The sequence below is a fragment of the Amborella trichopoda genome, chromosome 6 (genome assembly GCF_054954075.1).
Source record: "Amborella trichopoda isolate Santa Cruz 75 chromosome 6, AtrichopodaSantaCruz75HAP2 v2.0, whole genome shotgun sequence".
In the NCBI taxonomy this organism is placed as follows: domain Eukaryota; kingdom Viridiplantae; phylum Streptophyta; class Magnoliopsida; order Amborellales; family Amborellaceae; genus Amborella; species Amborella trichopoda.
The window spans coordinates 13176977-13239271 of NC_142341.1; the positions used below are offsets into that span (position 1 = coordinate 13176977).

At 35.3% G+C, this 62295-nt stretch overlaps 1 protein-coding gene across 3 annotated transcripts; it reads left to right on the forward strand.

Annotated features, from left to right (window-relative positions):
- Window positions 1–28899: 28899 nt before the first annotated feature.
- On the forward strand, window positions 28900–59979 carry LOC18438171 (uncharacterized). Of its 3 annotated transcripts, none has more exons than XM_011626633.3 (28): window positions 28900–29190; window positions 29325–29553; window positions 29688–29809; window positions 31843–31959; window positions 32090–32236; window positions 32544–33241; window positions 35799–35920; window positions 36015–36100; window positions 36222–36459; window positions 36591–36657; window positions 43402–43550; window positions 43663–43733; window positions 43833–44006; window positions 44151–44222; window positions 45496–45597; window positions 45685–45774; window positions 52475–52550; window positions 52984–53080; window positions 53178–53247; window positions 53456–53635; window positions 55288–55410; window positions 55516–55599; window positions 55977–56161; window positions 57180–57318; window positions 57416–57475; window positions 58767–58871; window positions 59042–59172; window positions 59683–59979. In XM_011626633.3, exons 1-27 carry the CDS (start codon window positions 29065–29067, stop codon window positions 59153–59155), a joined length of 3843 nt encoding a protein of 1280 aa, XP_011624935.1. In that variant the 5' UTR covers window positions 28900–29064; the 3' UTR covers window positions 59156–59172; window positions 59683–59979. The 3 variants fall into 3 exon arrangements, with proteins under 3 accessions (XP_011624935.1, XP_011624934.1, XP_006848423.1); XM_011626632.3 differs by lacking the exon at window positions 59683–59979 and adding an exon at window positions 59368–59605; XM_006848360.4 differs by lacking the exon at window positions 59683–59979 and having other exon boundaries at window positions 59042–59605.
- Window positions 59980–62295: the final 2316 nt, after the last annotated feature.

Here is a 62295-nt window from a genome sequence, read left to right on the forward strand (position 1 = left end):
TATCTTTCATTTCAAATTTAGATTCCACCAATGATTTTGTTTCATTAATCGTATCCATGTCAAATAATATCTATATATAAAGACAATATCACTATTTTATTCCCACTAATCTTAATAGATATATATATATATATATATATATATATATATATATATATATATATATATATATATATATATATATATATATATATATATATATATATATATATATATATATACTTTCATTAGAAACAAAACCAAGTTTTTAATAGCATCATAAAATTTTAAAATTCTATTGTCTAGAAGATTGTTTCAATCCAAATAGTGATTTGATTAACTTGCACACTTTATTTTCTTTATCTTAACAATATATATCATTCAAGGTGTAACATGTATATATCTTCGTATAAATTTCCATTGAGAAAGGTAGTTTAACATCAATTTGAAAAAAATCTTAATCAAGGTTAATCACAATAGACATCAAAGCTCTAATAGATGGAAATTTTACTACATGAGAAAAAGTATCAAAAAAATCTATTTCTTCCTTTTTAGTTATACCCTTTAACAATAAATTGTGCTTTATATATAAATAAACGGTATTGCCTTGAAGCACCATAAGACATGTCCTTTCAATCATCAATAGCTTGGGAATTGCATCCTTGTGCTTGTGAGCATGAGGATCTATTTTCAAGCTTCAATTGTGAGTTTCTTTTATTTATTTTTCTTGTTATCTTCATATATATATATATATATATATATATATATGTTAAGGTGATTTTCTATGAACAATTACATTACAAAATGCTTAAATTGCTGCACAATCTAGCATGCCCCATTAGACATCCTTTGTCAAAATCATGATGGTTAGTGGGAAAATAAAGCATCATATATGTCAGGCTTTAGGCTATAGTCAGCCTTGCATACTTCAACCTTTCATGAAAGTTAACTTAAAATAGGGCTATACCCTATGTTTAGCTTTGTTTCTTATCTTCTTGCCAGTTTTTTAAGTTCTACACAACTTTAAGAATGAATTATATGAGAATGTGGTTTTATGAATGATAGATGCCTAACAACCAAGGAAAAAATGTCTGGACTAATGAAATGGAAATGAAAGAGGATGATGAACTTGCTATGTTAACCATGCTTATGTTTGTTGTTGCAACTATATGTACTGCAGCTGCGGCTTTATCATACAACTTACATAGATAGAGAACCATATGTGGACAGGGACCTAGAAATAAACAAATATATAGATGGAATCATTAATGCATCAAATGTACATTGTTGGAACCAATTGAGTAAGCATGCCTTCTTTTGGCAATAATGGATTTCATGTGTAGCTTTTGACTTAAGAAAAACTAAAAGTGTGTATGTTCGATTTGATTCAAGTTCATGAAGATTTAGCTCCATGTCAATTTTTCACGGCTCATTTTGTACCCTGTTGTATTAGGCTAAATTCCATGTCATTTGCCCTCATTTAGATCATCACTTGATTGAGTTTTCTTGAAATTTTGATGGATTCTTGTTTTCATGGATGATTTGGTTCAATATCTTGAACATAAATGTAAAGGCAATTCAAGATATTTATTTTGTTATATATAAAAAGTGTATATTTCATAGGAATATTACCTATTGTAATTTACCTTATTGTGCAATTTATCTCAGATTGCATTATATATACATGTTGATAATAATCAGTACATACAAGTTTTCCTCAATCTCTTTTTGTGTTTGTCATGTTATTAGAGCGATTGATCATCTTTGTCTATTACTTTACTCTGTTGTTGCATGGTAACCACATTGTGGTAGCCGATTCAATCTCGAATCTTGACGATTTGTGCTCAGGGTTATTTAACATCTTGGGCTCTTCTAAAGATCCATTGAAGACGAAGTTTGATTTTTTTTGTTGTCTCTGCTTCTAAGCCCTTAATTCTCGTTTATCATTATCCAGCAGTGCAAATGTTAAATCTTCAGCCCTCGGTGACTCGTACCCTCTCTCATTAAATATCTTCAACTGTCTCTACAAAAGAACACATCTTCCACCTCGGTGCCAGAGGAAAGCCATTACAAAAGAACACATCTTTTATGCAATGTTGTAACTATAAGGAATATAGTCGTATAGCTTCCCATTGTAAGAATTTTTTTGTAATTATTGCAAACGTCCTAGACATTTTATCATGGAGTGTTGAGATCATCATCAGCAAGGCAATTGAGCATCTAATACAAGGAAACCTTTTTATAGGGCATATCAAGCTGCTAATTATGCATCAGAAGGACTAATGATATATACGAGGCCAGAGATTCCTCCAAATAATATTATTTATATCCCAAATACAATAGGGTCCCAGACAGCAATTATATTAAATGATATTCGTTAATTGGTACAAAACTCAGTGTCTATGGCTGTCTCTTCTATTTTTTCTGTTATGAGCTTGTCTGGTATGAACTCTCATTTATCTCTTAGTATAAGTCCCCTTTGGTTTTTTTATTCAGGTGTTTCTAATTATATGACTAGAGTGCACACAAGTCCATAATCTACTAAACCATACCAAGGTAATAGTCAGATTCTCATAACTAATGAGGAGAAACTGAATATTACTGATACTGATAATCTTTCAATCTATGTCTCCCTTGGTGCACCTTTTCATTTACCTAATGTTCTATTGGTTCTTAAATTAACTGCTAATTTAATCTTTGTGGGCCAATTAGTTGATGATAGTTACAATGTTTAATTTTCTCGTAATGATTGTCTAATACAGGACTTATGCACTGAGACAGTGAAAGGGAAGGGGCATAAAATTGGTCGTCTGTTGGCCTTGGAGTAGAGAAACCAAACAGTGATGTTTTTTTGTTTTCTCCTTCGGATTTTAATTTTTCTGCTTCTAGTATACAATGGCATATGTGGCATCAAAAACTTGGTCATCCGAATGCAAATAAATTAGATATTTTGTTTCGTTTTGGTTCATTGCCCAATAAAGCACTTGCTTTAAATTTTGTTAATAAATCTTCTATTAATTGTTCTTTGAATAAAAGTACTAGTTTGTCATTTCCTACTAGAGCAGATAAAGCAATTATACATTTTCATCTTATTCATAATGATGTATGGGGTCCTGCTCCGATTTTATCTAGAATGAGATATATTGCTTTATTCATTGATGATTGTATACACTATATTTAAATATACTTTATGCATCATAAATCTGAAGTGTTCTCCCATTTTAAAACCTTTTTATCCATGGTTGCAACTCAGTTTGGTACAAAAGTAAAAACCTTACGATCAGACTCTGGAGGGGAATACTTATCACATGATTTTCAAGAATATTTGAAAACTCAGGGTGTTCAATCACAGGAAACTTGTCCCTATACTCCACATTAGAATGACGTAGCTGAAAGGAAAAAACCCCATATCTTGAAAGTTATTAGGACCCTTATATAGGACTCCTAGATTTCTCATAGTGTTTTGGTTGAAGCTACATCAACTGCTGTTTATCTCATAAATCGACTTCTCTCATCAGTTTTGCATGAAGAATCTCCATATTATTCATTATTTCATGTTCATCATGATTATTATTTCTTGCATGCTTTTGGATATGTATTGTTTGTTCATCTTCCTGCATATGAAAGAACAAAATTTCATGTTCAAGCAACCACTTGTGCGACCAAAAGGGATTTCTATGTTATGATCCAACGGCTCGTCGTGTACGTATTTCTCGCAATGTCATCATTTTGGAAAGCCTATTTTATTACTCTTTCATTGCTAAATCAATAGGGTCCTCTACTCCTTTCTTACCAAATTTCTCAAATGCCAACACCATTGATAAATCACCGTAGTTTTTGGTGATTCAACAGCAAGGCAAAAAAAATCAATCCACGCCTCCTCCTTCTCAGAGTAAGGTCAGACCTCCGCCCTACCTATAAGTGATTCTCTTCCTTCCTCCTTTTTCCTAATCATGTTTTATTTTATAATTCTACCCAGTTACGACGTTCTTCACATGTAACTCATCCACCTGACTGATGTGGCTTTTTTATTAATGATTTTGACTTTTCACTACAACCTAGAGCTTTGTTTATTTTTCTTGATACTGTTGAGATTCTTTCCAAACACCTAGATCTTTGTTTACTTCCTATATCATTGTTTGCCCCTTAGATTCAATTAATATTTCATCCACCTACCAGCAAGCCTTAATTGTGTCATGTTGGAAAGAAGCCATGGATGTAGAAATCAATGCCTTGTTGGAAAATGACACTTGGGATCTTATATCGTGCCCTCCTAACACAACTTTATTAGAAGTAAATGGGTTTTTTATGCGAAGCTTAAATATGATTGAGGGATTAAGTGATGTAAAGCATGACTAGTTACTCAAGGTTATAAACATGAATATGGCATAGACTATGATGAAACATTTGTTGTAGTTACTAAAATGATCATTGTAGGTACAATAATTACCCCCTCAGCTATTCGTTAGTGTATTATCTCTCAAATGAATGTGAATAATGCATTTCTTCATAGACATTTGAAAGAGATAATATATATGCGACCCCCTCCTGGGAATTGCCATAACAAGTCTATAGTCTGTCATTCGAAAAGAAATCCTTGTATGGTTTAAAAAAAGCTCCAAGAGCTTGGTTTGAACGATTTCGACATGTCATTATGAACGCTGGGTTGAAACGAAGTGCTCATGATTATTCATTATTTATCCACCATTGTTCTTCAGGGATAACAGTTCTTCTCCTATATGTATCACAGGAGACACCTTGGCAATATACCACACTTGAAAGAGCTTCTCAATCACTCATTCAAATTGAAAGATTTGATTTTGTTGACTTATTTTCTTGGCATAGAGATTCATTATTCTCCTTTCACCAAAGATTAGATCAAACTTGTCAATGTATTTGATGATAAATGGGTGGATATACTAATGAAGGTGAACGTAAAATATAGAAAGGATAATGGGGACATATCCCACTCTTTATAGACAACTGGTTGGCAATCTTCTTTATCTCATTATGACTTATCCTGTACAGGTCGTCAGCCAATTTGTTGCAGATCCCCGTCGCATCTACCTCTCGAGTATCCACCGTATCATTTGTTATCTGCGGGGTACATGCTATAGAGGCTTATTCTTCTCCTCTAAATCTTTTCTCAAGTTACAAGCCTATGCTTTTTGCGGATTGGGCAAGTTGCCTGAATACTCGATGCTCGACCATTGGATGGTGTATATTCTTGGAGACTCTCTCATATAATGGAAATATAAGAAACAACAAAATGTGTTGAAATTTTCTGCATAAGCCGAATACTTAGCAATGTCCTCAACTTGCAGTGAAATTACCTGGTTGAGAGGTCTTTTACATGACCTCAATATTCTTCATTGATGTCCTATGCCATTGTATGCTAATAATATGAGTGTCACATGCATTGCCTCCAATCTGGTGTTTCATGACCGCACAAAGCATATAGAAGTTGATTGTCATTTTATTCGTGAAAAATTTCTGGTCGGAGAAGTTACACTCCCACATATTGGCTCATAAAAAACAACTTGCAAATATTTTTACCAAGGCAATGACTCAAGCTCGTCATGGCTATCTCATTGACAAACTGATATTGTTCAACCAACCTCAGTTTGAAGGGGAGTGTAGAGACAGGTGAAGATATTTATTTTGTTATATATAAAAAATATATATTTCATAAGAATATTATCTATTGTAGTTTACCTTGTTGTGCAAATTAACTTGCGGTGCAAGTTATCTCTGGTTATAATATATATATATATATATATTGATAATAGTCAATACATCCAAGTTTTTGCTCTGCCACCTTTTGTGTTTGACAATATGTTTTTGATTTTGTTTCCTGCAAAATCAGCAGCATAATGAAATGATATGACCTTGGTTTAAACGTCAATTTGTTGAAATTACATCATACAATATGTGATCAAAGATTGCAATTGAATGCTTCTTTCTTTGGAGTTGATCTTGTTCTCTTTTCATTTTAATGCTCAGAGGGGCTCAAGCCTATTTCTTTCAATTTTTACTCTAGTTCTATTCAATAACATTGACATCCTGCTCAATTTCTACCTTAGTCATGTCAAAACCTAATGCATTAGTTTTAGAACTTGTGAACTTCTATTGGACACATTTTGTGTGACTTGCCTTAGCCAACCCCAGCAAGGACAGGACACCAATCTAGATAGGAAACCACTTGTTTGATGGAAGGATGCTAGTGTAATATTATTTATCTTTGAATTTTATCTCAATTCTTTTTAAATATTAGAAATTGAAAATTGAGTTATTTTTAACAAATGTGACTTGAGATTGAGAATGCTCTAATTGTGCATGAATTATGGATATGAAACTATTAGATTTCTTATTTGCTTGGGTGCCATATATATGCAAAATATGGGATTAGCCCACTAGCTCATATGAACATATGAGCTCAACGACCCAGATTGAATCTCGGTTGATCTGATGATCACGGATGTCCGATAGTGCTTGAATTTTATTTTTTTCTACAAATTTAAATCACTGAAAATTTTAGTTGTGTGCTATTCTCATCAAGGCGCACCTAAACAAAACATAAAAAAAATTATTCGTAAAAAATAAAATGACTAAAATACCCCCTGAAGATTTTCGGGGGTATTTTGATCGATTTATTTCATGTAAAATATTTTTTTGATATTTTTCAAAGATTCACCTATTTTTTATGAACACACGCTTAAAATTTCACGTGATTTGGATTTGTAAAAAAAAACGAAAATTCAAACACTACCGGACATCAGTGATCGTCAGATCAACCTAAAATCAATCTGGGACGTTGGACTCATATGTTCATATGAGCTAACGGGCTAATCACATCTTTTCCCTGTATATATATATATGAGTAATGATCCTATGAAATCCTCCCACACCCATGTGTGTAGCACTCCAAATGATCACCATTAAAGTTGACAAAAATCCTTTGAGGTCCTACACACATGAGTGTGGGAGGGTCTCATAGGATCATTACTCATATAAATATATAGGAAAAAGTTTATATAAGGTTGCAATCTTTGTAAAAACTACGGATGCACTTCAAAAATCCATCGAAAAAGGTTGTTCTAATGTTGAAAAACCCTCTAATTGAGCATCTCGACATCGAGATGCATGATTATGAAAGAAAAATGGATTTTGAGTCCCAAAAATAGTGCATCTTACGTCACATTATCTAGACCATCCTTTTCAAAATTGTCATATGTTTTTAGATCTACTTGATTTTAACCATTTTTGGAGTTTGAAATTTTATAATTAAATATAAAAATAGATTTTGAGATAATCCTAGGAATATTTTGCATCAAAATTATATGTTATGATCAAATTTGAAGGTTCGCCTTAATTGGATTGTTTAAGGTTGCAACCTTATAGAAACCACACCCACATATATATATATATATATATATATATATATATATATATATATATATATATATATATATATATATATATATATATATATAGGAATGATTTCTTGTAACGGTTGTATAACAGTATAATGCCACCATATTCAAAAACCATATTAGAGACATTTGTTTAACACGAATTTTTAAATATACACTCTTTTCATTCAGCAAAACAATCACAAAAAATAAAATTTTGAAAAAATGCTCTAGAAAGTTTTCATTCTAGCCCAATTAATATAAGCTAATCATTTTATTGAAATGCTTAGATGTAGGACTCAGAAGAATTTTTTTATTCCCAAAATTTTTATATAGTGTTATAATAATTAGATTAATAATGCTAAAAAAGAAAAAAGTGATTTTGAATTGGTTAAGGCCTAGATCTTGAAATTCACTAAATGGATGGTCGAGATTCATTGTTGAAGATTGAATTGTCTAGGGTGCAAATTGAATTTTTTTTTCGTAGGATTGATTATGAGGATGAAAAGAATATGTGTGCAAAATTTGGGGTCATACAAATGCCAAAAATATGATTTTCTAGAGGTGTGATTGCAATATACTACTATACAACTGTTGCATTAGATCATTTCCCATAAATATATATAGGAAAAGTCTTTCCAACTCTTTTAGGCGAAAATGAATAGGGATTTTGCCTACCCTCATCGTCGTCCAAATTTCATCACACGGTAACAATTGTATAGTAGTGTTTTATTTTTCATTTTTTTTCTACAAATCAGAATGACTTAAAATTTAGAGAGTATATACATCTTACTGAGGTGCATCTAATAAAAATATATATAAAAAAAATTCATAAAAAAATTGACCAAAATACCCCCCAATTTTTTAGGGGTATTTCGGTCAAGGTTTTTCATGTAAAGTATTTTTCTTATATTTTTGAAATATTATCCTATTTTTTATGAATAAACACTCCAAATTTCAGGTCTCTCCGATTGTAGAAAAAAAAATAAAAAATGAAACACTATCGGACAATCATGACTGTGCGATGAACTTTGGATGGTGATGGAGGTAGGCGAAATCACTGTTCATTTTCACTTATATGCATTACGTACTATTTCAGAGGTATTTTGGTAGATTTGTTTCCGTGAATTATTCTTTTATATTTTTATTAGGTGCGCCTCACTAAAATGTATAAACACTCTAAATTTGAGATCATTTTGATTTGTAGAAAAAAAAATGAAAAATAAAAAATCAAACAGTACCAGACAATTGTGACTATGCGATGAGCTTTGGACGGTGATGAGGATAGACAAAATCACTATTCATTTTACAAATCGAAAAATAATTCGTAAAATTTAAATTACCCAAAATACCCCCATAAAATTTCGAGGGTATTTTAGTCAAATTATTTTTTTTTCATATTTTTATTAAGTGCGTCTCACTAATATGTACACACGCTCCAAATTTCAAGTAATTTGGATTTGTATAAAAAAACAAAAATTGAAACACTACTGGACAACTATGACCGTGCGATGAAGTTTGGATGGTGATGAAGGTAGGCGAAATCATTGTTCATTTTTTCCTATAGGCATTGGGAAGAGTTTTACTATATATATATATATATATATCAATTCTTTCTGTTTTTCTTTTTGTATTTTGCACACGCACAACAATGTTGACATCTACTGCTAAGTGAAGGGGGTTATTTGGAAATAAATAAAAAAGAGCAATGATCCAATGCAACGGTTGTATCATAGTATAATGCAACGACACTTCTACAAAACCATGTTTGTGGTATTTATATGACCTCAAATTTTGCACAAACACTCTCTTCATCCCAATAATAAATCCCCCACCCCTCAAAAAAAAGTTCAATTTGAATCCTAGATATAGTCAAAATGAGTCCCCTCCGAAAACAAATCTAGACCATTCATTTTGTGAATTTCAAGATCTTAGCCTTTATAAACTCAAAATCAATTTTTTGTTCTCTTCTAATATTGTTCATCTAATGATAATAAAGCCATCCAAAAAATTGGAAATGAAAAAATCATTCTAAGGCCTATATCTAAGCACCTTACCAAAATGAACAGTCTATGTTATTTGGGCTAAAAAAATACTTTCTAGATTATGTTTTCAATTTTTTCTTTTTGTGATTGTTCATCAGAATGAAAAGAGTATATATTTCAAATTTTGGATCAAACAAATGGCCATAAGATGATTTTTAAAGGTTGTTGCATCAAATTACTATACAACGGTTGCATGAAATCATTGCTCAATAAAAAAAGGTAATATTTTCCATAGATGCAAGTGCTTTGGCAGCGTTTTCTTAATAACTGGGTAAATAAAATGGCTCACTGATGAATAGTGAAAGTTACTCCCATTTTCCCTTGTAAATGGGAAAAAGAAAGAACGATGTTATTCCTTATATATTATCACACAGGTTTGACATGCACTCTTTTTGTATCCACATCTTATATGCTGAATATGTAACCGGACTATGTTCAAGTAGGCCCAAATCCAGAACCCACCTGTGCTCTGGTCATATTTGGGTCAAGTTTCAAGCCTATAACCTTTCCGGCCTTTATGCTCTGACCCATTAAGCCAAGAGAATAAGCCCCATCCGATGGCATTCTCATGTGAGTTTTTTGCATCGTGTCATGCATTCATCTTCTATACATCACGTGCTTGAATCCATGCATGTATGGGTGCCATGCTCTCACCCTGATGCATAGATATGTGACTGCAAATGCATGTGCCCATGAGATGGCATGCTCTGATACGACAATCTTGTATCTATGACATGGCATACTCTTATATTGTTGCATATGAAAGCATTCTAGCAATGCTTCTTGTTTCATGCACAAGGTTTTCATTGGAGTTTTACTTTTTCATCAGTCATATCCCACCCAGTAATTTGTTGTAGTTAACTGGCCAACCAGCATATGCTTGATAAGAACATCTTCCAAGCTGGTTGTTTACTATGCTCTCTCAGCATGTTTTCCCCTCATGTTGCTATCAATGTTGCACATCTAATAAATGTTTATTATTTTCTGCAAGTGTATCTTTACTTTGTACTTGTGTCATTTTTAAGTTATTAGTATTGGTATTGTATAGACAATTGTGTTTGACAGAGCATTTGACTTCTTTCGACCAAAACATAATGACTTTATGTTGTTTGATATAACTTATGTACGTTACTATGTCACATATATGCATTGTTTTGTTCCAACATTTTTTATACTTCAAATCATATGAATTAGAGATCATCATGGTCCATGGGGTCTATAGTTTGTGCTATGTGCAACTATCAGGCAGAGTGCACATATATGATCCATTCCATGTGTTTGTATATGTTGTGCGTTTATTGGTATGCTTGCATACTTGCTTAAGTAATTTGAATTTCGAAAGCTAACATTTTAATGTCAAATTGATTGAAAATTATTTTATGCATATTAAAACAAAACATTTTAATGTCAAACTTAACAAGATGGACTTGTCTTAATTTTATGTGTGATGTGTTTGAATTGATGTGTTTGTGTATTTTTTTGAAACTTGGTAACAGGAATGGAGAAAAATAAAAAAGGCAAAGAGAATGAGAAAAACGATAATAAAGTGAAAAATCTAATGTGGACTGATGCAATGGACAACTGCCTTGTGGACCAACTGCTTAAACAAGTGCAGTTGTGATGTAGAGTTGAAAATGGTTTTAAGTTTGAGGTATGTAGTGAAATATGCGATGAGTTTGAAAAAGTAACTGGGATTGTATTGAGTTTGGAAAATGTAAAACACAAAATAAAGACCTAGAAGTGACAATATGATCAAGTGAATGTCATGATGACCAAAAGGGGCTTTGGTTGGGATGCTAAATTACATAAGGTCACAACTACAATGGAATTATGGAGTGAGTATATAAAGATATACTAGTTGTTATTCATATATATTCAATTTTATCAATGTAAATATTGTTTCCTTATAAATGTATGTATTGCTCAATGGCAGGACTATCCGAAAGTTAAGGTGTACAGAACCAAGTCGATACCCTTCTTTAGTTCTTTGCCCATTGTACTTGGGGATGATAGGCTGAATGGAAGATATAGTGTGGTCGGATTTGGAAGGCAGTATGCCCCCTATGGATCATATTGGATGTGACAGTGAGGGGGGATGACCATGACCTCGGTGAATCAACGACTTCTATGCATGGAGATGGTACATCCTAGCAAGATACTACAACATCAGCTTCAAAGAGAAAACAATCATAAACGAAGAAAAGTTATACAGGTGAGACAATTGCCACTTCTATTTCTGATATCGAAGTTGCTTTTGGCGATACAATGGAACAGATGACTAAGGACCTGCAAAGAGCTATAAATAATCAGGAGTTGATCACATAATTCAAAAGGGTCGAGGGACTAACATCCTATGATTATTTTAGAGCAGTTAAATATCTTGTCGAACACCTTGATCTTGCAGCATTGTTCATAGATATAGAGTTGGAGTTATACAAGGACCGGTTGCTCTTTCTACTTGATGTTAGTGATTGATTTGTAATCCACTAAAAATACTTAACGATGTTTCAAATGGATATAACCGATGAACCTGTTAAAATTTTTTGCGATAATCAGTGGATGTCATCTCATCAATTAGAAATGGACCCAATAGTTCCAAAGGTAAGCATATTGAAATTGATTATCACTACATTTATGATATTATTGAAAAGAATAAAATAACTATAAGTTGTTTGCCATCTTCGGATATGATTGCATACCTTTTAATAAAGGGATTAAGTGCGGAAATATTATCAAAGCATGTAGCTTTGATGAGACTCGGGAATACCTAAATCAAGAACTCCCAAATGGGATATTTTTATTTGATGTCATGGTCATGAGAGGAAAAGTAGCATTAGCGTGAAAAACCCATGACATGACTTTGAATGATTTTTATGTTATGAGATGTGTAACCGCACTAGCTTAAAAAGCCATATGACAAGGATATGCTCATAAATATTAAACCCACTAAGTGGTATAAACTTTATGACTTTTTAATGTATCTGACCTTCATGACCAAGTGGGAGATATTAGTATGTGTGGGTGGTCATGAGGCCTCACATGTGCCATATTTTTCTCTCTTAATCTAATTAATATTTATCTTAAATAATACAATATAGTATTTATCTCTAAAAGTTTTTATTAAAGAGAGAAGATGTTATCCAACAGGTAGTAGATAACTACCCATTTCTCAATAAAAGAGGGCCACTTTCTCAAAGATTCCAGGAGAAAAGCTGATCGTTGAAGAATGGCTTCTTCCCATCCCTCCACAAGGAGGGCTTCATGGAGAGGCACATAGCAAAAACATAAAAGAGCTCTCAATAGTTCTAGAAAGCTATGCTCTTTGCGATTTACATCCCAACAACATTGCCTTCAATACCTAGGATTTTGGAGGGTTATCTCCTTCTCCTTAAGAGTTCAACAGAAATAACAATAATCAATGCCTACCATATTAAGCAAAATGAACAAGAAGCTTGGCCAGACCTAAGGATCATCCTACTTAGCCTTGGAGCATTGGGAAGTGGTGACATCGAAATTTGTTAGGAAAATATGCTCAAGATATTATGACTCAATATCAAAGAAGTGAATCAGAGGACTAACACAACTGGAGCCAAATTTGCCCATAAGTTTCATATCATAGAAAAAGAGAGAGGTTTTTTTACATATATAGTGGGTACGTGAAGAGCTCCAAGAACTTATAATTCTTGTTACAATTTACATCAACCAGCTATGCGAGGTCGAACGCCCTTGAACCAAGGCTTAAAACGGATACATTCACATATCTAAAAGGAAAGATATACATAAAAATGGAAAACAATAATACCGAGGGCATATGGTGCCCGTACACCTAACTTTGTGCAATAGTATTGTCCACAGATATACTCTTTCTCGAACTAAGGCTTTAAGTAAGTCGGGAATCAACCATTTCTCTCTTTCTCTCTCTTAATAATTTCTACACTATATAATATAAGTTAGTGATATCAGGGCCTATCTCTTGAGTGCCAATGGAATTAGTAGTCTCTCTCTCTCTCTCTCTCTCTCTCTCTCTCTCTCTCTCACACACACACACACACATACACAAAAAAAATGGGAAATAAGTGTCTATCAATTTTGTCGTCTCCCTCTTCTCACTAAGAAGAGGAGAAGAGGGTTTAAATAGACCATCTGAAGTGGTAAGGAAGAAAATCCATAAGTATATCAAAATCATTGACCATATCGATTATCTCTTACGATTCGATTTGAAGCGGTAAGTATGGATCCTTGTTCGAATTTGAAAGCGCCTCCAAGTAGCTCTAATTATAACTTTGTTCTTGTTTGATCTTGATCTTGTCCTGATGTTTGAAATCGAGCGTGCAACTGTCAAGATTCATCGCGATATTCTATGAGAAAATCAAGGAAAGTGGTTATTTCTTATCCGTCGTCGACCAATCTACAGAACAATTTAACATGTCTAAGTGTTTCCATTGCCACTTTCTTATGACAAATCCATTTACCATAAAATTTTGAGAGATGTTAGAGAATTCAAATATTAACACAATGGTTCAAACTTCACCTCAAGTAGATCACATACAAGACAGATATGGTCGGTCGAAGCCATTTCTATTGCAAATTACCACAGCATATTTGAGGATTGCAGATGCAACTGCTTCCACTACAAGGGCTTTTAGACCTTGGAAATATGGTAATTTTGTAGAGGAGACTACAACACCAAAAATTGAGATTCTCCATATCTTGGGATAAATCATCCATCAACAGTCAAACTTTTACGCTATTTTCATGCTTACTGTTACAGAGCTTGCCTCTTTCTCATAATAGAATGATAGGATGCCACACTTATGTGGCTGATAGGGCATTGACTTAAGGATCCAATGGTTCAAGTCTAATGAGAAAAGTCTTTATAGATTGAGAGAAATCTCAAATTTAGTGACCAGAGGTCATCTTGCCTATCTGTCTGACAAAAGATAGCTAAGTCATCTCCAAATGACCTGAAACTTTAAGATGATGGAAATATGATTTCTCAAGAATTTTGGACCAGTCCTCAAAATATCATGTTTGGAAATGTCTATTACAGCATATTTTAGTCGTCGACGAATTATGGCTTGATGGGTATGATGTCTAATTTGTACGATACTTGGACTAGAGGCATATGAGGCCTCATTGAATATAGTTGCAATGATGCACCTCAATGTGATATCATACGATGAGGTTTCCTTATGCTCTGTTTCTGAAAACACTCCTTCTTTGGCAAACGACATATTCAAAGATGTACTGTACTATATTTAATTCTTCTAATATTGTGTGGAGAGGCGTATTGTGGTCTCCGAGATATATGTCAGAGAGCTTGTCTCAAATTGAGATGATAGTCTTCTATGAGCAATCGTTAGCTAAGATACATATATTTAATCGACGACGGGTTTGAAAGTGTATCATACCATATCCAAACTTTTCCAATATTGTGTGGAGAGACTTATTGTGGCCTCAAAGATATATGTCCTATATTTTGTCTCGAATTGACATGGTTTGATACCTTTTTATGATCATGTTAGCCAAGATGCACATATTTGACTAGCCACAAATGTGAAAGTATATCGTATCATATCAAAACTCTTCCAATATTTTATAAAAATGCATATTGTGACCTTAGGCATATATGTCCCAAAGTTTGTCTCAAATTGCAATGGTTTAATATGCTTTGCTATTATTAGTTGTGAGCTAAGATATATGATTTGACCGACAACCAAGACTCTTAAGGCATATAGGGCATTCACATGATGAATCCTAGGCACATCATACTCCACTTATCATATTAGGAGCAGACCTTGCAAATATTTTTTAAGAACCATATCCATTGGGTTTGTATAATGACCCATCGTCAGTCAAAATATATAGATCTAATTTCCATTCAATACTTATCTCATAGTTACGCCTTAAACTTATTGGCATATTTCTCTGAGTGTACTTAGTCTTGTATCATGACTAAAAATACACTCAACAGCAAGAACTAATATGAAGATTATTTAGATGAAGACCAAATAGAGCTTAAACTCAATCAAGACATGACAATTAGAGATCTTCAAAAACATAGCATTAGCCCAAAGCCTATCACACAAAATTAGAAGAAACTGACCACCCTTAAGAGGAATGTGATACCCTCACGATGGCACATGATTCAGGGGAAGAGAGTTTGAGCTTATTCAATTCGCCATAAGTTTATCTTTCTTCATCCCAAGAGTATGAAGAGGTGACCTCTAGGAAATTCTCAAGGGCACGCCTAAATCTCCTTCCTTGGACTTCCTAGCAAAGCCCCCTAAATGGGACATTTACAATGATGAAGAATCAGTCCTGGAGGGCTCAGTTAAACAACCCTCTAAAATGGACTTAACCAAAATCGACATGGAGGTAGAAGAACCAAGATTGCCCACTTTCATGGATTTAGTTCCGTACCCTCCACAAGAAGATAGGTAGTTCTCCTAGAAATTCTGAGATGACCTCGTCACCTACTTCTTAGCAAACTCACCCAAATAGGGCGTATATGACAACAAGGAATTGGATCCAACGGAACCTTTTAAATTACCTTTATGAGTCAACTCAACTGATAAAAGAAGGATTCACACTTTAAGGACCCTCTCAAGACATTATCTCAACCTGATGAACCATTAGACGAAAACCTTAGCCTATATGATCTAATGAGCAAATTCATGGGAAGACAAGGAAGATATTAGCTAAGCTCTACCTCCTTAACTCTTTTGTCTTCCTAGGAGCTGAAAGTGAACCTCCTCGAGATCTTGAGAGGGCATCCTGGACCACCCACACCAAATTTCTTGTCTAATCCACCTAAGTGGGGTGAAGAAGTGGGTAAAGAGAAACTGTTCGAGCACCCCTCCCTTGTTAATTTAACAAATGACCAGCTTAAGCAAAACGATGAATCAAATACATCCTCTCAACTAGATGATTCTGATTTAGCAGGTTCACTCGAACCTCCATCTGAGGAACACTTGAAAGATACTCCCATTGAAAGGGAAGAAGAGTTAAGACAACTCGAACTCTTAGAAGATAACAAGGACAAGGGCACAACTCCATCAACAAGGTCACCCTAAGATAAAACATATATACTTAGGGAAATGCAAGAGGAGTCAACAACTAGGGCAATCCCATCGAATGAACCAGTAGGGGCACCTACGAGTCAAGAGCATCAAATAGAAGGGATACAGATCCTCATAGTCGAAGGCTCTACAGGAATCCCATCCAATGAGTTGATTGGGCCACCCATAAATAAGGAAGAATCAATTAAAACACCACATGACATAGAAAATTCACTCAACGGGACCTTGCTCAAACTATTAATGGAAGCCCAACAAGGGCAAGCCCATCTCTAATCGATTTATAAGGGTGGTCCCATATGTGGAGAGTGAAACAACACCTATTTTAAGAGAGATTGTGGCTTCATGTAGTTCATCCCAACTCGCCTTAGACAATTGGAAAGGAGTAGGATGATCGTCCTTTTAGCAGCCAACTGAAGCACTTAGTGGAAATATCTCTTAAGTCGAAGTCGCTGGAGCAAATGTAGACCAACATCTAAAATAAAAATGGCTTGATATTGGGCTGTTGAGGGTCACGTATAGGTTTTCTAAGGTTAGATCTAGAGTTCCTTGGGTTAGGCATGGGTTTTGTTCTTGATCTAAGGCTTCGGGCTAACCTTGGGCTGATGTAGTGCTTGTAACTGACCTTGGACTGATCTAGAGCTCAAGGCTAACCTAGGGCTTATAACTTACCTTAAGACTGATCTAGAGCTCAGGACTAACCTAGGGCTGATCTAGGGCTCAAGGCTAACCTAGGGCTAATCAAGGTTTAGGGATGACTTGGTTTGATTTACGACTTAAGGCTCACCTAGTGCTGATGTAGGGCTTAGGGTTGATTTAAAACCAAATTAGACTCCTTGAAAATAATTGTTAGGTTGAAGGAATTTAGAATTAGGGTTTTTCTCTTTTTTCCAAAGAGTCTAGAGACTTCTCAGAGTCTATGAGCTCTCTTTTTAGAGCTTTTTGAAGCTTTTTTGGAGATTTCTCATAATTCTAAGAGTTTTTTGGAGTGTTTTTTATGCCCTGAGTGGTAGAAGGAACCACTATTTATGGAGTTTGGAGGCTAAGCATCTTAGGACTTAAATGATATGGGGTTGAGATTCCAAATCCATTTAGAATTAAAATAGAAAACACGTAAGGGACTGATATGGAAATAATAAATTATTTCCTACAGAGGACTAGGAGGTCATTTTTAATGTTGTTTAATATTTTACTCATAACTTTCAAACCGTGCATTAGAATAACGAAATGAATGATTAGGAAGATACTAAAAAACGTTTATAGGTGAAAATGAACAGTGATTTCGCCTACCATCATCACCGTCAAAAGTTCATCTAATGGTCATGATTGCTCGGTAGTGTTTCATTTTTCATATGTTTTCTACAAATCAGAATGACTTGAAATTTGGAGTGTGCTTTCATAAAGAATAGACGAATCTACGAAAAATATCAAAAAAATATTTTACATAAAAACAATTGACCAAAATAGCCCAAAATTTTTTGATGGTATTTTGGTCTTTTTTTTCTAGAATTATTTTTTTAATATTTTTATTAAGTGCACCTCACTAAGATTTACACATGCTCCAAATTTCAAATCATTCTAATTTGTAGAAAAAAAATGAAAAATAAAATACTATCGAATAATTGTGACCGTGCGATGAACTTTGGACGGTGATGAAGGTAGGCAAAATCACTGTTCATTTTTACCTATAGGCATTGGGAAGAATTTTATGAATGATTATTTTACTATTGGAAATATCTTTCAATTCCCTTAGACACGGAATAGGTTTGAATATGCAAATGGGTGTGTTTTTTTATGTTTAATCCTATGTGAAGTATAGGGTGTTAGAGTAGTGTATTTTAGTATTTGGGGTGGGAGGGTTCCTATGGAGTGATTGGGAGTTTTGCCAATGGTCTAAGATGAAAAAACTGCCTAAACCATGTCTAGAATACTAACCGTAATATCGGTTGTCTATGAACTCAAAATAGTTCATATTCGAATGGGTTAGACCCCCAACCAACTAGACCTCTCTCCAAACTTCATCAACCATCAAATCAAAGGATGAATGGCTCGAGATCAACCAATGATTAGGAGATGGTTATACGCTCAACCAACCATCATCAAGAGTTTATAAAAGCACACTAAGATGAGGGAGAAGGGACCTTTTATGGCACGAACTAAACTGAGAGAGAGAGAAAATAGTGTAGCAAAAAGCTTACTTGCAATAAAAGGATTACACAAAGCTTGGGCTCACGCAGAACTATGGTGAAAAATGTATCTACTCCAAATGGGCTACATGGGTCTAAATGTTCATACTATTTTGTCCCCTTTTGTATATTGACCAATTGACCAAAGGTGTTTTAAGTTTACCCAACTAAACCTGTTTGTAAATGAAACAAGTTGCTTTTCAACAATTAGAACTCCTCCCCGAACCTAAATCAAGTTAAAAGCCATGATCCCTATACACTCTTGGATAAACTTGGTTCAGTATGGTGTGTTTCTATGTTTATGTGTCTTTGGAGTATCTTCTTTTATTAAACACGATTTGGGTGAACATTAGTCAATGTCCTCAGCAAAGAACAGTAACATTCTTCAGCATTGGTTGGTTACCTCATCAACTTTGTGACTCACATATAAAATCTTTTTAAATTTGCATACCTTCTTTCTCTTCCTTTCTCATATCATGACATATTATTATCTATCCATCCCAATTACCTACCTGCATTTGACATGTTACAGTTTCTTGACAAAGGCTTTCTTTAACAAGGTAAAAGGATAATGTGGTCATGTTCACATGTGGGAGTTTCTTGACAAAGGATTTATTTCTTCGTGTTTCTATGTTCCTTGTAAATGCACTACAATTTATTTTATTGGCAATAATAATATATTTATTAATGCATTGGTGATTTTTATTTTTTGGATCACAAATGGTCATAGTTCCTTATGATTTTGATCTTTACTGTCTCTTTCTATTGTGTGAACACAAATTGCCTATATTTTAGATAGTCAAATCTCGGTCTTAGGTAGCTCAAATCATTTCAATTGTTATTTTAAAATTGTTTACCTAGTGAATACATTTTAAAAAGTTGGAGTCCAACAAATCCCCTCTAGGCTTAATTTAACATGATAATAGGATACCTAAATAAACAATATTGTATTCACCGTAGACTTTCTTTAAAATTTATTTCATGATCTTGTTTTCAGATCCAAGAGAGTATATTTGCAAAAACTTTGTTCAAACAATTGTCTTTAAGTCTTGACAAAATGATTTACAATAAATAATGTACTAGACAAAATAATTGTCAAAAGGGATTAGACAAACATGATCATAAAACCAATTCTAATCTATCCTGAGGATTACTCTCCCTCTCTCTATCTATCTCTCTCTCTCTCTCTCTCTCATGTGCGCACCCACTGTGCACACACACATACAGGATTTTCTAGGCTTAACAACCCCAAAATAACAAGTTAAAATTGGAATGTATTGAATGTCCATTACATTTGTTGTCCTTTATTTTTTCTACACCAAGTTTAACTAAAATGGTAATTTTAACTTTTATTTCACATACAAGTTTGTGCATGTGTATGTGTATGTGTTTGTGTATGTGTTTGTCATTGTGCTTTCCATGCAGTGTACATTAATTCTTTAATTTTCCCCAAGAAATACCTTTTTATTTTTATTTTTAATAAATTATTGAAGCTTTATCTAAAACTAACGCTAATCCAAATTCTACATACCAAGCCGAATATCCAAACCCTTCTAAGAGGGATTGCCCAAGATGCAAAGACTTAAGATCCAGGAAGAAATGGCAAAGGAGGACTTGAATACAGGAAATGTATGTATAATTACACTTATGAATATGACAAAACAATATATACCTATATAGGTAGATGATTTAGTTAACATTCAACGTAAATAATAAGCTATCTAATGAAATGTGCTACCTAAGGATCTCTTTAATAAATTAAATAAGTATTTGAAATGTATTAATTAGGTATAAGATTTTATACATGAACTTTAACTTTTTATTTTCTTAAGACATCCATTAATGACTTATGTAGTCTTTACTTTAGCACTTAACCTTTCATAATTTTTTATTTAATTTCGCATATCGTGTTTTATTTCATAAATGTAAGCTTTTTTTCAAAATTCTCTTCAAAATATACCTCATTACGGAGATGTATTTTTTGAATGAAATTCTTATGTAATTGTTTTTATGAGAAATTCTATATCAATGGGACTTGAATAGATTTGGATGTAACTTTTCAATATTTTAACATATACTTTTTTGAGTCTTTTGCTCAGTTTCCTCCACCTAAAGTGCTTTCTATTTTTTAGGATAAATTATTTATCCCTTCATTTATATCTATGCTATTTCTTGTCTCTAGCTTATTTTTATTAAAAAAAAAATTCTTTCTTGATGTTTGGATTAGAAACCAATAAGACATTTTTTAAGGGATATATATGTGACTCTTTTTTGATAAACTTTGCCACTAGATTTAGACAACAAATGTGAGTTGAAATATAACCAATCCAACTATATTGGTTGATTGAGCAATTTGAAATTCACACCCCTGTCTATTTTTAAATTTTTATGTTAACTTGGGACCTACTAAGAAGATAATCATACAGAATGTTATCACTTACTATCCTGACCTTCTCTTGCTAGAGCCTCACAAACATCATATACAATTTGCCCAAAGTTATATTCTAGTCATTTTTTTAGTATGGTTACTTCCATTAATGTTCAATATATCTATAAAATTTAAGCAAATAATAATATTGGGCATCATACATTTAATGTGTAGACACAATCCCAAGGGGAACATTAAACATGTGATTGTTGCACACAGTGTTAGTTTTAAAAGGTATAATAGTACCCATCTTATAAGATTTGCAACAAAGGATTATGGTATTTGTGTTTCAAAAGTTTATGGTGAAAGATACTAAAATTCACTTTATATGTTACAGGTGAGTATATCAAGCACCACGCACATACAATTTTTATTTTTCTGAGAAAGCACAAGCATAATTAATCTGGAAAAAAAAAAAAAAAGCAAAAGGAAATGTTAGGTGAATTTTTAGTGCCTTGATATGAACAACATTAGAGCCTTGTTTCATAAATTTAATTTGATTTTAGACATATGGATATAACACAAATCTTTCTACAATGTCACTTGATTTTTTTCTTTCTTTTTTATTATCATGAATACAATCCATAAATTTTAATCCCTCTAGCGTAGAAATATTTTCTCTCTCTCTCTCTCTCTCTCTCTCTCGCTCCCCCCCGCCCAAAAAAAAAAAAAAAGGAAAAAATTACTCAAAGTCTTTTGCAAATAGCATTATGCAATATATCTGAATTACTTACAGTATTTCTTTTTTTTCTTTTTTTTTTTTGAAAGAACAAGATTTCACACAACATAAATGGATAAGGTGGTCATGTGTCATGTTAGAGTTTCTTGACAAAGATTTTCTTTAATCTTGTTTCTTATCTTCCTTGCTAAAGGATCATAGTTTTTAATAATGGTTTTTTATTAGAGCATTATGGTTATTTTTATTTTTTGGACCACAAAACTTCATAGTTTTTTATGATTTTTATATTTACATTTGAAATTTGTTCTTTCTATTGGTCTCTTATTTTCCAGTTGTTGGCCTCTCTCTCTTTATCTCACAGACACACATAAGAGGCAACATGTGTTGCTTCTTTTTGTTAAATGTGTCTTTTAACTGGTGTACATGTATATGCTAATATGCATGTGTATGTATCATGTATGTGTCTCTATATTAGAAAAATTATATTATTTATTATTATAGTACACTTCAGTATAATTGATTTCTATTTCTTAACTTTGGTCTTTGACAGTAACATGATTATTTTACACTTTTCATTTATCCATTTTGAGGGATCTTACTCTTTGTTTTTAGGGAAATTTATGCAAACATCTATTATATTTTGCTGAATTTAGAAATTTCCCCAATATTTCATATTTTACGCTCATGCCGCACTTTTTTAGACATGTGCCATATTATTATTTTTTTCTATAAATGTAGTTAAGCTCAAATTTTGGGTGCCCATACTTCCTATTAAAATGCATTTGTAAAAAAAATATAAAAATAATATTTTTTTTATGAATTAAATGCAGAAAAATAATACCCCTAAAATTTATACATATATTTTGGTAGTTTTATTTTTATTTAAATATTTTTATTTTTTTTAGATATGTGGTAGTGGATGTATGAAATCACAAAATTTGAGCTCAATGTGATGTTAAAAAAGAAAAGAAAAGAAGAAAACAAAAACTAAAAAACTAAATGTGCTATTAAAAAATGAGACATGTACTTAAAATATAAAATATTTTAAAATTTCCAAAATATAGGGTATCTTTAAGTAAATTTATCTTTTCTTTATTTTAATTTTTTTTTGGCATTCTTCTGTGTGTGTGTGCTCTTGCCCATTTTGCTTCTCTGTCCTTTTTGTTTTTGGTAGATCTTCTTCATTTATAAGAGAGTTTCTAACGAAGACTTATGTCACTAGGTGTCCCGCTATTGAGCCATATGCTTAATTGACATTTTACCTTTCATTTTTCTATGAAGCATGTATTGGATAATGAACCCTAAACTCTAAAAGTAAAAAGTGAACACAAGGTTAAAATTATTATTTATGATTAAATCTACATCCTATGAAATGTCAAAACTATTGTAATGAAAGTGAGAGCATGACCTAATGGGAAAAAAAGAAAAAAAAAGTGATAATATTAAAGTAATTCCTTTTTTTCTTTTACTACCCCCAATGTTTGTTTAGTGCATAAATTGGAGATTCAAAAGTTGGATGTTTAATCTTCATATTGTCTTAGCCATAAATATTAGGCGAAAGCAGACAAATCCCTCAAATGTGTGCACTTTCATGCAATTTATCATCATTATCATCACATTATTATCACTACTACTATATTATTTTTTATTTATTTCTAATAAGTTGTTAGGATTTTATAGATTTATTTGTTGTAATTTCCTCATTCATATTATATGCATTTGTAGAGTGTGATACATAATGTGACACATGAGGGTTCTTATCATCCAATCTATAGGTTGGCCAGCAATGGAGGAAAAGTGGACCCCTTTGACTTCACCACAAACTCGATTATGCCTTTCACTCTCCCTCCATCACTGTCCAACCTATGGAATGGATAGTGATAACTTTCACAACATATGTAACACAATTTTCCCTTATTCCTTTCTAGCTTTACTCTTCGGTTACAATAAATACCCTAGGTTCTAAGTTACTTGCCTTTTCATGGTTAGCACGTTTTCAATACACAAACAATAATACTAAGGGCTTGTTTAGATGTACTCATTATCATTAATTCACTATTACAATAAAGTTATATAGTTATCTAAGATAAACTTAGATGTAGTTTCCCAAATAAGTTTGGGCGTTTTTGTTTTTTGGAAACTACTTTTTTCCAGCACTGTAGCACTTTCCTATTTGATAACGAGGAAGTGTTCCACTAAACTGAATACCGATGTATCTACTTACTTTATATTTATAGCTAAAAAGTGGATACCACAAGTTTCATGGTGACCATGGAACTTGTGGTATCCACTTCCCTAGAAGACACAATTTTTGAAATCATGTATTCTATAGAACAAATACGCTCTTATATTTTTTAAGAATTTTTTTTACTCTATTCACAATAGTTTGTTAAAAATCACTTTTTCTGGCAATAAATATCTAAAAACAATTGGAGCTCACTGCAATACTTAAATAATTAAATAATATTATGCATTATATTATACATAACAGCTAATGAGATAATATTATCCATAGTATATTAATTTGAGATAAGATAGTATATTTCAAATAAAATTAGTGGTCATCTATACAGGCCCTATTGTTTGATTCAATGGATAACAGTGTGTGATCTCTCTTTTCCACAAAGGGAAAAATATGAAACATGAACAAAAGGGTGTCTTTAGGGTCTAGTAGTTGAGAGTTGTGACTCCATGTAAAGTTGTAAACCATTCGAAAATAGGAAGTGATTACCCTTAAGCTACGTATTGGGAGTTGGTTTCCTTTTTATTGTAAAACATTCAGTTGGTTTCCTTCTTTCAAACATTCTTTGATGGAAATGGAAAAATATTTTATTTCAAAAAATAATGTATAGAGAGAATGTTTTAGTTAAAATTATAAATACTCTCAAAATCAGCTTTCTTGACATCCTACCCCCAATGCTTGTAGTATCATACCCTAGACCCTAATACTATATTTTCTTGTATTTATCCCCAAATCAAAAAGTTGATAAAATTAAAACGAAAATACTATTTTCAATAGCTTCCCCTATGTTTAGTATGTTTAGATTTTTAAAGCTTCCCCCCTCTCTCTCTCTCTCCTCCCCCCAAACTCTACTCTATCTACTGAAGTCTCACTCTCTCTCTCTCTATAAAATCTCACTGGATATTTCTCTCTATGAAATCTGATATATACATCTCTCTCTCCAATTTTTTCCTATCCCTCTGCCCAAATTCTCTCTGTGTACTGAATCTTTCTCCAATCTCTCATTTTCCACTTCTTTCTATGTGCCTAAACTCTACCTCAAGAAAATATGTCTCCCATTTGTTTTCAAAAATTACAAAAAGCCCTTAAGAATATACTTTTTATGCAACTTACCCCCAACCTATCTTTTTCTCTCACTTTTTTCTCCAAAATACACTTTCTATGCAAATTCCCCCTTAACCAAATAAAAAATAAAAAACATCTAAACTACACTCCCTTACTTTTACCTTACCTACACCCTCCTCTCCTCTATCATACCAAAATAAGGGCTATGGCAATAGGGCTTCGGCACTGTATAAAGTGCAGTCCAATAATTGCAAATGGCGGTTCGGCAGTTGCAAAGGGCAGTTCGGCAGTAAATGTTACTGGATTCCAGGGCTTCGACACTATATAAAGGGTGGTCCGGCAGTACTCAGTTTCGGTCCGGTAGTTCTCTTAGGGCAGTACGACACTTGTGCACTCCGGCAATGTGATGGTCTGCTCCGGCAATGTGCTATTGGGATCTAAAAGTCAACAGTCAAATCTGGCCAAAATGATTTTTGTTTTCATGAAGGGCATTTCCGTCTAAAAAAAATGAATTTTTTCCCTTAGGGGTATTTGCGTAGAAGGTTTGTTTTGGGGAAAAAAATTAAGAAAAAAATTTAGGTAGGGGGTAAGTTGTATAGAACGTATGGTCTTGAGGGTTTTTTGTATTTTATTTTAATGTTTCTACAAAATCCACCAATGCTTTGAGTTAAACACGAGAACTCTTGCATCCTTCCCCTCCCTTTAATTCTCATCCACCGTATCCAAACCCAAACTCTCATTCACCCCATTCCTCCCCTCAAACCTCGCCAAAAACAAAGGAGACTATGAAAGCTTTATGGAAAAACCAAAAATCCCCATCGAAAAAACCAACCTCTCTCTTCCCCTTTCTCCCTCCATCCCAACTCCCATTCCCAACCATACAAAGCAGTGACTCCCATTGATTTTTAAAGAGAAAATCACCAACAAAAACGATTATTTTCCCTCTAATTCTCTCTAAAAGCTTCACCCCATCAGACCCCATTAACTCACACGCATCAGGCTGCCATCTCCATCTCTCATATCTTCAATATGTTCTCCCATTTTTCTGACAACTGGATTCATAGTGAATATATGAGCAATCCTTGTCTTTGTAAAAAAAACACTTCTCATCAAAGACCAATTTGCCTCAAAAGAGGTCGCACCTTGGTTTTGGAGTGAATCTCTTTTGGGGTTTGAGTTTTAGGCCAAAAACTTTGAAGAGAGAGAGCTGGGGTGGTTTTTAGAGTGATGTTGAGCTAGGAGGAAGGTGGCTATGGTAATTATGAGACTAAGCTTTAGGTTCTCTATGGTGTGGTTTGGCCATTGTTTGGTTGTGGAGTTTGTGGGAGGTGGGAGAGTAGAGAGAGAAAGAGAGAGGGCGGGTAGAAAGAGAAAAACAAAGAGCGTTGGGACTACAAAAATACAGGGGAAGCGAGCATTGACTTTTTTACTTAAGATAAATACAAGAAAATATAGTGTTGAGGTGTAGGATGCGATGCTAAAGGCATTGGGGGTAGGATATTTAAAAAGTTTGTTTTAAGTGGTATATATAATTTTTTGAAGGAAAATGGTTCGATAGGGCTGCAGCCTTATCAAAATAAGTAAAGCTTCATCTCATAACTTATCGAAAATTATAGTTCAAGCATTGAAAAACCTTTACATTGATCATCTCGGCATAAACATTGTGGTTGTGAAAAAAAAATGGGATTCTAAGCTCTAAATATAATGTATATTGTAACAATTTATTTAGACCATCCATTTCACCCTAAGAATAAGTGTTCATAGATCATCAAGATTTGCATCATTTTTTAAGTTTCAAATCCTATTTGGCAGTGTTATAAATTGATTTTAGATCCATTATGGAGATTTCTATTGCTGAAAGTGCTTTCTAGGCGAAGACTCGAGATAAAGTTGTATTTTGTTTTCATAAAGCTGAGGACTTACAAAAACTTCATACTTTTCCCAATGTTTTACCTAAGCAAAAGTGACTTCAACTAGAAAAACCAAGAAAAGGGACCTTCACTCAAGGCCCAACAGTCCCATGACCCGAACAAATCATGGATTGAGCAGCTCTCAAAAATAACTAGTGGGTTTCTTCCTCAACCACCCATCATAACAGGGAAAAGTATCCCCTTCAGCCTGCCTTCTTTTCTAACTGCTCTCCCCTTTCCTCTCTTTCCATTCTTGTCAGCTATCTCTTAAGTCAAGAATTGGCACCATTGTTTCAAAATCCGAAATAGGGTTCCAAATGGGTTGCCTTTCGAACCAAAGGTAATCAAGAGTTGGCACCATTGTTCTAAAATCCGAAACTAGGTTTCGAACTGGTCAACTTTCGAACAGAAGGTCACTATTTTTTTGGGGTAATTCAATGGAGAAGACATGTCTCTAATGTTTTCCCATATAGATTAGGGAGTTAGCTTTTTGAATGTGTCAATGGTTGGTATCATGATTCGAAACTACTAGGTATAGGGGGGCTACCACCATGACCTAGCCCCTTTGCTAACGTCACTTGCTGAACAAATTCGGATCAGTGAGTAAATCTGATTTGGCAAGTCGGAAAGTTATGCAAACATAACTTAAAAATAAAAAGAGCTCAAATTTAAAATTTAGCCTTTCCCTTTTCTTTTTTTTTTGACAAAAAAAAAGAAAAAAAAAAGAAAGGGAAGACTAAATTAAAGGAAGTTGGTTTCCATCTCCCTTTTCTTGTGCTCTTTTTCCCTCTCTCGTATTTAAAAAGAGGTTGGTTTCCGATCCATTCTATATTATAAGCTTCTCTCTTTAAATTTGGTGTTCAATAGAATGTGTTTATACAATAAGTTGGTTCGTCTTTCAAAGTTCAAGAAACAAAACAAGTTGGTTTCTAATATCCTCTCACTCCCGAATAATTATGAACAATTTTTTTTCTCTTTAGGAATTCAGTTTTTCTACTTCCCTTTCTCACCCTCGCAGCATAGCTCATGTCACCTCGTGTTATAAGAAAGCTAAGAAATGAGTTTCTCTCCCATCTCCTAATGGTAACAAAGAAGAAGGAAAGATTTCTATACTTCTCTCCGCATAGAAGATCTAAGCATAGGCATAGAAAATTTATGCTTCTCTTACCATCCAGCTGTCAAATTTTTATCAAGAGAGCCACTTATCATTTAATCTTAGATTCGATGTTTTAAAGTATTTTATTTTTAAGTTTCTTTATACAAATTGTATGAATATGAAATTTGGTATGTGCCATCTTTTCATTGAGTCGCACCTATAAAAAATATTAAAAGTAATTTATCGATAAAATATAATGATCAAAATATTTTTGAAACTTTCAAAAGTATTTTGATCATTTTATTTTATTGAAAATAATATTTTTATATTCTTAGTTAATAGAGGATTTGATGCATAAAATTTGGTACCAAAATAGTTTATAAAAAAAAATTAAAAATAAAATAATGTAAAAATTTTGATCGGAACAATCTGAATCCTCCTTTCAGAATGGACGGTTGGATAAATAGAAACATACAAGTTTTACATTGCAGGAAAAAAAAAAAGAAGGCAAATAAATTACTTTAAGTTTCACTTTCCCCCTCTCTCTCTAAACTCTCACCTTTTCCTTCATTTTCTCTCTAAGAAGTCGGTTTCTCTCTCATCACGACAATATAAGAGGGAAAACCATGCACCCTGGACTTTCTCTCTCTAGGGGATCCCTTCACCTTCGGTGGATTTCAAAAAAAACAAAAATCCGCCATTTCCTCTCTCTCTAATCTCTCTATCTTTATTGTTGGAGTTATAAATTTTGACTACCAACCAGCCCATAAAAATTCCCAACATATCTTTGGCCCTTTCTCTCTCTACTATTTTGCCTTCTCCTTTCTCTCTCTACAATTTTGCCTTCTCTCAGGAATATCGGATCGCAGGCCCCAGCTGCTGAAGAAGAGAAGAAGAAGAAGCAAAGGCAAAGAGAAGAAGAGAGAGAGAGAGAAATCGAAACATGGTTTGTACAAGGCGCAGTGGATCTTTACCCAACAGTAGCAGCGCTAACAGCAATAACAATGGAAGCAACAGCAAACGCCCTTCGCCTGCTCCTGATAAACCCCCTTCTCCTAAACGACCAAAGGTAGAGAAAAAAAAAAATCCAGATTGAATGCCCCTGGGTTGATCCCACCTCTCTCTCTCGCTCCTCTGATTCTAGGGTTTATTCCCCTTTTTGGGTTTTTTTTTTCCATTGAATTTTGGTGGTGATTTTTGCAGCAAGAGGAAGAGAAGCATCTGGTTGTTGATGATTGCGTGAATTCGAGAGAATTAGCCTCTGCTTCTGCAGATCTTCGGGAATGCCCGCCTCCTGATCTTGCTACCCCTTCTCCAAGAGAAACCCTAGTGGATGATTGCTCGGAAATGGAGAAAGATCGGTGTGATGCCCCGGCCTCTGAAACCAGGTCTGAGAAGGCGGTTGCTGCTTCCACGCCTTGTGCTACAGCTGGTAACTGTTTTGCTCTCTAGATCTCTCTTATTCTGCCATCTTTTTTATGGGTTTTCTTTTTGGTTTAGAAACGTAAGGTTTCTCTCTAATTTATCTCTTTCTCTTTGAATTTTTTTTTCTTTTTGGTGTCTTAGTGGCTTCACCTATGGTGCTGGATAAACCAAAGAGTTCTTTGTCATGGGGAAGGTATGGGAAGCAGTCGGCAACTTGGCATGCGTCGAATGTGTGGGGAAAGCTTCTATCGCAGTACTCTCAGGTAATCCAAAATCTTTTGCTTATTTTCTAAATGGAAAGATTCCGATTTAAAGATTGCTGTGTTGTATGATTTGTGAATTTGAGTTTTCTTTTATTTCATTTGACAGATAATTTTTTTTTGTGATTTTGGGGTTTAGCACACCTTTGTTCTGTACTTAAAGCTGGTTGCCGATTGGGATTTTTATTATGCAAGAAGCCCAAACTGCTTTTTGATTTTTCTTTTTTAGAAAGTTTTCTTTTTTCTTTGTTGTCTGCAAAGGCGGAAATCCATCTTTTCCTCTAAACAAGTATATTTGCTTTCATTTATCTGTCCAAGAAAAAAAAAAGTTTCACTCTTGATATTGTTAGTCTTGGATGCCATGTGGGTGGTTTACTGTGATCTTTTGTATGCCATCTACCATTACCACAGTTTCAGAGCTCGTGGACATTGATATTAGAAAACCAATACAAGAAATCAAACGAAAAATAAAACTCACTCGAAATCTCATGAATGATGGCTTGCCATTCAGCTACTCATACTTCCTGTTGTAATAGATGTGCATCTCCTCCCTGATACATGCGTATTAACATGCAAAAGAAGCGTACTTAATTCTCATGCATAACTGTGTGGGTATGCTGTATGTGCAAACGCTAGGGGCAACTATTAGTCTATTACATGACATGATGTCTAGCATATATAGCTCCTATACATTACACAGCTTTTGGTTCAGGTTATGATGCCATATCTAGCACACACATGATGTGCATGTTGTAAACTATACAGTCTTTGGTTCATCTCCTGTCTGGGAAACAGGCAATGCATGGCCCTACTGTGTCTCGTATAGCGCAAATATCATGTCTATCCTAATTGTGTTAGGCAATCGGGAATACATGCCTAAATTATTTAGTTATCTTCAGCAATGCACGCTGACGATAGGTAGGCAGCCAACGTAAGACTTTGCTAAAATTTTGATGAATCCCTAATCTATTGGAGGATCAGGATTAGTGTAGCGGACCCCAAATAGTTGGGAAAATGCTCTAATGATGATGATGATGATCTTCAGCTATGCTTGTTCAATTATCCAACTATGGTGGCATCAAAATTCAATGAAAAAAATCATCTATGCTCTTTGTGATACCCCTTTTACCGCTCATTTCTATCTCCATCACACTTTTTTTCTCGATGCACCTTTAGGCAACCAAGTAATTCTGTGCCACACGATCTTTCTGGAACTACTCCTTCTTGAAACCTTTACAAGTCAAGCTGCATTTCTACCTTCCGAATGGAACCTTTTTCTTGTACTCCACGTCCTAAACCTCTCAAGTTTATATCTTATTTTTAGATGCTTAATTTGCACTTGGTTTCTGGCCTTCGAAGAGAATTTGGTGTGAAAGTGGGAAGAAGGGCAGTTTGGGGAGCTTGATGATAGAATAGTTCTTGCCTAGGAGTCACTATAGAATGAACCTACCCAGGCTTGTGTCTCTGCTTCTGAAGAGGAATCAGGCTTCCGAGGTGTCTTTCTTCTAGAACCCAATTAAGTGTCAAGCTATATGTGTTGATTACTTTCAATGTGCAGCCTTCTTTTTGTCATCATCATCTCTCTTTCTCTCACACACACTGTCTCTTTGTCTTCATCCTTTTTTATTTTAACACATTAACGTGCAGAAATGAAACCCTTGACGTCATGTTGTCTGCCACCTTGACCAACCATGCCAAGGGTACATTTCTCGCTTGCTCTCTCTCTCTCTCTCTCTAAACTGCAGATTAACATATGAGTTCATAGATATTGTGAAATGTATGCATTTGGAGTGCGTGGTAGACCATAGTGCTGTTATACTGACATTCTCAGGTCATGGGTTTTATGAAGTTATCTGTCCAAATATTTTCCGATGAATGCATCTTGGTTTCTATGGTGGCTACTACACTCTTTATTTTCTTCTTTAATTATCAGATTTTTTTTCATTCAATCTTTAATACATGTTTGTTGGGTTGGCAAACTGATTATGGTTTTGGTTTTCATGTTTGTGGAAAATGATGGACATGGTATCATCAAGAATCCGCATGTGCCTTTATGCAATGCCATTTTCACCATTGGCAGCAACAAAACTTGCAACTTGTGCCTGAAGGATTCATCTGTCAGTGGGATGCTATGTAGACTCAAGCAGTTTCCGGTATTCTTTCTGCCAGTTTTCCATTGGGTATCAAGTATATGTATCTGGATTCTTGTTTCTTTATTTAACATCAAAAGAAATTCAGGCATGTACTGATTTGTTTTTTTTGCTATTTTTCGCCATGGGTCAGCGTGATGGTAGCATAGTTGCTCTACTTGAGTGCGCAGGGAGCAAAGGGTTTGTCCAGGTTAATGGGAGGACAATCAAGAGAAACTCACATTGCATTCTTAAAGCAGGAGATGAGCTGATCTTTAGTGCTACTGGGAACCATGCTTATGTATCCTTTTCTATTGATAAAAAATTTAGTCCTTCTATGAACCGTCTGGCTATGTACCACAGTGTGGAACTTTAATTGATTGGCACCCAGTAAAACCACATGCTTGTATTGCCTACTTGCAATGCAGCTTTCTCTCTCTCTCTCTCTCTCTATATATATATATATATATCTGTTTTCCCTCAATCTGTGTGTGCGTGCGTGGGTGGGTATGCGGTTTTCCAGATATAGAATAAGATGCTGGGCTTTGTTGTGCACTACAAATTACTCTGGCTTTCTTTTTGCTGGGCATCCTTAATTTTTCTTGCAGATATTCCAGCAAGTCACCAACGAAAATGTCTCCCCGTCATTGCCTTCTACAGTTGGCATAATGGAAGGACCCAGTCCGGTTAAAGGTTTACACTTTGAAGCAAGGTCAGGGGATCCTTCAGCTGTAGCGGGTGCATCGATATTGGCTTCTCTATCAAGTTTGAGACAAGATTTGTCTGTTACATCCCCCCCTGCACAAAATGCTGATGAAACACCTCAGCAAGGAGCCGGGAGGCCTCCAATAGCTCCTCCTTGTGAAGCCCCCAGTGCTTGTATCGGAGATATAGATGTCGAGAGCCAGGAAAGGAAGAAAGTACCGGATGCTGATGTTTCTTCTTTAGGGGAGAAAGCTGCTGTTATGCTCTCTGCCGACATTGGGGTGACCAATGAAAACCTTCAGCTTGATAACATGAGCCCAGATACTCCTCTCGATCATGAAACATTGAAATTGACTGGGGATCCTGAAGCCTTAAAGCTTATACGGATTATTCAAGGGTCGACTGGTTGTGACTTGGATAAGAACAGTAGCATCGTGAAACAACTGCTTGAAGAGAAAAGAGAACAGGACAAAGATTCTGATGCGGCTACAATTTCAAGTATGGCGGCCAAATGCCAAGCATTCAAGGAGGAACTGCATGCTGGTGTTCTAGATGGGACAGAAATTCAAGTTTCTTTTGAGGACTTCCCTTACTACTTGAGGTATAGCGCCTACTCTCAGTTGATCTAGTTTGATATTTTCAATTGGATCATGTTAAGTTTGGGATTGTGTATGGTGTATCATGTAACCTCTACCACATGGTGACCTATAAGTCACATCAACTGTCCATTATCAGCAAGTGATGATTGAGATTAGTACTCCTATGCCAAGGACATTGTGCAGAGGAATGGATCACATCAACTGTCTGTTGTTGTCAATGGACGGTTGGTGATGTGTGGTTAACTGCTTGTAACTTGGAATGCGTAATAATAAGTTTCCCTATAAGCTTTCACATGTGGAAAGGATACTATAGTCTATCTGACTCTGCAAACAAATAGTCCAATGTAATTGTCATCATCCAATGAAAAGTTGGCCACCTTTCAAATGCAGAGATGATGGTCAGTGATGGAGGGGGTGGGGAATGGGACCAGCCATTCTGGTATATGTCTTACTCATTTTCTCCATCACCATGCATCACTTGATTAAATGGTGATGATCCTAGTGGAAGTCTATGGTATTACTGTATATTTTCCTTTCATGATAATACAATGAAATACACCTTGCTTAGTGCATTCAATTATTGCAAGGAAGAATATCCTTTTTTTAAAATGAAGAAGTAAGAGCTCATGAAAATTGAAGATATTCCGAGTAGAGATGGCAAAACGTTAATACAGGATAAAAGTCAATTTGATGGATGTGCTATGTATGTGTGCAGTCAAACTCCATTCCATCTCATCCCGTGCAGTTCAAAAACTTGAAAATTGAACAAACAATATGTGATCACGAAATAGTAAACTTGTGCCCTCTGTTAGCAGCCTGGATGGTGGGATGCACCTAGCTTTCTTGCCTTGGCTGAATTCAAGTCTATAATGGATTTTTTCATTTCAAAAAGAAATAAATTTTTCTGTCTTTGTAATTTTACACTGTGCTAAGGGACTTACCAATATTCAAAGCATTTACAAGTGTCTTCCTTAAAGTGCCAAAACCTGGCAGAAGGCAGAAATGGGACCCAAGTTTGTATCATCTCTGTGAGACCATCACCTAGGCAGCCTGGGATGAGCTTCTCCCTTTCATGCCTATATTCATTGACACAAAGTTCACAGGGTTACTTAACAAAAGAACGTTATAGATGTGTAGTAGATAATGAGCCCTACTCGCTTAGTTGCGAAGTGATTGTATTTTTTTGCATGGTGGTAATGGATCTCCATTCTGCCTCGTTTGTGGGAGTGGCTCTACCAACCCCACTTTTTCCCTCGTGCTATGTCCCTGCAAAACAAGAGCTCTCTCTCCCTCCCTCCCTCTCTCTCTCTCTCTCTCTCTCTCTCTCTCAAGATCCAGCATCAAACCTCCTTCCCACTGTTCTGTTTGCTGTAAAACTCATCTGACAAAAGAACTAGTCATGTACCCGAAAAAAGAGCTAGTCATGTTGAATTGTTGCTTATGTTGAGCAACGAAGAAAATTGGTAAGGAGAAGGAAGTTCGGATGGATTTTTTAATGGAAGTGAGATTGTGGTTCCCACTTAGGTCTAGTATGGTTAGTGTTTGCTAAGTGGATCGATTTAGGTGTTTCTGGACCCTTTCTTTGAATCACATAGGCTAACTGCACTTGGTTTTGCACAGATACAAACAATTAATAGACAAAAAACACCAATGTGCCACTATCCTTCAATGTAAACATCCTTCTTGCCCTAATGCTAACATGGCAGTCCCTAACAAACGCATGTTCACCATACAAATGACAAAGATCTTCCATAGGAAAAGGTTGTTCTGTTGCTGAATTTTTTTTCAATTGATCATGTTGACCTCGAAATATGTACATAAAAAAAAAGGATTCCAAGTCTTAAAAATAGTGCATCTCTACATTATCTCGGCCATCCATTTTCAAGATTGTCAAGTGTTTATAAATCTGCTTGACCCAAACCATTTTTGGAGTTTAGATTTCATAACTAGGGGAGGAAATATATTTTCAAGCCATTGTAACAGTTCTAGAATCGGAACTGCATTTTCTGACAAGGTTTGGAGTTGTGCCTTACTTTGGTTGTTTAAGGCAGACACCTTAGATAAACTGCACCCATATATAACACACACGCACACATATATAAATTTTTAATCACATATGGTAAAGGATGGAATATTGAATGTGGAGTGAAGTTTGATCTTTTTATAGTTTCCTTCAAATTTCACAATATAGTTTTCATGGAACAATTTACTGGCATGTGTATGTTATTGGCTTTGGCTTGGGCATGAAAATTTTCTCCTATGCTACACGAGAAATTCAATCTATTCAAACCTTCTTAGAGATATAATGCAATAGCTTTTGAAGTTTTACCATTTCCATTGAACTTAATGGACTTATTCATGCTCCTGTTTTACAATGCTGCATTTCTAAATCTTCTCTTTTTGGTTTATATATAATTGATTGTGGTTCAGATTCCTACTTGACCTCTGTGATAAATGGCTAAAGTTGTTACAGCCCTTGCATTTCTAGTGTTTGAATTTGGATTTTGGTTATGTTGTTCTATTATTTTGACAAGTATAATTTTTGTGCTCTTAATGCAGTGAGAACACAAAAAATGTGTTGATTGCTTCAGTTTATATACATCTGAAGCGGAAGGAATTTTCAAAATATACTTCAGATCTTCCAACTGTAAGCCCAAGAATTTTGCTGTCTGGCCCTTCAGGTTAGTAGTTACACTTGGTGTTAAACTCCTGAGTCACATGCTTAATACTTTTTGGTGCTTAGATTTGACTTTATATTTGGAAACATTCTTGTAGGCTCTGAAATATATCAGGAAATGTTGTCAAAGGCACTCGCTAAGCACTTTGGAGCTAAGTTGCTTGTCTTTGATACCAACTCATTGGTGGGTGTGGGATTTAAAGATCAAGCTTTATGTCTTCTTAAGATTTTCATTCTGTAAACATGGAAAATGCCTGGTATAAATGTTCACTCTATAATTGAAATCTATAATCAAAATCTTGTAGGGTTTATGTACAAAGGATATGGAGCCTAGCAAAGAAGGATTAAAAGCTGAAAAGTCATGTGTTTGTATCAAGCAGCGATCTGGACATGCTGATGCAGCTAAGACTGTGCCTTCGGGACCTGAATCTGATCTAGCGGGCTCTGTAAATGCACTTTCTTCTTTTGGTCTGCCAAAGCATGACTCAACCATGGTTTCCTCTTTTTCTGCTTCATCATCTAAGAATTATATATTTAAAAAAGGTAATCATACAAGAACTCCCGAAAGAGTTTTACACAAGGGCTATTCGTTAGGCTCCTCATTTATCTTCTCTTTTTATGGCTATTTAATAGCTTTGAAGTTCTTGAGATTTAACTGGTTCCAATTGGGCCAGGTGATAGAGTGAGATTTGTGGGTGTGGCACCAGGTTCAGGGTATTCATCTCTGCAGAATCCTTCGAGGTACTATATAAGACTTTAAAGTGAGAATTTTTTAATTGTGTTGATGTTCTTTTCTCTTTTTCGGAAAGAATTTCAATTTGTTTGTTCGTTTTGCTGAAGATATCTCTACTTGCCCACAATTTAGTTGTTCAATTTATAGTGTTACTGGCGCTAGAGTTGTCAGGATTAAAATCTGTGGATCTGAACTTGTGTGATTAATACATTTAAGTTTGATATTTTTTGGGATGAAGCCAACTAAGGCTTGAGAGAGTTGCCACGGGTTGTACAAGTTCATAAAGTTCATGCTCTCCCAACTTGATGTTTGGGTCTTTATAATGTACTTGTAAATTCTGTTTATCATTCAAAAAGGTATAAAAACAAAGCACAAGATTCTGGCCACGGTTGGCTGCAGTTCGGATGTTTTTTTTTGGGTTAGTCGAAAAAAGGAAATGGTGGGGGGGGGGAGGGGGGGGGAAGCACTTTCTGTCATGGAACATGTGGGAAGGGAGTTAAGGGGTCAAAAGATTAATTCAGAGCCAACACAAATGTGTGGTTTTTTTGTGGTTGCACTATGGTGGATTCTGTCACTCTTAGTCTACCTTTTATATATCGGAACTTGTCATTTGGTTGGGTGGCTGAGAGTAAGATAGGAAGGTAATGTTTGAACTTGAAGTGTAGAGATACTTGTGGTTGTTTGTGGTGGTCAATATGATTGAGTGGAATCTATGTTTACAGCTAGAAATATTGGAGGTGATTGTGAAAGGCTTGTGGTTAGTATGGAAATAACTTAAAGGAGGTGATGTGTTGGACTGTGGATTCTGGGAACTTCTAAAGGAAGGTATGAACTGAAGCCATGCATGTATCGACCACAGCAAATGAGACAAGTCAGCTAAGCGTTTGCAAAATCTATGAAGGCAAGCCTTGATTACCTGATGTCATAACACAGAATCTCATTCCTGTTCTCTTATCAACACAAATCCATATACTAACTGAGTAGACCTATTCGGATTGGCAGAATAAGGCCGAGAGAGTATTGTGTATTGTTTATTCTCCTTTTTAGTCATGGAGAAACGACTAGGGGTTGTTTGTAATAATCTAGAGCTGGGCCAACAGTTGGTATCTCTTGTAGGCATGGTAATGGCCCTGCCCTGATGATTGATAGGTGGCATGGGCCTAGGCCTGCGTTTTCTTTTGGGCATTTTAAAATATATTTAAAATTTTAAAGAGTGGGTTGCAATGGATTCGAACTTGAGTAGTGATGATTGATAGGTGGCATGTGCCCAGGCCTGGGTTGTCTTTGGAGCATTTTAATTTAAATTTTTAAAGAGTGGGTTGCAAGATATTTTATCCTATCTTATCTCTCTACTCCTAAGTACTAAACTCTTTCTCTATCTACTCAAAGACAAATATCATGTAATGGGCCAGCCCATTGCTAGCTCTATTTGTGGCTTAGTGGGTATGAGAAACTAAGCTGAGTAGGATTGGCTTTGTGTGTGTGGGGGGGGGGGGGAGAGAATTTTTTTTTTGACGGAGAGAGAGAGAGAGAGAGAGAGAGAGAATTCTGGCTAGGAGAGAGATTGGATTTTTGTGTACGAGAGAAAAATTGGATTTTATATGCAAGGGAGGGGAGGGATTGAGTTTTATATGTTTAATTTTTTTGATAGTTTAAATAATAAATATATTCACAGAACATTATATTATTATGTAAGAAATATATGCATTGAGACAATTTATCTTTAGTACAAGGATTAATCTTGACAATTGGATGTGAAGTTGGATGTCTACATTTATTCCATTGAGCAAGCTCAAAGTTCAAAAGAAATTTTATCAGATTTCACATCAGATGGTTGTAAGTAAGTAACCTCCTTATACCACAGATAAATGATCTCGTTGTATACGATCCCTATTATATATTTTAGAAGTGAAACATTATACAATTAGTTTTTTTAATTATTATTTTTATTTTTTGTTTTGTTTTGTGGGGGGAGGGCTTTAAGTGTTTATTTGCAGTAATGCTGGTCATTATTCGAATTTGAATCCCATTCTAACTGCTTTTTATAATTTTTTAATGTAAAATTTTTTGGATTGGACCTAACCATGGACCTTAGGCACAGGCAGTCCTCACAATTGGGCATGGTTTTCAGGCCTGGGCTGGCAAGCAGGGCAGATTTAGGGGCTGGCCAGGTTTATTTGGTCCATGCCAGGCCTCATCTCTTTTGGGAGCCAGCAGTTGGAAGAATAGAAAGGCCAAAATGAGTATTGAACTAGGAAGTCGAAGCTGGGAAGTCTGATCATGAGGAGATAGTTGACTCATTGTTGCTGGGCTCAAATTATCTTTGATAAGGTGATGGTTGTGGCCAAGAAGGATGAGAACATCGGAATGATAGCTTAGTTGACCTGTCAAAAGCGTAGTTGCTTGAAGGCTATCTTATTGTTGTTTGTGATTGCAAGGTATATATCAATGTAGTGTGGTGTATGACCAAGGGCCTTGGCTCTTACACAAGTTTCGCACATGAGGCAAGCATAGAGAGAAAACTCGCAGGTTGGATTAGAAGTTCTAATTAGGTTAAGATTTAGGAGTTTAAGGATTAGGTCTCCTACAAAGTTTATAGCAACTTGGTTATCAAGGTCTCCTAGTTCTAATAGGAGTAAAGAATTTAAGGTGTAACTATGGTAGGATTGAGGTAAAATGATGGGAAGACTAAATATTACTAGGGGAAACAATTGGGGTCAGGTTTAGAAGGTGTTAAGAAGGTTGAAATTACTCAAAACTTGCAGGTCCAGCAAGGATAATTGATGATTTGAAGGGAATGAGGCAAGATTACACTAATTTATGGTTGGTGGGTGATGTGTGTGGGAAGGAGGTGGGCCATGTTATTAGGGTTAGGCAAATCATTGATTTGATGGGGTAGAAATAGGTTGGCGGATTTGGTCGGATGGAGATGTTTCACAAAATAGAGGAAAGAAGGGACCCAAGCTAACGTGGGAAGGACCTCCAATACACAAGCTAGGTTTTTGAGAATCTCTCCACCAAATAAAGAAGATGCTTTAACCTTTGGCAAGACTCTTCCAAATCTAGGCTGGTGTTGTAGAATCACTCTCTATACCAAAGGAGCTGAGGAATCTCTCTTCTAAAGGTAGTCTCTCACCACAATTGAGAGCCCAATTTGTTACTCAACGTAAAATTATGATGTGGCCATAGGCTTACGTAGGAATTTATACAAGGGTGGCAATGGACCGGACTCGGGACCCGAGGGGTAGACTAGATTTGGTTCTAGGTATGGGTCTAAAAATTGGACCCAGCTGGTCGGGTCCTAGTCTCAATCTTGGACCTGAACACTATTCGGGTTTGGGTCTGGGTCCTGCTATATTGTTTCAGGTCCCAATTCATGAAATATATTTAGTATAATTAAATGCATAAATATTTTAATTTTTGGATTGGATCTGATAGGGTTTGGGTCCCACCAGTGTTCCCAAACCTTGGGTGGGACCTAGGTTGAAGAAGAGGGGCAAGGGATAGGGGAATATGAGTATACACCATAAAATATTAAAAGTCCCATAATCCAAAAAGTTTCAAACCATTGTGTATTCGTAATATATAGACAACTAGCACAAACCAAAATAAAATAAAGTAATAATCGGTGAGTTAGTAATACAAACACAATCTATAATCCTCCATAGACCATACGCCATGCTCCATAATTCATATTTCCATACAATGATACAACCATACATGAATACACATAAGAGTAGATTGTAAAAACTAGAAAAAGAAAATATACAGTCTAAGACTCAACACTAAGAGTCAAGTGTCTTCAGTCATGATAAAAAAAAGTAGGGTAAGCCTCATCATATGCATTGGATTCGAGATCACATCATCAAAGTCATCTCTCTCTTTAACACAATACTCGTCCTGCTGTGTTTCTAGCCCCCTCTTACTCTATGCAGATGAGGCCCTAGGAGTCTTGGCTGCTTTACCTGGTGCATCTTCACCCTTTTCTTGCTTTTTGTATTTCACTAAACTCAAATATTACCTAATCTCCTCCTTGGTTACCTTAGGAACATTTTTACACAGGGCAACATCCCCCTTAATACTGACAAGGTGTTTCTTTAGCTGATAAATACCCCCATTAGTATCATTTCGACAATAATTACACCTTATGTAATTTTTGTCATACATATTTGGGTTATGACCATACTTCCAACCCGAATCTCCACTTCTAGAAGAACCTGAAGAAGATATTTCTATATAACAAGGCTCATTTTCTGGTTTTACTAAATTCAAATATTGTTTAATCTTATCCCTAATAGCTTTAGGAACTTTTTTACAAGAAGCAGCATTCCCTTTAATAGAGGCTAGGTGTTTCTTGAATCAATTAATACCCCCATTGGTATCTATTTCACAAAAATTACACCTTATACATTTTTTATCATTTGGTTTTGGGTTATAGTGATAGTTCCAAACCCGGATCACTACTTCTAAAATAGACTTATCAAATGGCACAGATTTTGTTCTTGTTTGTGTTTTACCGAACTTATATATTGCTTAAATCTCTTCTCTGATAGCTTTAGAAACATCTTTACAAGGGGAAACATTCCCCCTAATACTGCCAAGGTGTTTTTTGAACTGGTTTAGACCCCCATTAGTATTGTTTTTGCAATAATTACATCTCATATGATTTTTCTCATTTGTATTCAGGCTATAAACCATACTTCCAACCCTGATCACCACTTTCAGAACAACCCGAAGAAGACATTGAAATAAGATATAATTTCTTAGATATGAAGATTTTTAATTAACCTTTTTGCTCGATATTCAATCTTCAATCTTTGAGATGTTTCTCAATCTCAAATACTTCCCAAAAACCCTCTAATAATCTTCAAAATTCATCAAAATCAAATCCAAACCAAAAAGCCGATGTTTGGATCGATTTTTCAAAACTCCGAAATACCCGATCGATCTCTTAAAAATGTAAAGAAGTAATTGTTTTTAAATTTTCTTTCCACTCTAAAGGTAAATAAAGGGGTTTAGGTCACACAATAACCTAACCCCCCTTTTCCCATAATTTAAGGATAAAAAAGATTAAAAATGCCCCTCAACAAGGGGGCAATAAAAGCCAATACCTAATTGAGATTAACACACAAAACATGGGAAAAAAAGAACAATGGTACTTATATTTGAGTCTCCTTGAACCTGTTATGATATTTAAGGTAGTCGAGGCCCTTTTTGCTAGGATATCTGGTGGATATTGAGAGAGGCTTGGGGTGCATGAGAGGGATAAGCTTTTCTTTTTTGGCTGGGTTGAGAGAGAGAGAGAGAGAGAGAGAGAGAGAGAGAGAGAGAGGCCTTCAAGGGCATGGGTTTAGATTTGATCGTCTTGGAAAAGTCAATTGCATGCCTCATGAATTTTATTGACCAATGGAAAAGAGAAAAACATGCTTTAAATGTAAATCAAATTTGAGGATAGATAATCTCATAACACACACACACACACACACACACACACACACCCGTCTTATGTAATACATGCAAGCTCAAGCCAAGTGTGGCTCAACTTGAGCTTAGCTCATCTGGATCGGTTCTGCTTGTCAGTCTAGCAATGGTGTTCAAGCTCGATTCACTACAATCTGAGCACCGAGCTTGATTGTGAGCTAGCTTGGATTGTTGCCAGGCTTAAGAACTAATCATGTGATGGTAATGAATAGGCTTCACCATTTCAATGGTAATCATGTGATGGTGCATGAATATGTTGGATGCGAATCTTGGCAACTTCTTTGGAAGTCGAGTTTGACCTTTCTCTTTGGGCCTTTTTGGGAGTCCAAATTCTCACTGGAAGGCCATTGATCTTTGGCAATTGTTGGCATGAAGAAAGGAGTCTCCATATTGGTTAATATAGAATGCATCTGGGGATGTCTGGTGAAACATAATTTTAAGGACAATGAGCTGGGTCTGCTCTTAAGGCCAGTGAGAGTGATTAATCCTGTGAATTTGGACTGTCAAACAGTTGTAAAGGAATGGACTAATGGAAAAAGGCCCTTCGCAAAAAGAAAGGGTTTTTTTTTTTTTTGGTTGGGGGAAGGGAGGGGGGGGGGGAGAACTGTAGAGGCAGAGTTGGACTATAAGGGACTTTGAAGGATATTTGAGGAGAGCTGGACCAGGTTGCACTTGGCAATAGACACAAGGTTATAGTTTGATAAAGGACCTGAGTTAGAACACTTTTCTGGTTGGCTTTGACCAGATGCTTATTTTGGTAATTTGTGGCAGCAGTATCCATGGTCTCTTGTGCGGTCTAGGCTCTGATGATTATCATAATTGAGGCATCATGGTCTATTGGGTAAGGACTTGCTTAACTCTCAGAATCTTTCCTCAAGGGTGGTGCTGTATCATTGGAATCTTCCCTCTCCAAATTCATGAAGTAATTGGGAAATGTACTTTCTTTGAATGATTTTGCTCCCTAGAGCTCATCATAATGGAGATGTTTACATACCTAGGTCTGTGATAAGGTAGCTGAAGGTGGGCATATGTATATTTCTTCGGAGCATTGTATTTGGAGACTGTTCCTGGTGCTTTAGTTCTCAACTTGAGGTGTTACATTATTTTGGGTCTCATTTTCTTGGACTAATGGTTGTATCTAAAACTTGGAGTTTATGATTTTCTCATCCGTACCATATCATATAATTTTGAGACTCCGGTTTTTTTAATTTTTTCATCCAAAATGTGGTTCCATTTATGAATTTGATTTCTTTTTCTATATTTCTTTGTAGGGGTCCGTCATACGGTTTTCGGGGTAAAGTTATCTTGGATTTTGAAGAGAATATTCAGTCCAAAATTGGTGTTCGGTTCGATAAGCCTATACCGGAGGGTATTGACCTTGGGGGCCTGTGTGAAGAAGATCATGGGTTCTTTTGCAATGGTGATGTTCCAGTTCTAGATAGCATCTTTTTTGTAGTTGATGGACTTCCTTTTCCCATTTTTCTTCCTCAAATCCTGTTACTTAATAGATACTTCTGTTTTCTATTTTGTAGCTAGTGATCTTCGTTTAGAAGGTCCTGGTGGGGAGGATCTAGATAAGCTAGTCATCAACGCCTTATTTGAGGTTGTTATTTTGCACTTGTTTGAATTGAGAACCACAACTTTGTATTCTCTTGATCATTTTGGTATATTAATGCAGTCTAATGGTGTATCTGTTTCCTAGGTTGTTTCAACTGAAAGTAAGACTGCCCCTTTGATATTATTTATGAAAGATGTTGAGAAGTCTATTATAGGCAATACAGATTCCTATCCAACCTTCAAAAACAAGCTCGAAAAATTGCCTGACGGTGTTATTGTGATTGGCTCGCACACTCAGATTGACAACCGCAAGGAAAAGGTAACCCTTTTTTTTTGGTGCTTGCCTTCATTTGATTCTTAATCATTATTAGATGTAGATTGCAATCATATTGCTGGTTATAGTTTTAATTGATCTTTCTTTTTCATTTCATCTCTAATTGAGAAGGGTTGGTAATCTATGCAGTCTCATCCTGGAGGTCTACTTTTCACCAAATTTGGGAGCAACCAGACAGCTCTGCTTGACTTTGCGTTTCCGGTAAAAAATATCAGTCTTGTTCTTTGGTTGTCTTTTTTTTTTTATTTTTTTTTCTTTTTTGTGTTCAGAATTTTGGAGGGCTTGTCTTTTGGATTAAACATCATCTTGTCATTGCTTTGTTATGTAGTATAACTGTTTTCCTGATAATGTTTTGAGTTTTTCCCCCCCTTGTTTGGAATGCATAAGTACTTTTAAGCAATTTTGAATGAACTAGCCGTAAACAAGAGTAAATTTGCTTTGAAGGTTATGTCATTTCAACACTTCATTACCTAAGGAAGTTTCTGTGGCTATTCTCTGCTAGTCCCTATTTAGTGACTATTGCACATTTCTATAAACAACTAACGCTGCATATTGGATGCCTGATTTGTTATTGTTTATCCACGGCAACCGTTTTAGAAATACAAATGGGATCTATAAGTGGTTTGCCGGCTGTGGGAGCTTATAAACATCAGAAGAAATACAAATAATTGCCTTTACCACTGGCATAAATCTTGTAGGTGCTTAAGAATCTTGGAATCTTAAAACAGTGGCTGAACCGGTTAAACTTTTTCTAAAGGAAAATTGTTTCATGAGGGCTGGACCACATTTCTACATATGCGGTCCGGAAAGTGTAAAGCATCCATGTTAATGATGGATGCAAGTAGGTGTTCCATCTAAAAACAATGGAAACTAACGGCCCAAATGTTTTCTTACTAGAGTTATTATTTTTAGTTTTTAAAATTTATTTATTTATTTTTTTGGCGGGAGCAACTATGAAAAGTTCTCAAAAAAGAAAAAAATTTATTTTTTCATTTTCATGATCTCCATAGAGATTACATGTCCTTAAAAATTAAGTCTTAAAATTCTTCACAAAACTAGATTTATTAAGAAGCCCACATTTCTACATATGCGGGCTTGGTCGCATAGAAACCGGGTCCTTTTCTAAATGACTATGTATGTCCAATCTGGTTTATTAAGCACCATAAATGGTTTTCATGGACCATGACAAAATAATTATTTAAAAGTTGATCAAATCAGGCACTCCTTTGAAGTTCTAGGTTTGTGTAAACATGCACTACCAATGGGGGTGTTCTTGGCACTGTTTTGATATTCCTCTAGTCCTACAAACAGGAAAAACTTATCCTAGGTGTTCCATATGTCTATATTTTGATTTCTTTTCTATTATGAAGTGTGATTAGGTGAATGGAACATCCCCCAGTTTACCTGCCAAAAAGAAAAAACTAGGGAGCTTGGTAATTACAGGCATGACATAAGTTGCTTCCGACACCTGCAGGATAATTTCGGAAGGCTGCATGAGAGAGGCAAAGAAATACCCAAGTCAATGAAGCTGTTGTCTAAGCTGTTCCCTAATAGGGTTACCATCCAGCTGCCACAGGTGCTAACATGCAGGAAATGGTTTTAGAATATGACATTTTACCATCTTAATAGAATATCTAACAGGATGGCTCAAAATGTTTTGCAGGAAGAAACTCTTCTTGTTGATTGGAAACACCAATTAGATCGAGATGTTGAAACCCTGAAAGCGAAGGGAAATCTTGTTCACATGCGTACAGTAAGTAAACAAAACATTAACATCTAGGAGATGTGCATATCTTTGGTTGTTTATAAATCTCTTGAATTGATTCAGCTTTTTTTTATGTCAGCTAGAATTCAGATTCAGCATCTTCTTTGGTTGCATCTATTGCTTTTTTGTAAAATTTTGCCCTGTTTGTTCTGTAGACATTCCCTTTAGTAAGTTCTCAAACACTCTGAAATTTTATTTGTGATCTAAAAATAAGAGGAATGCCACCAGAATAGTTGTGCAAAATTTCTTTAATTTTATGCAGATCATGTATATAACTACGTGCTTTTAATAAAGTAGCTCTATTTTCAAAATTTACGTTCTCTAGTTGATATGGCCTTGCCATATGGGACTTCTTGAACCCACAACCTTGAGGTTGTGACCCCTAACATGTTGCTAGTTGGAAGATTTCAATTTGAATAGCATAGTTGTTCCTATGTATCCCTGTATGTTGATTAATTTTCTTTGTTTCTTAGCATTCGATATGTTTTGCACTTCTAATTTTTCCTACTATAAATTGCTTCATTTATATGTCACTTGTTTAGTTCATGGGAAGAAGAACTCCACTGAGACTCCCAAAGTTGATACTCAATTATTCTTATTGATGACGTCAACTAAAGGAGAGGGAGAACTTTCAAGTCCTGAAAAGTTCCCCTTGAATGCAATGTATTGTGCTCTCCTTTTTCATCCTCCGGACTGTTAAATGAGTTCCCTTCCTTCAAGTCCTGCAAAGTTCCCCTTGAATGCAATGTATTGTCCTCTCCTGTTTCATCCTCCTGATTGTTAAATGAGTTTCATTCCACAAAGACTGTTTTGGAAAATCCACCTCCATCTATGCAGCTCTATCTACATCTCAGTCTTGGGCTTGGGTCTCATTCATAGTTACTGGGATCAAGATCAAATTAGATCCAGATCTGGATATCGGGATCATGACAAGTAGGAGCTCCCTGTGGTGGGGATCATGGTCTGTGTAACCCGAATCTAGGGGTCTTGATCCCAATATGTGGGATAGCTTGACCAAACTTAATCAGAATCAAATGATAAATTATACAAGACTGATCTCCATTTAGTTAAAATAGAGGCCCCTGAGAGCACTTAACTTGTATAGGATTAAAGTATATGCTACTACACTATACCACTGCTCCACAGTAATATAGTACTAAACTTGTATAGGATTAAAGTATGTACTACTACACTATACCACACTGCTACACAATAATATACTACATATACTACAATACTATACTGTATACTGAATTCTACTATAGTATGCAGTATTTTATGCTACATCATTATGGTTTACTCTTATTAGGATTGGAATTGCATTATTTGTACTCTTATTAGGGAATACTTATATGGAGAGTATTTTGTGGCAAAATGAACACCTAGCCAATATTATCGGGAATGTTAAAGCATGCCCACGGGCAAGCAATGAGATTGGAAGAGATATTAGGGCATACATGGATAGCCAAGGAACAAAGAGGCAGAAAATAAGAAAATGAGAAAAAGAGTTGATAAAAGAAATTCAAGTATTTGATGACTTGTCTGATTGAGAGATGAGAGTTTATTATCTTTCTCTTTTATAAGTCATATACTTTTGGTCTTTGCCCCTTCAGAGTTTAAGCTTTAAAGTTTTGAATTTTAGATATTTTATATGAGATACATTGGGTCCACAACCTGCATTAAAAATTGAGGCCCCTGAGAGCTCTCAAGTTGTATAGAATAAAGTATAAACTACTATACTATATGCCACATTGTTATAAAATAATATACTACTACACTATACTATACTATACTATACTATACTATACTATACTATACTATACTGTACTATAATATAACTATGCTATACTATACTATAATATACTATATGCTACTATATTTACGTTTACTATATACAGCCCTATAAGATGTACAGTAATGTATAGTATTTCTATCATATGCGGCTGCATAACACTTTATTGATGCATCGAAAATTGAAGAAAGCGAGAATATCTCAAAAGAGGTACAGTGCAAGAACCATCAATCGAGCATCACAGCTCTAAAACTCAAAAAGTTCCATTAGAATATCAATAAAATTTCACACCACCTCTCACAATGGACACGTAATAGTCTATTTATAAGCATATGAAACCCTAAATTTAACTTGAGATCCAAGTAAATAATTTAAAGACTCTAAAATATGCCAAAGCAATATTAAAAATTCTAGAAATACCCCCATGAATAGTAACATGTGAACAGTACTCATGAATAGTAAAGAAAAAGTAAAAAAAATTAAAAAATCACGTTATGGAGATGTCATCAGCAGGATTGCATCAATCCCCTTGTTTAGAAGAAGAACTCGCCCTCAAGTTCTTATGAGATCCCTTCTTTTTAAGATTGATGTTCTATGTACTTGGCAAACCCTTCGTACTTTTTACTTCACTTTTGATAGTTGGTGTAGTCCTACTATTTGCTTTGTCACTCCTTCATTGGATCTCCATGTAATAACATATTGCATATAGGGTTATAAAGTCCTTCACAAATAATAGGTGAAATTTATTCAAAAATTCCTTCTAGAATAGGGTCTTTGTGTTTGCTGCTGAGCTTAGAAATTTTAAAATATATAAAATCCTACTCAATAAAAAAAATAAGATTTCCATCATACACCTCTTTGATCGCATGTTCTTCATCTGGATCCTTATCATAATAGGCTCACCAATTATGTCAATAGGTGGAGATTCAATCTTGCAATCTGAAAAGGCACCTGCAAATGGATTCTCTTCTGAAGCGTCTGGTAAATATCCTTGAAGTGTTGAGCAGTTGGTGCGAATCTCATGCAGCTCATACTAACCCAACATGCCTTCAGGGTTTGCAGCTTGATGGATCACTAAATCTATCAGTTGATCCAACCTTTGAGTCAAACCCACTATCGATTGTGCAACTTGGGTCCCAAGGAACACATTTAGCTATCGCATCTCTAATCAGGCATTATCAATTCTTATTTGATACCACTTGATGTAGTGAGATTCGAAGAAAGCAAGAAAGTCTCAAAAGAGGGAGAGTGCAATAAGCATTAATTGAGCATCATAGCTCTAGAACTCAAGAGTTCCGTTAGAATTTTCAATAAAATTTCATACCTCCTCTCACAATGGACACATAATAGCCTAATTATAAGCATAAGAAACCCTAAAATTAACTTGAGGTCTGAGTAAACAATTCAAGACTCTAAAATATCCCTAAAAAATATTAAAAATTCTAAAAATACATCTATAAACAGGAACCCATGAACTACACCTAGGAGCATGGTTTTAAAATGTGGCTGCATCGCCGTATATATGGCCACATAAAGTGTTACGTGCTGGGCAGGGCATCGCAATAGGCTGATATGCACTTTGTAGAACTGTGCCTGCGTATGCACCGCATCTCTTCGCAGATGCGGCTGCATCCCATGTAGACCACATAATCCTCATATGTGGCCAGTCAATTCCGTGAAAAAAAACCCTTCAGCAGGGGTATTTTTTATTTTTTGAGCTCTTAAAAAGGGAGGAAAGGGTTGGGGGGTTATTAAACCCCCCGAACAACTAGAAACAGTCACATCTGTGGCTTTTTTTCGATCAAATCAGTAAAAAAAAAAGTGGGCGGAATTTTTTTTTGTGAATTAGGATTTGAAATTTAGATTTTTGAAAATCTCATGACTTGAGAGTTGAGAAATGATGATGATTTGTCTTGAGCTTGACTTTTGGACTCTTTAATCTTCATATACTTTTAGTTTGTATTTTGTAACTATAAAGTTTGTGGTAGCAAAGTGGTGATTATGGTTGTTGAATGTTTTATGAAGCTAGTTTCTAGTTTCTATCAAGGGATTGTGGTTAGATTAAATAATCTCCGACAGGCAACAACTGATACTTTTGGAGTTAATGAATAAATTAAATACCTAGTATTACATAAATCACCTCCATATTGCTTCCTATGCACTAACCTATTTTTTTTAGATTTTTTTATATTTATTGACTGCATCGCAGCGATGCACCCACATCTGAACTGCATGCCCCCCCCCAAATGCATCGGGCTGCATCTCGTAGAAAAAAAAAAAACACGGCTTAGGAATACTAACTCTTGAGTAGTGAGAAAATAAATAAAAATCACGTGCTAGAGTTGTCATCAACAGGACTACATCAAGTGGTATCAGAGCAAATAAGGAAATTAAATCTGGCCTTCTTTTGATCCCAAACAAGCAAATTTGACAACAATGGAGGGGCAAACAATGGCTGAGGATCAAGCCAAAGATGAAGCTCTAAGGGCCATATCCCTTCTTTAAATATAAACTAAAAAAATTAGCTTCTACATTCTCTTTCTCTCCCTCTCTCTCGCTCTATCTAATGCCATCTTCTACTCATGTGAACCCCCTCCTAAATCCCTTAAAAACATGGAAGCCCTGTCACTCCCACCAAAACAGGACTCCACCTTCAAATCACGACCAATCTTCCACCTTTCTTCCTAACTTCCTAAAGAATTTTTTGAGTCTTGTAAAAATGAAAAACGATGAGTGACATGCATCTATAGCAGAGATTAGGTCTGGGGTTCGGATAAGCTATGATGATGATGACAGTTATGACGACGGGGAGGGATGTCAAGAGGTAGAACAACAACAATCCATGATTAGGGGGAAGGGAAAGGGGTTGTTGTTGTTCTACCTCTTGACATCCCTCCCCGTCCTCATCACTGTCATCATCATCATAACTGACCCAAACGCTAGACGTAATCTCTTCTGTGGATGCATGTCTCTCATCTTTTTTCAATTTTACAAGACTCAGAAAATTGTTTATCTCATCGTTAACAACATTAGGAGCTTTTTTACAAAATCCCCCCTGATATTGGCAAGATGTTTCTTGAACCGGTTTATGCCCTCTTTTGTATTCTTTTCACAAAACTTGCATCTCATGCAATTTTTATCTTAAGAAATCAGGTTGTAGCCATATTTCCAACCCGGATCACCACTTCGATTAGATCCTGAAGAAAACATCTTACAATAATACAACTTATGCAAGCAATAAAAAAAATCACTAACTTTGATTGCTCGATCTCCAAACTTCCACATTTAAGATATTTCTAAGGACTCAAAGTCTTCTAAAACACCCTCTAACATATTTATAAAACATCCAAAATTAGATCTAATATCACTAGGTGATGCTTATATCAATTCTCGTAACTTAGAGAAATCCTTCAATCCTATGGAAATCACCAAAAACTAGTTTTTTGGGTTGTTTCTCTCTCTAAAATAGGCTCTAATGGGTTTTAGATTTCAAATGAACCTAAAACCCACAATTTTGCCCCTTTAATATTAAAAAAATAACCAAAACATCCCCTCAATGAGTGGCATTTCCACCCCTAGGTACCCGCCTAGGCCTGGGTGATGCGCCTAGGCCTTTTGGATCGTCAAGGCGGCCACCTAGGCATTGGGTGGTCCGCTTTTTAAATCACTGGATGTTGCCTTTTTATTGTCATCTACCATGATAGCTGGACGTCACAACCACCTCTGTTTAGCATGTGTGTTTCACCTGTTATATCAGACTCACAGTCTAACTTGTGAGTGGATTCTTTTCACATTAGCATTCATCTGGAGTGTGAAGTGCGTTTTCTTTTTGCCCATGCAATGAAATTGAAATCTTTGAAAACTTGCTACCCACCCTGATTGTTCTTGTTCTAACTCATTTACATTTTTCATATGCATAACCCCATTGCCTAATATTATTTACTATTATGTGTGGACTTGAAAGTTAGTAGCTTATGTTCTGAGATGAAGCCATAACTGGCCGATGTACGTAGTCTTTGAATCAGATCATAAAAACCATGTACTTATGCTTGGCCCAATGTATTCCCCAAAGGGCTCTTTGTAGGAAATTGGTACAAATGGGCCCATCGTGCTGTCCTGGTGTTTTCTTCACCTGTTTATTGAGATTTTCTTGTAAGCAAGGGAGGATGCAGGTTGAGTTTCTTCAACTCCTAATACCTTTGTCAACGCCATCCTTTGTCCTTGTAGAACAAAAACATTATTAAAAAAATTCATAAATGTGTTTGGGAAATTTTTGCATGTTTTTAGACTTTGTTTCCAATGTCTACACAATTTAAAGTCTAAGTGGCTAATGTACAACAGTACTCATTCATATGAGTACTCATTCATATGAGCACTGTTAGTATTATAAGTGCTAAATGACTGTTTCACCTATTCTATACCATCTTATTTTTAGTAAAATGGTATGTTGTCCGAAATGGTTTTTGACAGCTGGAATATTGCGGCTTGGTTTTTGAGATGTGGATATCCAGAGTAAAGATATCCAACTTCTAAAAAATTTAGATGTTTATGAAGGCCTATATTATAGGTGGCTTTAGCCCTTAGTTTATGAGTTTTTTTTTATCTTGGCATTCTTATAATTGCATATCTGGTCATGGTCCTTGAATGCAATAACTCCAAAGAACTGACCCAAAAAAAAAAAAAAGAACAGAGATAAAAAGAAAAGAAAAGAAGATATAGAGTTGCAACAAGATAAATGGTAATGGAAAAAAGGGAAATATGGCATAGTTAAGTTGCCACAGTGTGTTTTCATCACTGGAAGTGGTAGACAAAAAAAGTATTTGTAGACAAGGACAGTAGTGGATAAATTTATCATCATTTGCAGGTTATAATTCATTGTCTTTTGATCTCATACAGGTTTTAAATCGAAATGGCTTGGAGTGTACAGAGCTTGAAAATATTTGCATCAAGGATCAAGCACTTACTAATGAAAGTGAGTCGTATTTATATTTTTTAGATCTGCAATTTACATGGTTAACTGTTAAAGGATTTGGGCTTCTGTAATGGTTTCAACTGAGAGCAGCAACTGTATGTCTTATTCGAATGGATTTGAGCAAAATTGTTTTGGTAGAAACTATTTTCTGTTTAAAATAATTTCCATAACTTGCGCACGACTTCTATTTGGCTTGAAATTATAGAAAATAAAAAATCATATGTTTTCCTGTTTTGGTTGAATTTTTAGGAACCAATCGATCAAACTGGATTCAAATATGCTGGAATATCCATGTTAGATACATAAATTTAAATATAAATTCCTGAAATTTGCCTGCAGTTAAAATAAATGTAAAAACGGTTTATAGTTTGTATAGAGTAAATGATTGTGCATAATAGTTTTGTGTTAAAGGGGTATATTTTTTATTTTGCAGGTGCAGAGAAGATAGTTGGCTGGGCTCTAAGTTACCATCTCATGCAAAATGCGAATGTCGACATAACAGAGACGAAGCTCGCTTTGAGCGGTGATAGGTAGTCTAAAATGAACCATGTATCACCTCTCTTGATTTCTTTGATTTTTTAAAAATTCCTACATTCTGTATTGATGTTTATTTTGTCTCTATTATAGCATTCAATATGGGCTTGGAATACTCCAGAGTATCCAAAGTGAATCTAAGAGTTTGAAGAAGTCGCTGAAGGTGATTGAGTAAAATTCTTTGTATCTCCAGAATGTTATTTGTTGTAGTAATGTTCTGTATTCTTTTGTTTTAGGTCTGGTTTATTTTGTTGTATTCAATATCGTAGCTCATCACAAGTAGTTGTTCCTTGGCATATTGGAAACACTAGCTTTTATTTTCTCTGTTAACATGCTATTTTTTGGGGGTATATGACACTGAGCAATTTTAGGATGTTGTGACGGAGAATGAATTTGAGAAAAGACTTCTTGCTGATGTTATTCCACCAAGTGATATTGGAGTGACTTTTGATGATATCGGTGCTCTTGAAAACGTTAAAGACACCCTTAAGGAGTTGGTGATGCTTCCTCTACAAAGACCTGAATTGTTTTGCAAAGGGCAATTAACAAAGGTTGCTCACTCTCCCTTTTGATAGCTTGAAGTGTAGAGAGAATATAGTCTTTTCTTAAATCCCTATATGTTGATTATGTACTTTTAATTATGTTCTGAGTTTTTGTTTTTTATCTGATTAGTGTAGCAAACATCGGCAATGTTGATGCATATCGTCCTTGATGATTTAATTTTGTTAGGCTGGATCTTCTTCGTTCCGTCTTTATTCATGTTGTGTCTTGAACTTCCATATCATATTACAACTATTTTTCAGGTGGAATTCTATTTGTGGAAGTTAGTACTTGTTTTACACATTTCCACACAAGGTTGTGTGGGGGCTTTGAGCATGTTGTTTTTCATTATATGCATTCTCATTCCTAGTTCACTAAAGGAAACTAAATTGGTGCTTGAGAGCAGATTAATTGAGCTCACCGGGGAAGTAGGAGGTGATACTTTTAAATTTGACAATAATTAAAGAACGTAAATATGAGATAATATGGGGAAAAAATGGATTAAGTACATGATAAAATCTTCTTTTACTTGGGCATATAACTTTCACAGTAACATAGACTGCATGTAATTGTTTAGAAGGTCTCGAATGTTCCCTCCTATTTCTCAAGGAACTCCTCCATTAGTTGTGGCAGCTGCTTTGATGTATTGATGCTACACAAGGAAATGGGATTGAATGACTTCAATATCCTCCTATTTCTCAAGGATCTCGTCCATTAATTGTGGCCAGCTGCTTTGAAGTATTGATGCTGGAAATGAGATTGAATGACTTCAATATCCTCCTATTTCTCATGGATCTCCTCCATTAGTTGTGGCAGCTGCTTTGACGTATTGATGCTACACAAGGAAATGGGATTGAATGACTTTAATATTTTATCCTTCAATGATGATATTGTCAATGGGAAAGACCATGCACCAGACTATCACCAAAAAAAACAAAAGAAAGCACCTACAACAAAATTCAAGTTGAGCAAATACTTCTCAATCTGAGTGGCACATTGTCTCCACACAGCCGGTTACTTACCAAGCAAAATCATTGCCCAAAGATCTAACCTCGCCCATAGGCTTCTTTTAAACCTCCATCTGCCCCACCCCCCCCCCCCCCCCCCCCTCGCCCCCACCCCCACACACACACACACACAAAACATGTATTAAGGGAAGGAGACCATAGGATTTTTTAGGATCATGTGTAGGTGGTGCATTTAGTTTCAGATGACGAGATGGTTTGGGTGAAATGCTCTTTCGATTTTGTCTATTTGTCGGTGTAAGCCTAGGCGATGTGCTTCATGGATTTGGATCTAGGGTCTACTTTTTGCCTAAGTCAGTTATCTTTGAGGCTGAATGTGTTTGAACATTATTGTCTGAATTAAATGGGGAGCATGTGGTCCTCAGGCATTAGGCTCATCTAAAAGATCAAGAATCTGTATCAGCTGTTTTGGTTTGATTTGTTACACTTCTTAAGAGGATTCTCAGTCTTGGTAACTTACTCATGGAGCATGGGGTGCCACCATTTAGTTTTGTCAATTGTCATCTAAGTGCCATTTATTAGTTCTTCTCTGTACCTTTTAGTTGTTTATTAAGCATTCAATATTATAATGTTACAAATATAGCTCAATGACTTTTCATATTCTGATTCTGATTTGGTGGTGTTTGATGTTGGTCCAGCCTTGCAAGGGCATACTTTTATTTGGCCCTCCAGGTACTGGGAAGACGATGCTTGCAAAAGCTGTGGCCACAGAAGCTGGAGCAAATTTCATCAACATTTCCATGTCAAGCATCACTTCTAAGGTTTGCCTGGGTGCCTGTTGAATCTGAAGATCCTGTCTTTTAATATCTATGCTCCTCTTAAGAAAAAGGTATTCTTATTACTGTTGTCTTGGTTTGTCATCGCAGTGGTTTGGTGAGGGTGAAAAGTATGTTAAAGCGGTGTTTTCCCTTGCAAGTAAAATTGCACCTAGTGTTGTCTTTGTTGATGAGGTGAGCTCAGGACATTTTATTGCTGTATTATTGATGTCCTTGTTGCTATTATATCTTTATGCTGCATGATGTCTTTCAATTTTTTGCATTATATTATATCCATGAATTGTTTTGATATGTAAAAAAGTTTTTTTTTAAAAAAAGTAATTTACTCGCTTATGTTTTTAAAAAGTAATTTAGTTATGATATTCCTAATCATTGTTTATGAATAAGTTGCCTTAATTATTGACCTGTTGCTCAATTGGTTAAGTTTTCATCCTCACAACAGAGATCCTGAACCATTTCTAACCAAAAGAATTTTCTCCTATCAAAGAGAAAAGATTGAGAAGGGATAAACTTTTGGGATTAACAATTGGAATTGTTTGATTGCATTGTAGGTTGATAGCATGTTGGGTAGGCGGGAGAACCCTGGTGAACATGAAGCTATGCGTAAGATGAAAAACGAATTTATGGTGAACTGGGATGGCCTGCGCACTAAGGACAAAGAGCGGGTGCTGGTACTTGCTGCGACTAATAGGCCTTTTGACCTGGATGAGGCTGTTATTCGGCGGCTGCCTCGAAGGTGAGAATGGTTTTGATTTTAGAAGTGGTTTCTTCTGTTGCCTTTGGTTGTCATATTACATCCATCTGTAGGGCAGGTTTTCCATATATTCTTATAGGAACTTTTGAGAACCTCACTGACTGAGGTTTCTTAAAACTTACAAGGGGGAAACATAGTAAAATGGGCAGGTATATTGTCCAAAAACTTCGTGAGTACCATAGTCCAGTCTTTTGGAGTCATGAGTCATGACTATCCAAGGAGTGATCCATATTGCTGGAGAGAGATTGGAAATCACAATAACAGGACATGACCCTAAAGCTAGGTCCCATCTTCTCTGCATTTCCGTCCAGTATTTCATGGGTCAGTCAAGACCACAATGGACTACGATATCCATAGTGCTTTGGACTTTAATGACTTAACCCGAAATGGGATAACACCCTTCTTTTTGGGTGGGGAACAGTATTATTAAAAAAAAAATCCTGGTTGATGGTAGGAGCATCATTTGGCCTTTGTGAGAAGCTTCTAGAAATTTGCTTTGAACATATTATTGCTGACTGATGTGATGGTGTCCTATTCATGCCATTCATTCCTTCAATGAGTGGGAGTGGGATTGACCATGGGGATTTTTGTTGCTTGGCAGAAGCTCCCTTAGGGGTCCTCCATGCAGTACATATTAAAAATAATTACAACGTAAAGTTCAAAAAATAGTTGGAGGATTTTGATGCTGGAGTTATCCTTAAAAATTTGTCGAGAATGAAACTTGCTCCCCCTATTTAAAACCCACCTCATAATGCATTTTGGGTTTTCCACAATGGAGCCTGCTAAAGGAGCGATCAGGCTCTTAACCACTTTAGTAGAAAGAGTTCCCAAGAAAACATGGAACACATTCCAAAAGAATGGGAATGCGGTGGGAATAGGAATGTGGTGGGAATGAATTCGAGCTCCCAAGCCTCAGAGCCACATTCTGAGAGGTGGAGCGCTAACTTAGGTAGGAGATCCCTGTAACTTTGATATGATATCTGGTGAAATGATTCTGCAGGTTAATGGTGAACTTGCCCGATGCAGCAAACAGAGCAAAGATCCTGAGAGTGATATTGGCGAAGGAGGATCTAGCACCTGATGTGGATCTGGATGCTGTTGCAAATATGACTGAAGGATATTCTGGAAGTGATTTGAAGGTTCGCTCGCACTCTTTGATGTTCCTCAATATTGAATGGGTTTTCATGAAATATGCTTCTTGAGTACTTATGTATATTCATCTCTCCATTGTCACAGAATCTGTGTGTTACTGCTGCGCATTGCCCAATTAGAGAAATACTCGAAAAGGAAAAGAAGGTTAGTCTCCTTTACTTCTTGCACACTGTGCCATTGCTATATCTCTCTTTATTGCTCATAATTGTGCTCCGGACCAAAAAATAAATTTTTTTGGAAACTGCACTCTAAGATTCTTACCTGTTTGTGACTTTCCATTAAGTCCCAGTTTGGTGTGGTTTTGAGGAATTCAAACCCTTATGCTCATTATTTTTAAGAATTGCATTTCTCTTTAATAACATGTACTTTGCATATGTTTGCCTTCGGCATCGGCCAATTAACTAATGAAATTGTGTGTGTGTGTGTGCGTGAGAGAGAGAGAGAGAGAGGTGATAAGAATATTTTTCTTTTTCTTTTTCTTTTCCCCCCTCCCTCTTTCTCTCACATATGCACATGTCTCATATACCTCCTTTACTTTTCCTATTGGTCTCTCTCTCTCTGTCTCTCTCTCTTTATATATATATATATATATATATATATATATATATATTCTAGACTATGAGACTGTTCATTTTTTGTACAAGGAGGTTACAATCATTTTTGGCAATTAAATGTGAAATCTAATCGATAAAAGTGTCACAACATTTGAGAAATTTTATTGTAGACTCTGTGCCTAAACAATGGCATATCCTTAACCACCCAATTTCAAATCTAATAGTCAATGACGATTGTGACCTCTTTGTGTCAAAAATAGTCTAATTGTATATATATATATATATATATATATATGGAAAAAGCTAGGGTTAGCCCACGAGCTCATATGAGCCCAACAACTTAGATTGAATCTGGGCCGATCATAGATGTTCGGTAGTGTTTAAATTTTATTTTATTTCTACAAATCCAAATCATTTGAAATTTTAGGCGTGTGTTCATCAAAAATAGGTGTATCAAAACAATATTTTATATGAAATAAATTGATCAAAATACCCCCGAAAAGTTAGGGGGGTATTTTGGCTATTTTTTTTTTCACGAATAATTTTTTTTAATATTTTATTAGGTGTGCCATGATGAGAAGAACACACACCTAAAATTTCAATTGATTTGGATTTATAGAAAATAAAATAAAATTCAAGCACTACTGGACATCCGTGATCATTAGATCTGCCCAGATTCAATCTAGACCGTTGTGCTCATATGTTCATATTAGTTAGTGGGCTAACCCCAGCTTTTTCCTATATATATATATATATATATATAGGGGAGTGATTTCATGCAACGGTCATCTCATTGGTTTCCTACTACTTGTTCTGTTTTCGTCCAATGTGTTTCATCTCCTTGTCATTAGTGAGACTAAGATGGATTCATTCCTTTCCAGGAAAAGGCCCTGGCAGTATCAGAGGGAAGATCGCCCCCGGCATTGAGTGGTAGTGCTGATATACGTCCTCTAAGTATGGATGACTTTAAATATGCCAATGAACAGGTGAACCCGCCTCCTGCGCATATAATGTAGATAGAGAAATTTCATTGCCCTGTATATCGAAGACCCAATATTCTACTTGTTTGTAGTTTTCTCTCTCTCTCTCTCTCTCTCTCTCTAGCCAGCCAAATGATTACCAAATTGCTATTCTTTCTCACATTTTCTATCTACAGGTATGTGCGAGTGTATCTTCAGAGTCCGCGAACATGAATGAGTTGCTGCAGTGGAATGAGCTCTACGGAGAAGGTGGTTCAAGAAGGAAAAAGGCTCTCAGCTACTTCATGTAGGAGCTCGTTGTACAAAGGTCATTCTTCTTTCCTTATAACCCCTCCTCTTTAAGGAAGCTTTCGGGGGAGGTGCTGTTTATGTTCTCTTATTGACAACTTCACATAAGTACCGTCGGCTGAGCATCCCATGTATTATATTTATAATTTTATTACATATAATGTGATGTCGCCAACATGTCTAGCTCGCTACATGTGTATCTTGGCTGTTACAGGGTGAGTTTTTGGTGATGGAGAAGCTGTCTGAAAAGTTCTTTAACAGGGGCTCTTCCATTTTGTGCTTCCCCCCAATGTTCCTTTTTATTATTTCCTCTCCTCTCTCTCTTGTGATTATTTATTTCTTGAATGAATTCAACTGAACTGGTCTGGATCAATTTAGTCCTGACTGGGTTAATTGGGGGTTTTTATTTGGTGGTGTCTTGACCAAAATAGAAGATAAATATTACAAAGAAATGTTTTGTACGATTCTAATCCTCATTAGACCTTTCCTACTTGGCTTCTGATGTATCAATCATCTCATTTAATTTCAGAAAAGTAATGCTCTACCGGACAAGTTCAACAAACAGAGGTTTCAGGACACGGGGTTTTGTTTTTCTTTATTGGTCTAAGATCCATCACCTAGCGAGGAGTGTAACAGAGAGAGAGAGGGGGAATAAAAATCGAACCTATTGTATGAGTGGCTATTAAGAAAGGGTGTGGTTTGTATGAGGTGTCAACTTTAAAGCATCCTAGTAAGGCACGCCTCTAAATTATGCTAAAAGGTGTAGTTTGGATATTCAAATACTTTGTGATTGATTGAAAAGTTGATTTCGTCCTTAACCATAAAATTTAAAGCCGTAAAAATGGTGCGGGGCAAGTAGGTCTGTAAGATATTTGAAAATTATGAAAATGGGTTGTCTAGATATTGCCTTGGAAGCAGTATTTCAACTTGAATTCAAATATATTTGTACCCTCAGAAAAAAAGTAGAGCTGCATAGGCAAAGTGGATATTTGTGTCTAGAGTTTTATGTGATCATCGCATACTAATGAAATTGAAGTAATTTTATAGTATGGTGGTAAGACTAGTCATATTTTATGGGATGGATTATTGGATGGTCAAAAAATATTATCTAGGACGAGTATAGTTGTTATAAAGATGGTGATGAGAAATGAGATGAGAAAGAATAGAATTCAGAAGAAATACATTAATTTAGGTGGTTTTAATAGGCGAGGGAAAGTAGATTTAGATACATCAATTATATAGTGTGATTTGGTTCAAGTGGAAAGGTCTTAAAAAATAAGGGGAAGTTTTTGAAGGATAGATGGTGGTGAAAAAAGATATGGTGAATTATGATCTTAATAAGGTTATGATATAGTAGAACGGAAGAACATGATTTGTGTAGTTTATCCTAACTAGTTAGAATAAAGTTTGAATAAATGAGGTGTAGTTCATCTCTAGGTCAAAATGATCAATTTGACGGTTTTGTATTAAAATTGGGGTGAGCTTTACTTCTACCTTTTAAAAGTTGACACTTTATATGGAGTTTTTCTTTCTTGAGCTGCCAGTTATGCAATGAGAGAACTTGGTTCATTGTAGATCAACCTGACATTTAGGAGTAGATCAAACCCCTTTGAAAAGGATAAGAGGAACAGACCCAATGGTTAAAAGATTCAAAACAGGACAATCGAGGGTATTTTCAGGTTATTTTCAAATTTACTCTAGAGAAATACATGATAGAGCCTTCTAAATTTAGTCTAGAGAAATACATGATAGAGCCTTCTAATTAGATTGATCGAATGAAGACCGTAAAAAAGCCTGAATATGCCATTAGGGCTCTTTTATGAGGAAATCAACCCAAGGGCATGTTTGCATAGGAGGAAATTAGGAATTTTGGATATTTGAAATTCAAAATAATATTATGGATTTTTGTTATTAAAGATTCTTGTCATATATTCCTCAAATCTCTTGTTTGGATATAAAATGCAAAATTCATTGATTCCTTGCAATTATTTTCATGTTTTAAAATTTGATATAATTTCTCTAATATTTTAATATACTTTCTCTCTCTAAAATTTTGAGATAGTCTCTCTCTAAAAAAATTTAAGTAGTTTCTCTATTTAAAAATTTTGGGATAGTTTCTCTCTAAAAATTCAGGGACTCTTTCTCTAAGATTTAGTTTCTCTCTCTAGTACTTGGAGATACTCTCTCTCTAAAAATTAAATTTGAGATAGTTTCTCTCTCTAAAAAGTATCAAGTAGTTTCTCTCTAAAAAATTTGATATAGTTTCTCTTTCTATAGTTTTAGGATAATTTCTCTCTCTAGAACTTAAAATTGTACATAGTTGCTCAATTTAAAAATGTTTAGGCACTTTCTCTCTCTAGAATTTGATACAGTTTCTCTCTCTATAATATAATATTAACATATTATCTCTCTAAAACTTAAATTTTGAGATAGTTTCTCTCTTTAAAATTTTTGAGATAGTTTCTCTCTAAAAATTTTCAAGTACTCTCTCTCTCAAATTTGATATAATTTTTCTCATGTGTATTTGTTGGGTAACAAACATGAAAAAAAGATTAATGTGATCTTGTTAGGGTATATATTTTTATTTTTTTTCACCTTTTTTTTGTTCTTTTGACAAATATCACTTACAATTAGTCCTATTATGATAAACTCTTGCTTCAAAGAAAATAAACAAGCAATTCTAATATCTTAAAACCTTGATGCCATTAAACCAATTTTCTTTGAACAAAAAAAATAACCACAATTCTTATGTTTGGGAATATAAAGGTAATAAAATTAAATATAGCAAGAAACGAAAAGAGGGTGCCGAAGATTATCTCAACCGGATTTATTACACTCCATACCGAGTTATCACCATTCAATGACGCGGGATCAACGATCAATCTTCAATCTTAATCTAGGGAAAGCAAATTTAAGCCAAACGATCCAATTGAACTTTGAACTGTTCTTTATCACAAATCTCTAACTTAGGTACAACCGATAACCTAATTTAAGAGAGATGACATACTTACTTCTATCCAACCCTTAGGATCAAGATGCCATAACATAAAAGTAAAGATAATACTATCTAGGTGGGGTGTGCCCCTTACCAAAATTCTAGAGGGAGAAACCTTTGGGGCGTGCACTTAGGCTTACTAAAGAG

Excerpts from the sequence above, each read along its gene's own strand:
- LOC18438171 (XM_011626633.3), top strand. The coding sequence starts at position 29,065 with ATGGTTTGTACAAGGCGCAGTGGATCTTTACCCAACAGTAGCAGCGCT. Across the intron at positions 45,775-52,474 it reads ATCTTGTTCACATGCGTACA|GTTTTAAATCGAAATGGCTT; the intron begins GTAAGTAAACAA and ends GATCTCATACAG. Across the intron at positions 52,551-52,983 it reads TCAAGCACTTACTAATGAAA|GTGCAGAGAAGATAGTTGGC; the intron begins GTGAGTCGTATT and ends TTTATTTTGCAG.